The sequence below is a fragment of the Theropithecus gelada genome, chromosome X (assembly GCF_003255815.1).
Source record: "Theropithecus gelada isolate Dixy chromosome X, Tgel_1.0, whole genome shotgun sequence".
NCBI classification, from domain to species: domain Eukaryota; kingdom Metazoa; phylum Chordata; class Mammalia; order Primates; family Cercopithecidae; genus Theropithecus; species Theropithecus gelada.
The window spans coordinates 114,029,765-114,101,853 of NC_037689.1; the positions used below are offsets into that span (position 1 = coordinate 114,029,765).

General features: G+C 34.1%; 2 protein-coding genes across 2 annotated transcripts; one reads left to right on the forward strand and one right to left on the reverse strand.

Annotated features, from left to right (window-relative positions):
- Nucleotides 1-4,358: 4,358 nt before the first annotated feature.
- On the forward strand, nucleotides 4,359-29,112 carry SLC6A14 (solute carrier family 6 member 14). Its single transcript, XM_025372667.1, has 14 exons — nucleotides 4,359-4,541; nucleotides 5,574-5,739; nucleotides 8,741-8,872; nucleotides 10,462-10,623; nucleotides 11,420-11,567; nucleotides 12,696-12,828; nucleotides 14,520-14,660; nucleotides 19,070-19,298; nucleotides 20,684-20,809; nucleotides 21,998-22,116; nucleotides 22,654-22,753; nucleotides 23,030-23,139; nucleotides 25,285-25,452; nucleotides 26,476-29,112. Exons 1-14 carry the CDS (start codon nucleotides 4,494-4,496, stop codon nucleotides 26,620-26,622), a joined length of 1,929 nt encoding a protein of 642 aa, XP_025228452.1. The 5' UTR covers nucleotides 4,359-4,493; the 3' UTR covers nucleotides 26,623-29,112.
- Nucleotides 29,113-29,342: 230 nt separating this feature from the next.
- CT83 (cancer/testis antigen 83) lies at nucleotides 29,343-30,689 on the reverse strand. Its single transcript, XM_025373234.1, has 2 exons — nucleotides 30,438-30,689; nucleotides 29,343-29,665 (listed from the first exon to the last, which is right to left on the reverse strand). The coding sequence occupies exons 1-2, from the start codon at nucleotides 30,513-30,515 to the stop codon at nucleotides 29,399-29,401; spliced, it is 345 nt and encodes a 114-aa protein (XP_025229019.1). The 5' UTR covers nucleotides 30,516-30,689; the 3' UTR covers nucleotides 29,343-29,398.
- Between the last annotated feature and the right edge of the window lie 41,400 nt (nucleotides 30,690-72,089).

Genomic DNA, 72,089 nt, shown 5'->3' on the forward strand with positions numbered 1-72,089 from the left:
TCCCTATTTGGAAAGAACCAATATGAAATTACACATCAGGAGCTATTATTTTCTTTCAAGATTCTATGGCATGTTATCCTTTATATTCTGTAGAAAGCAAGATTCATGTTCTCTGTCAATTCACTAGTTGTTAATACTGCTAGAGAATCATTACTTCTTTGGCTGACAACAAAATTTTCTTTCTTAAATAAGTCTTGCTTCTTAGAATTATAGGAACCTTTTCTAGAAAAACTTACTAATGTTTTGACTATGGGTAGAGTCTGATTTTTAGTAAAGTGGTTAATGTCTGAAACCATAAACTTCAAATGCTTAATTCATGTATACACATTTACTAAAATAGGAATTGATATTATTTATTTTTACTGTAGACCAACTAGTCTTTCTTCTTCATTCTTTTTTTTTTTTTTTTTTTTGAGACGGAGTCTCGCTCTGTTGCCCGGGCTGGAGTGCAGTGGCCGGATCTCAGTTCACTGCAAGCTCCGCCTCCCGGGTTTACGCCATTCTCCTGCCTCAGCCTCCCAAGTAACTGGGACTACAGGCGCCCGCCACCTCGCCCGGCTAGTGTTTTGTATTCTTCATTCTTTCACACTTTCAGATGGTGAAGTTTAAAAGAGTTCTTTCGGGAGACGTCTAAAAAACAATGTGGTTGCTCAATAAGGCATTGGGTTTCATGAAAGTGTTCAAATGCCTTCTTTTTTATTTTTATTTTTTAAATTATATATTTGATGTATATATTTTGGAGGTACTTGTGATGGATAATTTGATATATTCATATAATCAAATCAGGGTAATTGGGATATCCGTCATCTTAAATAAGAGACTGAAGACAACTTCCATGGTTAATGACATAATCTTAGTGAGAAAGAAGAAGAATATGGGATGTAACTATTGGATCAATTTTTATTTTAACTTGTTTCCTGGACAAAATCACAATTATGAGCTGATTTTTAGTTGCTAGGGACTTATTACTAACTAAATAGTTCGGTGGCTGTATTAGTCTGTTTTCACACTGCTATAAAGATACTACCTGAGACTGGGTAATTCATAACTAAAAGATGTTTAATTGACTCACAGTTCCACATGGCTGGGGAGGTCGCAGGAAACTTATGGAGGTAGGCGAAGGATAAACAAGCACCTTCTTCACAAAGTGGCAAGAGAGAAAGAGTGCAGGGGAAACTGCCTCTTTTTTAAACCATCAGACCTCATGAGAACTCCCTATCACCAGAACAGCATTGGGGAAACTGCCTCCATGATCCAATCACCTCCCATCAGGTCCCTCCATTGACATGCAGGGATCACAATTAGAGATGAGATTTGGGTGGGAACACAGAGGAAAACCATCTCAATTGCTGACGGTGCTTTTTGTGTGTATGTGTGTGAAAAAAAAAATAGCAAATCAGATTCATGGCTATTGTGTATGTCCTAGTTGGGATGGCCCATGTTTAAAAATCCCCCACTGAACAACATAGTGCATGTGGGTCATTAATTATAATGTTGAGGTGTTTTTGCACAACTAAAACAGAGCTTGCCATGTGTCATGCCCAAGTTAACAATCACTTTACTACTGCCTTTCAGACTGTGGCTTAGGCCTAGATTGCAAGGCAGATGAGTGGTTACACTTTCTCTCTTTCTACTTATTTTTTATTACTCCAATAATGAAGTCTTCTCCTGTTTTCCCACACTATGCTCATTCATATCCCTGTGATTGAGTTTACGTAGTTCCCTCTTTCTTTCACACATTCAACTTCTATGCTTCTTTCAAATTCCAAATCAATAATTCATAAACATGATTTGCTCATTAGTTAATAAATCAGGACCCAAAGAAAAGAAAATATGCTCTTGGATCTCTTGAGTCTTTGAAAGTGAATTATAGACCAGGTGTCCTTTCCCTTTTTTGGCAACAAAGTCATTAAATTACTTGTCTGAGTCAATTTTTCTAACAAATATTTACTGAGTGACTACTCTGCATCAGGTTTTGTGCTAGATGTGTGGAATACAAGAAGAATTAACACAGTCTCCCTGCCTTCAAAGAACTGGTAGTCTAGTGGATGATAAACAAGTAATTTCACACAATATAAAAAGAATACAGGGTGCATAGGAACACAGAGGAGAGACATCTAAATTTAGTTCCCTGTAATAGAGGAGGAAATATTGTGAAAATACCTGAAGGAGGACACCTAAGCAGAGTTTTAAAGGATGAGTAGTAGCCAAATGAAGAGGAGGGTGGGAATTTCCAGAAGAAGCAATAGCATGAGCAAAGGCACTGAGGTGAGAAACATCATATTTGTGCATCTACAGAAAAGGACATACACACCAAGCATTTGAGAAAATAAATGGAAAGAGATGATACTAAAAAGGTAGGCAGGAGCCAGGTCATGAAAAGCAAAGCATGGTAATGGGAATAATCCTACCCCCTCCCCCCAACAAACAGAAGTATATTATCTAAAATCAATCTCACATGTTATGTGTTAAATGCTCCAACTCTCAAAGGTAATAGAAACCTTACTGTGTAACAGGCAGGGAGAGTTGGTCTCCCTGTATAACAGATACCCTTTCCTTGTGATATGGTTGGGCTTTGTGTCCCTACCCAAATTTTATCATAAAATGTAGTTCCCATGATCCCCATGCGTGGTGGAAGGGACCCGGTGGGATGTCATTGAAACATGAGGTGGTTACCCCCACGTTGTTCTCGTGATAGTGAGTAAATTCTCAGAAGATCTGATGGTTATATAAGGGACTTTTCTCCCTTTGCTTGGCACTTCTTTCTCCTGCTGCCATGTGAAGAAGGACGTGTTTGCTTTCCCTTCCACCATGATTGTAAGTTTCCCAAGGCCTCTCCAGCCACGTGGAACTGTGAATCAATTAAACCTCTTTCCTTTATAAATTACCTAGTCTCAAGTAGTTCTTCATAGCAGCATGAGAATGAACTAACACACCTTGTGAGTCCCATAATCTCTCTATCCTTAGGATTCTTGTTTTCTGTCTATTCCCTTGGTTACCAATTGTTTGAAGGGCCCCACGGTTGGCTCCTTTCATTTATATGGGACTTTGATAGTTTAGTAAATGCTATTGGATTTGCTTTTTAGCTCATCCTCTTATAAGGAGGTTTATAAGCCCTTCTTGCTCCTCTCCCTTCTATGTTTCATCTTAACCTTTAGGTCATCTTAACCTTTAGGTCATACCAGTAGTGTATAGTACTAATAGGCACACACTCATGCATTAGCACTCTCCCTCCCCTAATGTCCCATTGATACATGCACATGTGCACACACACACGCACACTAGCCTTTGTTACGTTCAAGACAAAGTTAAATAAAACTTATTGATACTTTCCTTACTACCACCCTACATCTTTCATGGACTTTTCTCTACCTTACCTGCCAAGATTCCCCAGGGCATATTTCTATTGCAAATGGAAAATTCTTTCAGTCAGTGGAGAACAAAGGAGCTGTACATAGGGTACAGAATTTGCCTATTTGTTCGTTCCTCTGTGTGCATGAATTTGTGCTTTGCTTCATAGAACCACCGTCACTATCTCTTACCTGGGCAGACTGAGTTTAAATCCTTTGAGTTTCCTGATGAAAAGGCATTCCACTGGTAAACAGCATTATAATAATTATTTCCTCCCTGGTCAAGCTGGGATGTTTCCTCATAGTTTACTTTCTAGGCCTTATCTTTCTTACAGAGAGTGCTCCTTTGTTAAGGTTAGAATTTCCCATAAACCAGCTCAATAATTTGTTTGTGTTTGGCTTCTTTGAAATACTATACAAAGCAATCCCTGTAAAAGGCAAAGCTGTCCTGAAGGCTGAGAAAGGAGCCTGAGACATAGGCTCCAGGTTGCTTTTTTCAGGCAGAGCCAGGTGGGTAATCTTATCTCAGATGGCTGCTTTTCAAGGTGCCCAATTCAGGGGCTTTTCCTCTGGGAGCAGCATTTGCCCCAGGGAATCAAGTGCTTTCTAGTCAGGGGCAAAAATTTGGGAAATCTGAGGACCCAGGGTGGTATGGTCTGTTAGGGAGAATTTTGGGGAACAGAATGGCCCCCTTCTCCCTCCAGCACGTGTGCAGATCAGCACTTGGCCCCAGAACAGAGACCAGATTGAGAGGCGAGGTTAGGAGGAAACAGGGGACCCAGGAAAGGAGGCTAGATTGCAAACGCACCTACACAGCTCTGAGTCAAAGGCTGTCAGTCATCTCGACTCAGACTGCTCTGCTCTCCAGCAGCCCAGCCCTTTCCCAGGGCTGGGGCAGGAGATTGCTACATGTAGGCTTATCTGGGGAAAAAACAGAGCCTCACTTTAGTCCCTTCCGGTAATTGACACTACTGGACACCCAGGAGGGGGAGGAGAGAGCTTCTCTTCATAAATGGTCCCACCCCTGGGCAAGGTGGCTCACTCACTCTGGCAGGTAGGAACAGGGGAGTGTGCACCTGCCACCAGTCAAGCTCAGCCAGACTGCAAGAGGAGGCGAGGCGGAGCCAGCCGAGGGAGTGAACCATGGACAAGTTGAAATGCTCGAGTTTCTTCAAGTGCAGGGGGAAGGAGGTAGGGGTCTGGGAGCTGCGGGAGGTGTGGAGGACCTGAGAGTGGAAAACTTAAGGGGGGTTGCTAGTCTGTTTTTGCTTTCTGTGGCTGTTCTTTGTGCTCCACATTTCTGTTCAACTATTAGGTGTGCCTGAGACATACCTATAGAGTAGAGAAGAAAGAAAAGCTCTTACTCTCATAGCTAGAAGACTTAGGGCCACCTCATCCTCTGCCTTGGGGGTACCCACAAAATCCTGTTCTCTGTCCGTCTCCTAACTGTGTCCATATGCTAGAGGAAAGTACAAAAGTACACACGGTTCTTAATTGACCCAAGGAACCCTCCATACCCCAGAGAAGTGAGCAGGTTGGGAGAGAACCCCTGTCCCTTCTCTCCCTCCCAAGTGGAGACAGAGCTACTTCCTCTGCTGAGACAGGACTATTTGTCTCTGCATATTATTCTGTGGCTTTTAGAAAGGCACTGATTTTAATCTGTAAGACAGAGAAAAGTTAAACTACCCTTAACTTGATACATCCAATACTATCAAACCATAAGAAAAGTTTATAGATTCTTGCTTTTTCTTCCAGAAGACACTACATTTGATCCTGCTCAAAGATCTGCTACAATATCAATAGTAATGACTTTATCTAATTCATCTTTAAGACTTTTGTATTTGAAACCTGATTTGTCAAGTTTCATTTTCCCCTCACACTGGTGTGACAAACACCTTTGTATTTCAAACCTGATTTGTCTGCTTTCATTTGTGTCTCACACTGGTGTCACATTTAACATTTTTACCAAAATTTGGATAATCTCAACTGATGGAGTATTAAACATATCTACTTACAGAACTTTGCTCATTTTAAGGGGTAAATGTTGTAAAGTAAAAGCAGCTATCAGCAGAAATCTTCCCAACTTTGTAAAGCATTCCCCTGAGCTATGGTTTTCAGGGTTTCTTCCCCCCATTTTCTGTTGCTCTATGGATTTGTGAAATTATGCTTCTGTGGAATTTGTAATGGTAGAAAGGTAAGCTGTTGCTATTTTTTCTTCCCCAGAAAGTGTCGGCTTCATCAGAGAATTTCCATGTTGGTGAAAATGATGAGAATCAGGACCGTGGTAACTGGTCCAAAAAATCGGATTATCTTCTATCTATGGTTGGATATGCAGTGGGATTAGGAAATGTGTGGAGATTTCCATATCTGACGTACAACAATGGTGGAGGTATTCTATTTCACCCCCACCCCCACCCCCGCTTTTCCCTTCAGTTTTAAGTGTGGTGCTGTATGGCCTCTGAGGATGTTTTATGAGTTGAAGGAAGGCATATGATAGTTGATGGTTTGGGTTAGTGGGAGAATGAGAAATAAGCATATTGAATTTATTATTAGTCTGAGCTACTAGCTCAAGTTAGAAAGCTAGTTTCACAAAATCCTCAGACATAAACTTGATAAAAGCTTTATTTTTAGCACTTCTAAGCTTCTGATTTGAGATCTCACGTAATCTTCAACTATGACATACTTTTCCAAATTTATGCATGTTTCTGTGATAATCTGTTCAAACTCAAGTTGTGCTTTGCTTAATTTATAGCTGAATCAGAAAGAAACAGAAAAATAAGTTCTATTAAGAAGCTCAAATAAATTATTTCCTTAACTAAATGCATTACATTTTGGTGATTTAAGTGTGGAAAAAGATGATTAAAAAGTAATTAAAGTTTTAGTATTTTAAGCTGCAATATTGAGTTACATGTATTCCAAATTGGACTGACTATGTAGAAGATCCTTCTAAAATGAAATAACTTAGTTCAAGAATTGATGTTTTATTCCTGCAAAAAAAACCCACTGTGTATACCTTGTAGATCATTAGAGTAGACTCAATTAGAAAAAGGAGAGAAAAATAACTTTGAGGTGACACACAAAGGGAAATAAAATGAATTGCACAATTCTCTAGTAATGTCCAAACAACTTTTCACTTACACCATATTTTATTTACTTGTAATTACAGGTTCTATTAGAAGTATAGAGGTGGCATGCCCTTATATTTCATAACTGGGTACCAGTGAGACTGTGCCACTATAATTATTTTTCTTAGTATAATAGGATTTTGTGTGGTGATATTTCAATCACATTTCTTGTTAACTGATTACATTAAAATATTCACAGTGGTCTTCAGAGACTTAAGAAAGGAACTCCGTTTATTAAACACTTTAAGTGTCAGTAGCATGAATTCCCCTATCTAGAAGCTGGGTCATTTAGTCGTCTTGGTATCGAATATTAGCTGGAAAATGCATCAGAAATCACAATTTTATTTCCGTCTGTGTCATAAGGTCCAGTGTGGTAAAGAGAAGCATTCTGGATCATTTTGAGCCTCTTGTAACTCATGTTTAGAATAAGAAATTCCCTGTGCCTTGACATCATACATAAGCCCAGTAATTGCCATGAATTTTTAGGAACTATATTAAACTAGTTTTAATAGAAACTTTGAAAATATAGTCAAAAAATAATATTAATTGTATGCTATTATATTTTTCACTATTTCCTCTGAAATTTAATATGCCATATTGGCTTTCAATTTTTTATAATAACATCATTTGGGTAATAGATGATCTAGACACTCTCAGTCCTTCTTCTTTTATCCAAGAGTGGAAGAGGAAAATGAAATTAAAATTTGTTAAATGCGAATTAGGTTTAAAAATATAGTCAGGTTTGAAAAGTTATTTCTAAAGTCTGGAAATATTTTTATCTGTATATTCTTTTTAACAGTTTATTAAAGAGAAATGTCATACCACTTTAAGGTCTAGGTCTGTAGTATTGACAATTTGTGGCCACTATATTAACAATTTGTCATCTATGGATAGTATTAATAATAAAATAATATAATAGGTGAAAAGTCAGGTATAACACTGAAGAAAATAATCTTTTTTAAAGAAAAATACCTGTTCACACTCAGCTGATAAAGCTTGTTTATTGTTGTAGTTAAATAGGGATATTCCGAATTTTTTTCTTCATATTTGTCATTCATAGGACTTAAACTTCTATTAGTCGTAGTAAAGATGGTATGTGTATTGCAACATTTATACAAACATATTTTTCCCTGTGGTCTAGTGACTTCCAGGGTTAGTGTTAAAGTAAACCACTTACCTATGAATAAATAACAAGTACTTTATAGACTCATTTTTAGTAGAATGCATTTTGAGAGTTGAAAAAATGTTATTCCTAGGTACGATGTTACAGTATCATAATATGAAAAATACTTGAGGCAAAACTGTAACATGAGTAAATAAAATGTATATAATCTGAAAACCCATTTTTATCCACTGATCCCCACATTCTTTATTAAACTTTGCCAATACTTCTGGAATGTTTTATTAGTAAGCTTAATATTCTGCCCTTGCTTCAACCTATAATTTGGCATGGTTTCTAATGAAAAATACCATGCCTCAAAAGTGGAAAGAAAGAAAAAGGAAATGATAAACGGTTAAAAGTATGGGCGAGGTGAATTGTCTAGTGTGGGAGAATTATTCCTTATGAAATTGAAAGTTAACTACAAGTATTTCTCAAAAGTTCAGAGTCTTCAAACAAAACCAATACATTTTGTACTAATACTGAGTGAAGAACCTTGTGACTGTTTGGAGAATAATAAACTTAATTGCAGTAACTTATACTCTGAGCCACATTAGCAGTTTTACCCCAAGTCTTAAAAATATACCGTTTATCTTTAAAGGAGAAAGGAGGAAAACCAATGTTGAACATGGGCCATGTGCCTGGCATTTTAGCAAGTGTTTTCACATAGACCCTGTATTTGAACCCTTACCACAAACTGAGTTGGCATTGTTCTCCCCTTTTATAAGGAATCGAAGGTTCAGACGTTAGACAAATTGCTGGAGGTCACATAACTGGTAAATGGTCTAGCCAGGATTTCAACCTAGGTCTATCTGGTTCCAATGCCTGGGATCGCTCAATTCCTCTGGCTTACTTTTTATACTCTACACTTTTTAGTAATCACAACAGCCTCATTTGGTAATACTAGCATCCCCATTTCGTAGACAAGAAATCCAAGGTTTAAAAAATCAACTACTTATTCATAGAAAGTAGTGAATTTTAGGCCCAAACCCAGCACTGTCTGATTCCACTGTATCAGGATGCTTTTAAAATGTTATGCTGGTTGTCAAAGTGCCATCAAGACTCTGAGCTATAATAGTGCTTTGATTCTTTCTCATCCTTTTTAGGCGCCTTCTTGATACCTTATGCAATTATGCTAGCATTGGCTGGTTTACCTTTGTTCTTTCTTGAGTGTTCACTGGGACAATTTGCTAGCTTAGGTCCAGTTTCAGTTTGGAGGATTCTTCCATTGTTTCAAGGTTGGTAATAAAGCATTTTCTTCACCATGGTTATTTGTATATTTGTGCATATAGCTACCTTCACTGTGAGGAACAAAAAATTGCTTAAAATTCTGACAATTTAAGGCAAAGAAAACATGCATTATTGTTGTTTCGCTGTACAGTATGCCACTGCAGAATTTAAAAAATCAAATGTTTTTATTTCTGTTTATCATGGGCTGCAGAAATGGGAAGGGTTAGAAAGCACACCAAGAATGGTTAGAAGGGTGTCATTATTTTCCCATTTTCACCTGATGAATTCTTTTACCACATAGTCTTGTGCTCTAGTTTAAAGGCTCTAACTTTTTTCTACTTCATATGTAGTCTGTGTCTTACTGCCTTTGCATATCTTTTACAATGCCTCATTCAGAAAAGTTGAAGGGTAGGTCACTATTTTTTCTTGGATGCTCTTAATAGAATAGGACGCTGGTAAAGCTTAAAAATGCCTTGTTATTAAACATCAAACTACCTCTTTTGACTGAAGATTAAATATCATTTTGGTATGTGCTAGCTGCTGAAAATTATTTGTTTTCAATGCAACATCAAAAATAAATTCATAGTGAGGTAAATAGAATATTGTTCTGGAAGAGTGGAGAAACTACCTTAAAAACTAGTTTTAAGCGTAGGCGTTATATTCAGCATGCTAAACTGCATTTTGAAACTACTTAGTTAAGGAAACTTTGGATATTTAAATTCAGATTGTTACTGAATTATTTAATTTTCTTTACACATGGTTTTAGATATATGTACACCATCCCTCCAGGTCATTATTTTAGAGGCTTCATTTTCTACTTTTCAAAATGTTGATGTCTAGATGAATATTGTATTGGTCAGTGAGTAAATAAGATATGAGCTTTGAATTTTTTTTTTTTTTTTTGTCTAAAGATGTCGACTTTGCATGATCTGACAAGAATTTGCAGGCTTAATAAGAAAATGTAATAGACATGGGTTTTTGTTTATGTGAATTTGATGTGCTTACAACAAGTCTTCTGGCCTTGGCCTTAATACGCTTTCTAATCAACTGAGAAACTGCATCAGAAAGCCAATCATAAAAATAAATTTAAATTTAGAAGAAAATTACTCAGATAACATTAGCCCCTACTCTCCCAGAAAGAAAACGGAAAAAAGTCATTTAAAACAGTCTTTATTTATTTATTTATCTATTTATTTATTTTTGAGACACAGTCTCACTCTGATGCCCAGGCAGGAGTGCAGTGGTGGATCTCGGCTCACAGCAACCTCCACCTCCCAAGGTCAAGCAATTCACCTGCCTCAGCCTCCCGAGTAGCTGGAACTACAGGCATGCACCACCACGCCTGGCTGATTTTTGTATTTTCAGTAGAGACAGGGTTTCACCATGTTAACCGTCTTGAACTCCTGACCTCAAGTGATCCGCCCTCCTCAGCCTTGAAAAGTATTAGGATTATAGGCATGAGTCACCGCACCCTGCCTGAAATAGTCTTTTTTATTTTAAAATAGATTTTGTGGTAATTGAGATCAGTTTTTTTATAAATTAGCAAAATAAATTTCACTTGAGTTTGGTTTTTATTTTAATTGTTCTTTCTTTCCAGGTGTGGGAATTACAATGGTCCTGATATCCATTTTTGTGACAATCTATTACAATGTCATAATTGCCTATAGTCTTTACTACATGTTTGCTTCTTTTCAAAGTGAACTACCATGGAAAAATTGTTCTTCGTGGTCAGATAAAAACTGTAGCAGATCACCAATAGGTAAAATTTGTCAACCACCAAATAGTTCTTTTATATATTTTTTATAAGCTTGAAGGGTCAAATCATTCTCTAAGCAACTTAGGTATGATTTTAAATGGTCCAAAGGTCACTGGTGAAAGCAGAAGATAGCATATATAATCGGAAAAATGATTAATACAATGTGTTAATCCCTGAGAGCAGCCAGGAAGGCCAAATCATGCCTAAGAGTACTTCTTTCAGGCCTATGTCCTGGGCAGGAGAGGAGAAACTGAGAAAATGATAAAGGGAGAAAAGTACTATCCAGGATGGTTGTGTGTGTCTCAGGAGACAGTAGGTGTTGTTCATGTCATATGTTGCTAATCTTTGGGATAATGTACCATCCATGTCGTAGGCTATTACCATTTTAATTACCTATGTACATCAGAGGATAAATTTATAAATATTTAATGCTACTGAGAAGTTTAAAGGCCTTAATTTGTGTATATGCATAGGTTGGATAGGTAAATCTACACACAAAAGTTTGTTAGCGCACTAAACCTCAACTGAAACAATTGTTACTCTATACCTGTTGTTACTGTAAATACAATCACAGCTTAAAAGGGTAGACAGTTTTGTAATCCCTCCTAGTTTAGTAGAAAAGATTTTAAGATGCTGAATGTACATAGCTTATTCCATCTGTAAGGTTTCTACTCCACTTTTTTCAAGTAACAATTTTGATGATAATTTAAATATTTTACCATTAAAACTTTTTTTTTGTAGGAAAGCAATCTTCTAAAACTAAGTACATGTCTATGTCTATATTTTTTATTATCTTTAGTAACTCACTGTAATGTGAGTACAGTGAATAAAGGAATAAAGGAGATCATCCAAATGAATAAAAGCTGGGTAGACATCAACAATTTTATCTGCATCAATGGCAGTGAAATTTATCAGCCAGGGCAGCTTCCCAGTGAACAATATTGGAAGTAAGTATACTAGATGATTTACTTTTAAGCATATGTTATCTTAAAATTTATATAAAACAACAAAATATTAATCAACCCCCCTTCCTTAACACATAAAAAGGAAAATCAGGACAAATTATATTTCATTTAACTTAAATGTCTACCTATCCCAGGTGACTAGTAGCTACCTGCAAAATTAGCTCATAGTCAGCAATGTGTCTTTTATAAATTAGTTATTAAATGGTCACAACACTGTAATGATTTATTAAGCACTTATTAGCTATGAGTTAGGAAATTGCTTTGAAGAAAACACATACAAAGTTTAGACTACAATGATCAAGTTGTAATGATAAATCGTTAGGTGATGAGTAATATTGCTTTTTAAAAAAGTGTAATTCTTCAGCAGTTTTGTTTACTGTTGTCATTATATGGTAAGAATAGATATGTAGTGTTATATTTACTTTCATTAATTTCAAATGATCTCTTTACTTACTCTATATCTATCCATTACCCTTACCTAATATTGTTGACTCTACTGCTAAATGACCTCTTCTTCATTCACTGTTAATGACCTTTGTAACTCTGTTAAACTTTGGATCTTCAAATGTTCTCAAACTTCAAGCTTAGAAATAAGATCCTAGATTCATGCATGTACCTAGTGAGAATCTTGGAATTTTACAGAAAGTCTGTGGAAAAAGTGTGAATAACAGGATCATTTGAGTTTGATGATATCTATAAGTATGGAATGAGGAAATATTTAATATAATTTTAAATGTTTTCCTCATTATTTTAACATGAGAAAATACTGTAATAGTAAAATAAAATAATCGGACATAAAGTCAATTTCTTTATATAAAAGATCTTGAAATAGAGGAAAGTAATAACTAAAAGAATCAGTAGATCTTTTATTCTATGGTTTGAAACTTTGGATTGGCTGTGGTTAACTGAATTCAGAGCTTGGCCATTTAATGAACTATCTGTGCCTCTTCATATTGATAGTATCTATCAATAAAGGCTCACCGAACTTCGACATATTAATAAGATACAATATTCATGAAACTTCCACCTGGATAAATGGTATTACAAAATTCAATGTATTTTCTTTAAGTCAAGTGATTCTGTGATCATAAAATGACTTATGTATTTCAGTAAAGTGGCGCTCCAACGGTCAAGTGGAATGAATGAGACTGGAGTAATTGTGTGGTATTTAGCACTTTGTCTTCTTCTGGCTTGGCTCATAGTTGGAGCAGCACTATTTAAAGGAATCAAGTCTTCTGGCAAGGTAACTTGAAAAACACATTAGATAGTGATATAGCAGCTTTCCAATTTCATTGTAGTTCAATATCAAACATTATCAAAAACATGTTTTTTTCCTTCTATAATGGGAGCATTCAAATGTGTGAAAAGCTTTCTAAATAGTTATTTTAAGCTCTAAGTAAACACATAGGGTCTCTGTTATTGCTAAATACAAAACAAACAAACAAAATAAAAACTAGTACTAGAGGTGCACATTTCCTAAAAACATGGACTCTTTTAGCTGATAGAGCATTCTGAGGTTTAAGAGTATATTATTAAATTTTCTATCCTACTATATAAAGAAACATCTTGAATGGAATCATATATTGCAATATATGGTTTGGAAAGTCTAGATTCTTGTTCTGTATAGAGTAATAGTATCAGGAATCCCCCAGTTGGAGAGAGAGAGAGAGAGAGAGAAATGTGTGTGTTTGTGTGCATGTGTGTGTGTGTCTGTGTGTGTGTATATATATATGTATATGTTTATATACACACACAAACTATGTATTCATTCTCTTAAAGATTGCCAAAATGGACACAGAACTTTTTCTCTCAGTGAAAGGGCCTCTTCTGAAAAACATTCTGTTATATTTTCTCACTTCATTGTTTACTTTTATAAACTTTCAGAGAGAATAATGGTAATTTAAGAGAACAACATGAAATTTTCTCTGTGAACAGTTACACAATACCCAGAAAAAAAATGTTTATGTGTTTTCAACTAGTCAATGGATATTTCCTCAAAGGTGGAGGACAGGAATCACTGGGGATCTTGTCTTTGTATTCTCAGTACAATATCTAGCACATTCAGTTAATGTTAAGTTGTGATGAGACATGCTGTTACATTACAAAAATACTGTGAATATCACAAATCAAGTGAAAACTTTCCAAAATGTTTTAGTTCCACATTTTTTAAACCCTTGGTTTCCTTTTCATGCTAATATTGAAAGAGTCCATTGAAGTCCATTTACCCAGGTAATTAATTTTTATTGGTCTCTGGATGACTTGTTTAAATCATCTCCTTGGATGTATTATAAAACACAGGACATCTACGGATCAAGGAAATTATCCACATTAAGGCAAAGCTGGTCTCAAAGGCAATCTGCTCATCTGGAACCATGTGTTATCTAGTACAGAAGCAGTGCACTTGTATGTGTGCTATCAAACTTTCTTAATGGGAGTTGTAAGGATAACAGTAACAGGTGTCCAGTATTCACTTCAATATGCTTTTCTGGGATTTGAACATCTGCTAGGAAATATTTTCCTTTTCTTTGAAGACTGAATATATATTAATCAATGCAGGGTTTAAATCATTTCTCTCCTCACCTCAATGCAGTAATTTACTGAGAGAAGACATTCAGTCTCCTCAGACATGTATAAGGATGTATTTATGAGAGCAGTCCATTTAGATCCCAAGTTATCACTGCTGATGTATTATTTATTTACAGCATAAACCTGGGAAATGTGGATTAATACATCAAAGTATTTTTGAAATGAATCACTTGAGAGTAGTGAGGACTAAAATAAGAAATTATACTAACTTTGGTATATCATCAGACCCTATGAAATCCCCTGTATTTTATTTAATTAATCTCACCTGGCTAATAATTTTACTTGTATAAAATTATACATCATGATTTAAAAAATAATTTACTAATTTTTGGTTACTTTTCTTGGTAGGTGGTATATTTTACAGCTCTTTTTCCCTATGTGGTCCTACTCATCCTGTTAGTACGAGGTGCAACTCTGGAGGGTGCTTCAAAAGGCATTTCATACTATATTGGAGCACAGTCAAATTTTACAAAACTTAGGGAAGCTGAGGTGAGTCTTAATTTGGATTTCAAATTATCTGAGGAGGTAAATCTTAAAAGCAAATGCCAAACATTTTTGGTTCCATATGAATATAGTAATGTAATAGCTTGCAAAAGAATATACAGTTAAATTTGTTAGTTTGTATCCACTAGGATGTCTGACTTAGCTAATATTTAACATGCCATTAATATTCTTTTATTGATAGTGAGATAATTTTTAGAAATAGGATTTTAAAAGTAATTTTTATTCATATAAACTGATTCTACTTGACCAATAAAATTCCAGACTTATTAATCTGAAAAACAATATTTCATGCATAAATACCTGCAAGTTGATGACTAGGGCTATGTGATTTATTGAATAAGCTCAGAGTAGCTTTAGAGATTACTGCTGAAAGTTTAATGGTCTAATATACATTTAAATTTTCTTCAAAATTTAATATTCCCAAAATATTATCAAATTTTGTCTAGTGAATTGTGAAGTTAAAACATAAATTTGACATGGAGTAAGCATTCCATAACCAAAATTGTTACTTATACGAAAAACTTAAACATATGCCATGAATAAGAATTGGGTAACCCTGTTTCAACTTTACCTTCAGATAATGGCTGAATGTATCACTGGCATATAACATCTTTTAAAATTTGACTGCTGAGAGTATTAACAGTAAGTGTACTACAGATAGTATGCTTCTATTAGTATGGCCTAGACTACTTTCCCTCTTTTCTTTTTTTTTTTTTTTTTAAAGACAGAGTCTTGCTCTGTTGCCCAGGCTGGAGTGCAATGGCATAATCTCTGCTCACTGCAACCTCTGCCTCCCAGGTTCAAGCAATTCTCCTGACTCAGCCGCCCAAGTAGCTGGGATTACAGGCGTGTGCCACCACGCCTGGCTAATTTTTTTGTATTTTTAGTAGAGATGGGGTTTCATCATGTTGGCCAGCCTGGTCTCAAACTCCTGACCTCAGGCGATCCACCCGCGTTGGCCTCCCAAAGTGCTGGGATTCGAGGTGTGAGCCACCGCACCCGGCCCTTTCACTTTTTTACTAGTCACATCACATTCTTAGCACACATTAAGCTTCTGTTCAACTAAAAACCTGTAATTTTATGTTGAAGTCAAGAGAGATTATGTTAATATTATCTGCCATGCTAGTAGTACTATTCAAAATGGATATTAGTTTTACTTTGCTATAGTATTCTTCATGGAACTCATGCTAATTTCCAACCATTGCCATCTTCTCTAAATGCTTACAAGAAGATGTGTAATTATTTCTTGTAAATTTGTTTTGTAAGCTGTGCCAAATGTATTAGCTTTTAGTCGTGGAAATCTGTCCTTAATTTACAATTACCGTTCTGAAAACTGAAATGCCAATCTTTGGTCTTTGGTTACTTTTTTTGGTGCTCAATAATTTCCACTCAATGATTAATCACATAGCTTTAACTTATTTTAGATCTATGGAATTTTATTATTGTTGTCTTGGAGATTAGTATACGTTGATGTGTCCACAGGACATCTAATTTGCTTCTTCATTTATCTTGGGCCTCACTCTTTTTATCCCTGTTGGTTAATCTCTTCCTAATTTGAAGACCATTTTGGATGGTGAATAAGAAACAAATAAAATGGAACTTAGCATTCATCACCTTCTCCACGCTAGGCTATTGAACAAGATAAATTATGTTAATGCACTTGGAAATAGTAAGCTTTTATATAAATATGAGCTAATGTACAATTGTTTCAATTATTTCTGTTATATTATACTATCTCGTTAGAGTTGCAGCATTTTCCCTAAGAATCAGATTCACCATTTTCTTTGAAACTCATGACTTTGAGCCTAGTTAAAAATCCCCTTTGATATTCTTTTAGTGGCTTTTGCAAGCCTAAGATATCTGGGTTTTGTAGTTTCTTGAAATCATTCTGAAAAATTTATATGACACTTTTATATTGGTCTGTGTTTCAGTGACTCTAACATCTTTAAAAAATCAGAGTGAAACCTAAAGCTCCTTGTGAGACAAACAATTTAATCTTCTCACCCCTCTACTCTCCAACACAACATGACCCAACTCCTTCTTTTTGGGGTTTGCTGGCAATGACAATTGTTTTTCTTAGATTTTTTAAAATTCCTCACAATATATATTCTAAACATGGAATCATAATCAGGTGTCTTTCCTTTCCTTTAAATATCTGAACTTCATTTAGATCTCCAGGAGAGTAGAGAACCACACAAATTTGTAGATAGAGGAGTCTTCAGCAATGCGAAGATTATTTTTCTAACTCCCTCATTTTACAGTGATGAAACTAAGACTTACATAGATTCAATTTTAGCCAATTGAACACAACCAATTCATAAAATTTGAATTACGATTTCCTAATCCCTAATGTAATAATCTTGTATATTGGTATGAGATTAATAGATACGGAGATTAAAACTATGTTTGGAATTTCTCTTCCCTTTTGTCTACAACCTAGGTACACATCATGGTATTCAGTAGCATTTTTACACAACACAAGACTGCCACACCCACTTCCAGCTCCCCCTGTCTATCCCAAAAGAGTTTTCTATGGAACTTGAAAACTGATCTAAATTTTATTTGAAAAAGAAAAAGGCCAAAACCCCAAGGTGTATCTGAAGTGAAGAGGACTTGTCCTATCAGATATGAAACAATATTTAAAATGCTACACTAATTAAAATAGTGAGGTGTTAGCATAGGTAAAAACACATAGACCAGTGGAACAGGATAATAGTCTCAGAAATAAATTCAAAAACAAATGGAACTTGGTATGTGGCAGAGGTGGCAATGCAGATCAATAAGTGATGATAATCCAATTGATAGAATTGATATCTAATTGATTTAATTGATAATATCAATTATCCTTGAAAAATTGATATCCCACTTAGGAAACAACATCAGTTGGAAATTTCACATATCATTCACATATCACACGTATTGATATGCACAATATCAATATTAGGTGAATTGAAAAGTTAACAATATAGGCAAAACTTGAATTCCTTTAGAAGAAAATGTAGAATAGTACCTTTATAACCTTGGGCTAAGCTGTTTTTTAAAAGTAATAGAGATCAAAGATAATACATATAGTCAAAGATGGATACCTCCAGCTACAGTAAACCAACAACAAAAACTTTGGTTCATCAAAGGACACAATGTTAAAAGGTAAACAAAATTAACTCACAAATTTGGGAGGAAAAATAATCAACATATATAATAGTCAAAAGATTAGAATCCAAATTACATCAAGAATTTTAGAAACGGAGTAAGACAGCCCAAACCAAAAACTGGCAAAACACATGACCAGGAATTTCACAGAAAAAAACAAATCATATGGAAAATGAAGTGTTTGCAAGTAGGTGGAGGAATGGGAACCCTCACAGCCAGCTGGTGGGAGTACAAAATGGTACGACCCTTTAAAGAACAATTTGGCAAGATTTAGTGGAAGGGAGGAATGCATATACTTTTCGGCATCACAGTTCCACACCTACGTATGGGGAATGTACAAGAATGTTTACAGCTCCATAATAGCAACATACTGAATGACCTAAATGTCCATCAACAGGAGAAAGGATAAATTGTGACATATGCAGTGTGGCAATAAAGATGTGGAAAAGGGCCAGGCGCGGTTGCTCACGCCTGTAATCCTAGCACTTTGGGAGGCCAAGGCGGTCAGATCACCTGAGGTCAGGAGTTCCAGACCAGTCTGGCCAACATGGTGAAACCCCATCTCTACTAAAAATACAAAAAAATTAGCCGGGTGTGGTGGTGCATGCTTGTAATCCCAGCTACTTGGGAGGCTGAGGCACAAGAATTGCTTGAACCTGTCTGGCGGAGATTACAGTGAGCCAAGATTTCACCACTTCACTACAGCCTGGATGACAAGGAGAGACTCTGTCTCGAAAACAAAAACAAACAAACAAAAACAAACAAAAAAGAAGTGGAAAAGAATGATTAAAACTACATATATTTAATTTAGCCAAATGAATTTGCTTATATTCTTTCACTTTTGAATTACAAAGTGGACATTTTATATAGTTCAACTTGATGATGGATAAATCTCACAATACCTAATAAAAAATGGCATGTTGTATATGTTTACATGCATTAAGATAACTTTTCTATAAATTCCAAAACAAAGCATTCAAACTTAAATGTAAAGAAGAACAAAGAAATTATGAACACAAAAGTCAGGATAGCAACTACCACTGGTGGGTAGAAGGGTGATAATGATGAGGAAGGGGTACAAAAAGGATTTAAAAGACTGTAACATTTTATTTCTTAAGCTGAGTAGTGGGCATTTGGGTGTTCATTTCATTGTTATTAATAATATATTCTTTGCTTATGTGAAGTATTTACACAAATAAAAATTGAGTATATGTTTTAAAATATTAAATTATTTTCTCTTATAGGTCTGGAAAGATGCTGCCACTCAGATATTTTACTCCCTTTCAGTGGCTTGGGGTGGCTTAGTTGCTCTATCATCTTACAATAAGTTCAAAAACAACTGCTTCTCTGATGCCATTGTAGTTTGTTTGACAAACTGTCTCACTAGTGTGTTTGCTGGATTTGCTATTTTTTCTATATTGGGACACATGGCCCATATATCTGGAAAGGAAGTTTCTCAAGTTGTAAAATCAGGTATATAATACTATATATTATCAAGTTTGATTAATTCAACGTATCTCACTTATGAAACTCCACTAGAATTTATAGAAATTTACTTAACACAGTTATGATTTAGAATATTGAATTTTCTTCCTCATTTCATCTTATATAATTTTGTTGCTGTAACAATATAACAATTCTTAGATTATCCATGTAAACAAGAGTATATTGGGGAAATATTGCTGAAGAAGATAGGATGTTTAATTTTGTTTAGTCCTTGCTAAGCACTTCCCATGCATTATAAAAGAAACAAAATGTATATACAAATTCCCTCTGTGCAATTATATTACTGGGTTTGAATTTTTAAAACACATGAACATCATATAGGTGAGAGAGTCAAGTGACTTTGAGTTTCCAGTTGTGTCTAGCTTTAAAGGAATCTTAGTGAACTCCCTAATTTTACAGATATTAGCTAGGGATGCTTAATTATCTGGCTACAGATTCCTGGGGAAAAAATACTAGGGTTGTTTTAAGTAGGGATGCTTCATTAAAATTTTGTTTATAGTTAGTATCATATGATGGAAAGACTGGTGATTCATAACGGAATGTCAGGGATCTTGTAGATTATCTAGTGTCTAGCTCCTCATTTACAGAGAAGAGGATTGATGCACAGAAATGTCATATATGTCTAGCAGAAGGTCAAATATTTAGGAAGTGATAGTGCCTAGACTAAAAGCTAATTTTCATGAATCCTAAGTTAGTCCTCTGGGAGGTCGAAGAAACTTAAAAATACTTAAAACTGAGAATCACATAATTAATATAACTGGCACAAAATTAAAAAGCATGTTAAAGGTAACATCAAATGGAAAACAAGATTTAATTTATAGTTTCATTACATACGATTTTGCATATATGCATATAGTGATTCTGGGTAAACATTTGGAGAGAAGGTTAAAAACAAAAGTTAGTCCCTGAATATATCTTTCTTTAATAGTGCAATTCTTTTAGAGTATCTAGGCTAAGAAAACGTGAACTAATTTATGTTTCTGGAATTTAAGACAGCTTTTATTCTTTGTCAATCTTAAAAAATAAGATAAGTTAAATAAAACTATTAAAACAAACTTTCTTATGTAAGGAATGTACCATTTACATTGCAGTCTATTTGCTAACTTAATTCATGTCACATGTTCACATTATATCACAAAACAACCAAATTAAATATTGTAAAAAGGGAATGTGAAATAGTTGGTAAAAAAAAATTATGTCATGGATTGTGTTGCCAAATAAGATGAGATTTTTCTAATATTTTATGTTTTAAATGTTTAAATATGTTTAAATGTTTAAATATTCACATATGTTTAAATATGTGAATATGTGAATATTCTTGAATAATTTAAAATATCATACATTTTTCGTAGGTTTTGATTTGGCATTCATTGCCTATCCAGAGGCTCTAGCCCAACTCCCAGGTGGTCCATTTTGGTCCATATTATTTTTTTTCATGCTTTTAACTTTGGGTCTCGATTCTCAGTTTGCTTCAATTGGTAAGTAATACTTCCAGAGGTAACATATTCCTCTTATATTTCTTTTGCATTTCCTCTATTTGAAAACGTGCTTTTATTACCCCTATTACCCCCTCTAGCTGTTAATCTCAGAATGATCTTTCTGAAAGTTGTTTCAAATGAAATTTAAATACAGAAAAATACTTGACACTCAAAAGGAATACACATTAATATTTTATCATACTTGTTTCAGATATTTTAAGAAAATAAACTGTTACAGGTGAATTTGAAGTCCTCTGTCTTTCTTTTCCTAATACAAGTCACATTTTTTTTCTAGAAGCAACTCTTACCATAGATTGTGTATGTTATTCTGTCCATGTTTATATACATTTTATACGTGTCTGTACATAGCATATACATTTTCAAATTTGCACATAAATGTGAAGTTTCATAGCATACATATGACTCTGAAAGTTGTTTTTGCATTGATTATGAATCCCATTGATACAAAGGCATATAGATCTAATTAAATCACAGTCTCTTTGTTGACATAATAACGGGCATATGAATGATATACAATTTTTTAAAAATTACACACACTGCTGCAATGATCATCCTTGCACATACTTCTATGAACACATAAGGATTTACCTAGGTTACAAGACTAGAGAAATTCTGAAACAATTTTCATCCTACCACTCTCTCACATACAATACTTTCAGTTTACTCTATTTATAGGATAAAATCCAGACTTTTCTGGTTGACTTTCAAAGTCCTTGAAAATTTCAAACATATTCTCTGATATTTTCATTCTCACATCCTTCTACTCTTAGCCAGTTCCCTATTTCATGAACACATTTATTTCTAAACCTAGAATCCTTTCTGTTTCCACACCACTTATTCAAATATTTACCTTATTTAAAAGTCCTACTAGAATTCATCCTTTTAGACTAATTCAGCTCACAGGGGACTGTTACCTTACACTTGCTATCAATGAAAAATCATATAAAGCAGATTAAAAACAACAAATAGAGCTGCATTTGATTTTCATCAGAACCAAGTGGTGACTGCCAAAAGAAATAACCGTGTGGGTTTTTAAAAGCAAGGAACAGGGCTCAGAGTCTATTTTCAACATATATTTGTAAATTTGATTAACATACATTGAATTCTGTGATTAACAGTATTGGCAAATAAGTTGACATATAACATGTCATTTCTCCCCCTCTGAAGAAACGATCACAACAACAATCCAAGATTTATTTCCCAAAGTGATGAAGAAAATGAGGGTTCCCATAACTTTGGGCTGCTGCTTGGTTTTGTTTCTCCTTGGTCTCGTCTGTGTGACTCAGGTATACTATAGCATTTTTTTTTTCATAGAAACATATTAGTTGTAACATACTTTATAACCTAACTAAAGAAACCAAAGCTTAAGATGATGCTTAGTGACAAGTCCAGGTCTGACTTGGGTCAAGGTTTTCTGGGTTTTAGCCCATTTTTCTCCATTCCTACTTTTATGGTAAGTCTATTTTGCAGATGAGGAGCCCGAATAATGGACAGTTACCTCAGTTACAATAAGATTATAGACTTTAAACACAAACTACATTTCTCACAGCCACTTCAGAACATACAGACATTGCATACCATTCTGATAATCAACAAATTTAAGTACTTATTTTCTTTCCAGTGACTCAGTATAGATTGAAAGATTTTTGAGATATTTAAAGTCACATTTGGGTTTACATTTGAAACATTGCTTTTCACATTTTAGCAGAAGGGAAATTGAAGGAGCATATGTCAAGATCAAATTAATAGATTCAATTTGAACATCCCATCAATCATAAAAACAATTAAAATATACTTAGAAGTAATTAATATTTTTTTGGTAGGCTGGAATTTACTGGGTTCATCTGATTGACCACTTCTGTGCTGGATGGGGCATTTTAATTGCAGCTATACTGGAGATAGTTGGAATCATCTGGATTTATGGTAAATAGTAACTATAAAATTATTTTCCAGTTTTATTAAAATAGTTTAGTTTGATTCATTTTCATTATGTTTACCTAATTATACTATTAATTTTTATACTATTATAACAGCAAAGTACAATATACTGGACAAAATTATGTTATGAAAAAATAATTACAGGCGTATGATTCATTGTTGTCGTACAGAAAAATGTTTAGACACAGAAAGATAATTGATGCCACAATGGTTACTGGAAGATAATAAGCAAGGACTCAATGTACTCTTTGTTTTCTTTAGGAGGGAACAGATTCATTGAGGATATAGAAATGATGATTGGCGCAAAGAGGTGGATATTCTGGCTATGGTGGAGAGCTTGCTGGTTTGTCATTACGCCTATCCTTTTGATTGTAAGTAATAATATACCATGAACTTGGTTTCAATAATACATACATTCCAAGATGAACTTAATAATTCACATTGAAGACAAAATGCAAATTAATTTTATAAATGAATGATTTTCAAGTTTTGCAGTATTTATGGCTGGTGCCTCCAAGTTGCCTAAATTAAAAATGCCTTTGCAGTATTATTCTGAGGCCATCAGTTTAAACATTTACCATTTGAGAACATAAACAGGTTCATATGGATGTAAAAGTTATCAATAATTTAAAATTTATCAATAGAAAAAATGAAAATAAAACATGTATTTGCTCATTCCCTAAAAATATATGTTGAGCCATCAATAATATTCCTAACCTCTCTGCCAGGCACAGAAAAAACAAAGATGCATAAGGCCCAGATCCTCCCTTAAAGAATTCAGTTTAAATATACTGACTGCTGAGAAACAACAGTCCTATTTTAATCCATATTTTATCTCTTAATGAGGGAGGTATTTGACAGATGAAAGCAGTAAAAGAAACTTACCTGTGTCAATAGGGGCAATGGTTTATGTTAATAAATTCAATAATTATTACTATTTAGGAGCTGAGGTAAAGCAAAAGTATGTCTTACTCGAGAGACATAACTTATCAACTTAAAATCTTCAAATAACATCTCAGGACAGTAAATGGCTGAGCACCAAAATAAACACTACACTGGATGGAGAATGATTATGGACTAGAAATAATGGTGGTGGGGTGAGGCAGTGTCAAAGCTTCATAGATTTATTTTGGTTCTCATTGCCTTCATGCTTTAAAGGTTTTCCTAGAAAAGGCCATTAAGTAATTATATCCAGGATTTCCTTCAAATCTAAAGCATCACATTTGTTTGTAGAGAGGATTACATTTTTTAACATTATGAGATCACTTTCAAAAGGTGAGCAGTTTGGAACGAGATAATGCTGAATTAAAATATTTGGATACTCCATATTTTTGCTAAAAGATTTTGAAAATGATGCTAAATATTTTTATTTCACAAGTCTCCATAATAAAATAAACCCCCTTGTAAACTTAGAAGGTTTAGCTGGATCTCTTAACAAGCTAATATTCAATGATTATGTAAGTTTGACACTTGAATTTAATTTAAAATGCAAAAGTATTACATATGAAATGATTTAAATTGCCATCTATATTCTATAAAGTCATGTGTATTGGACTCCCCTATCCCTCATCGATTCTTTTGTAGTTATGTACATTTATAGTTAACTGTGAAATATATTTAAATTACTGTAATTAAATTAATGGAGCTAAGCCATTTAATTTTAAAATTAAACTTATAGGTCTATTTATTGTTTTCTCACTGATTTTAGTAAAACAAAGACAGCTAAATTTAAGGAAACTCTTTGATAATTATTGGGTTTTGTTTTGTTTTGCTTTACCAATTTCTAATTAATTAGTTTTAATGCTTCAACATTTCGGATTTATTTTAACTTGGCCTTAAAATGTGTTCATCTTTAACATTCAGATTTGACTGTATTTCCTAAACATATATTGAGGATTTTTGTTTGTTTGTTTTTTGTTTTTCCCTCAGTAAGATGCTGAAAGTGAAATGTGCTTTGGTAAATGCTCATCAATAGTGTGTGTAAATGCATATGTGTTTTTGATGTGTCAAAAGGGGAGCTTTGTGCAATGGGAAAGAATAGAAGCAGTTCCTAAGCAAGGAGAAAAGCATGCCCACTAAAGTGTACTTCACATTCTCATTGTATTAATCTATATGCTGGCATGTAGATTTAATCTATGGCATAGAATAAAATCATGCTATTATAAATCAAAGTGAAAAGCTCAGTAACAGAAAATTTCAGTTATTATTTTACTTTCAATCTGATATATGGTCAAGTATTTTATTGAAATATATGTTGAACAAGTATTTGGATTTATAAATATATGATGGTGTTAATTTTGGAAAAATTTATTCGAAGTAAAAATAAAAGTTATTTATTTTGGTTCATTCCATATTGTTATCTTCTGGTTTGTTACCTGATTATTTCAATTATTTGAATATATTTTCATATTAATTATTTTTGATAAATCACATCTGAGGAACAGAATCAAATTGCTAATCATCAGTGCAATAACGTCTAATCTTTAGCTTTGTCTTTGCATATTTAACTTTGACAGGCGATATTTATTTGGTCACTGGTGCGATTCCATAGACCTAATTATGGCACAATTCCATACCCTGACTGGGGAGTTGCTCTAGGCTGGTGTATGATTATTTTCTGCATTATTTGGATTCCAATTATGGCTATCATAAAAATAATTCAGGCTAAAGGAAACATCTTTCAAGTGAGTGCATTAAAATTGTTTATACTTTATACAAAGTAGGTATGATCAAAATGGAGGTTAATTTACTCACATGGTGGTAATATGAAATTATATGAAATACAATTAATTACTCCTTCCTCTTGGCTACTTCTATACCTGACACAGTCATCCGTTACTAGTGCACAATATGGTATTATAGTATTTATATATTTGCTGTGCTTCTCTATGCTAGACTATAAGCTCATTGTGGGGAAAGTCTGGTAGTATTTGTTGCTGTATCCTCTGGCCTTGCTACAGTGCTTAGCATATGACAGCTATGATATCTATACCTATGTTGAGTTGTCCCTGAAGATGTCACAAAGCAAATGACCTGTTTGCTTTATATCCATAGTCACTACTTTTAAACCTCATCTGGCTATAATATACATCCTAATAGTGTTTTTATACTGGAATAAGCCTGGTAAATATCTTGAACCCAATCTAGAGCCTGAGTCATCCCTCTTCCATGGAGGTCTAGGGGTATGAAGTTCATCATGACATCTCAGTAGGACAATGACAAAGTAGGCTCAGGAGTCTTACATTTAAATAAATTTCTAAGTCCATACAACGATGGATCCAAATCAATGGTTTGATCCTGGAACTCCCATTTCCTTTGTTCTTGAAACACATCCCAGCTATACACTGGTTTAGATCCTCAGCTTGTCCTCATCCTAAGGCCAGGATAGAAATATCTGATTCAGTGAAGGTACAGAGTAGTCACTCTGTTACTCTAATGGGTTCACACACCTTGTTTTGAAATCATTTACATGCTCAGTTATTTTGGTTTAGTAGTGAATATACTTCTATTAACAACTAGCAACATTTGATTATACCTTTTTCTTGGTAAACTGTGCATTAAGAATTTAGATGATCACTTTTTAGTTTTCTATGATTCTTATTTTTAGTAAAGAAACAATTTAAATGAAAGTACAGTTCAATATTAGATTGTTTATAGATTGTAGCACTTAAATTCTAAGACAATGATTTTTTGTTTTTGCATTTCAGCGCCTTGTAAGTTGCTGCAGACCAGCTTCTAACTGGGGTCCATACCTGGAACAACATCGTGGGGAGAGATATAAAGGCATGGTAGATCCCAAAACAGAGGCTGACCATGAAATACCTACCGTTAGTGGCAGCAGAAAACCAGAATGAGATCTCATTGAAAAAAATATAGGATTGTATAATGTGATTTTTTTTAGAATGGGGGAAACTTATTTATTTGTATGTTAACTGAATAGGAAAATGTACTTACTATGTTCATGATGGTGTGATTTTTTTCACATTTAAGCAGGAATGCAATATAAAAATGTGAATCTCAATGCTCAGCCATGTGCTTATTATATTTCTTTTTAGATAATGTATCTGTATAACACACACACACATAGCTGTCTCTATTTCACAATTATATCTTTGTAAATAGTATATGCTTTTTTAATACATTGGAGGCTTTATTTTGAGCTAATTTCTTAGAGAATAGTTATATTTTCTATTACACAAGTTTAAAAATATTATTTACTTGTATTTTCTTAATATACAATCTTTCTTGTCCACAAATATGGGTGGGAAATAAATCAGTACATTTAAAAGAAACTGTTAAAACTGACGGCCTCACTTAATTAGAAACGTGACAAATATATGGACAAATGGACTATATATACTATAAGAGGACTGTAGTTTAATACTTTCTATCCAAATATGTTTAAAAACTTCGTGCATTTGTTATAGCTCATGTTTTCTATATGAACTTCGTCATTAATGTTCGTTATAAAAAGTGAAATAAGATGGAAAAATAAGGATCCTACAGCCCGTAAGTGATAAATCTAGAAAATTGAGTTTTGAGTACCTCTTTTCCCATACACAATCTTCCTTCCTTAGGTAATCTGGAAGAAAACTATGACCCATTTAATTTCTATTGTGTTTCACAAAATTAAGAGTTGTTCATTATACTCTCTGAAATATAGGTTTAATTTCAAATAGCATATGGACTTAAATGTTAATGAGAAAATGGCTTTAATCAATTCTAGCATTTTATGATTGTAATACACGGCTGATAGAGTGATTTTTGTCTTGCATGAATAAGTTACTACTTACAGGTGATAACTTACATACTATTGGAAGATAAACTTGTCAAACTTGCCAAGAATTAGCAAAGCCAAATTAGAAAATCCTGTGTCCTACTTTTCTTACCAAGGATAATTAAATATATCACTAAGAGCTTTATCTATTGAGTATATATTGTTGACAACTGGTTTAAGCATCATAGCCTATGATGATAAACACTGCCTACCTATGTAAAGAACTTTTCATCAATTCTTAAATTTCTTAACCTAGGCTTCAGGAAACATATGAAACCAAAATCATATGGAACATTTTCTGTGTGTACATATACATGCATTTTTCTAGGGAGAGAGTCCATAGGTTTATCAGAATATCAAGGAAACCTGTGACCCAAAGAAGTTTAAAAACCACATACACTGCTGCTAGCTTTTTGTGCTTGGCAAATGAGTGACGATAGAAGAAATAATTTTTCTTACACATTTTAAAACATTTTATCTTCCTTGTGATTGAAGATGAAAGGAGTAAGAAATTAAGGCCTTTGTTTAATTTATACTGGTAATTTATTTAGGGGGAGGGGACATGAAGGTAGGTAAACAGGTAGGCCTCTAATTGAACCACCTCTGTAAGTTATGTATGAATGTATAAGCTGAAATTGTGTTTCACATTCTGAGGGTTTTCTTTTTCTTTTTCCTTTATTTTTCGGTGGGAGACTGGGGGTCAGAGTCTCATTCTGTTGCCCAGGCTGTAGTGCAGTGGCATGATCTCAGCTCACTGCAACCTCTGCCTTCTGGATTCAAGTGATTCTCCTGTCTCAGCCTCCTGAGTAGCTGGGACTATAGGTGCCCGCCACCACACCAGCTAATTTTTGTATTTTTAGTAGAGACAGGGTTTCCCCATGTTGGCCAGGCTGGTCTCGAACTCCCAACCTCAAATGATCTGTCTACCTCGGCCACCCAAAGTGCTGAGATTATAGGTGTGAGCCACCGTGCCCAGCCCATTCTGAGGGTTTTCTTTGAAGACAGGTCAAATGCTATTAGTAAACTTCAAGAGATTGTTAATTCCTTAGTTATACCAGATTTTATAATATTTGAAAATAGATGGCTAACAAGAAGTTAGAAATACTTTTCCTTAATTTTAATCCACATTATGTTACATGCATTCTACCACTATGTTTTGGTGCCATTTAAGGTGTGCAATTTTCTATAGGTGACTTTTGAAATTCAGGGAAGATTTGGGCATTTTTAATGAAAGAATATCTAACTGGGGGAAGTGTGAAGGGAAAGAAATCCTTTTCAAAAGCTGACCACAAAGAGTAGTTAAAAGTTTTTGTCACTGTCTTCACAAGTGTGTAAAGCACAGATCTTAATAGAGTGCTTGGCATATTGTAGGATGCTCAGTGGTGGTTTTTATTATTATTACTCATATTCAACAGTGGCAAGAAATAACGTTCCACATAATGGAAAACATTTCCATCAAATCCCACTTACTTTAATGCAAACTTGGAGATAATTTATGGTATTGTATTGTGAACCATTAATGAAAACTTTTTCACAGTTGAGTGAAATTAAAATCACTATATCTCAACTATAGTTTGTTTACTGTCACTTTTTTATTGTTAAGAAACTTTTGAACTGTTTTTCTTTCACTATTGTGCTTCCATTCCTTCCCCAGTAAGTATATTTTAGCCATATGGAATCAATTACTTAAAGTATAAATAAGAAATTTGGGAAGTATCTGGATTTTTTTGTATCTGACTTGGCATCCACTCCCTCTTAAAAAAATAATTCATTTAGTATAAACACACAATCAAATGAATCTACTCAAAGTGTCTTTAATGGTTTCCACCACTGGCATTACATCCTGTACGCTTTTAGGTGGATTTCCGGTGAGCTGATGCACTTCTGAAACCCTTGCTGACTAGAATATGTTCCAGTTCAACCAGTTTGTTTTCCACCGTAGTGAGGTTTACCAATATGCGCTTCTGCATGGCTATTGAGTGTGGGAAATTATTTAAAATATCCCGAGAGAGGTCGTAGACTGAAAGATTGTTGTCTGTATTGCTGTTAATTAACCCAGTAGAAGAGGGTCTTACTAGTGCAAGAGCAGTTGAATTTGATGACATTTCACCAGTGTTTCTCTGTAAAGGAAGGGAATTATACATATGTGGTTTATCGAATTAAGCAATTTCCAAACTACCGAAAAACAACTTGTTTAATCTTGGTTACCAAAAATAAACTGATTTCCCCTAATATGTAGAGATTAAAAATGTATTGAATTGCTACATTAATTCAAAAATACATTCTTCCAAAAACAGAAAAAAAAAAACAAAAACCAAAAACAAAAGTAGTCGTTAGTGCCAAAGTTCCATATCCTTTCCTTACATTTCCTGAGCACCCTAGTAGGTAAACATATGAACCCTGTCTTTGGCTCTTATCTAAGAGCACCTCACTTGTGACTTTAACACCAGGAAATCCACATTGACACTCGAATTATTTGTGAATGCCCAGAAAGCGCCGTAAAATAAAGATGGTGAGATTAGCAAACAGACACGTAGGGGAGGAGAAGCAAAAGAAGAAAGAGAATCTTAAGATTCTTAAAGTGGGAGATGGTGGTGGGGAATGGGCACGGACAACTGCACTTTCCTCTCCAATGAGTGAAAAGCTGACCACATTACTTAGGGACTTGGGACTTTTTAGAAGAGACCACAACTGTCGAATCACTGGTCAGAATACAGGAATTGCGGGAGTGAGGGGGTAAAAGTCTGGGGTTCCTTTGAGCGAAAAAGAGAAATGAGGTGATCTCCCCTTACCTCTCATTTTACTATATTTTACTGTCTTACATATACACTCCCCAGTCCATATACTCATCTAGCTTCATCTAATTCAAATCTCCCTTACATTCGCCATTACCTGAAAGCGGCGATATTTCCAGAAGACAGTCATCAAGGCACACAGAATGCCGCTCGCTAGGAGTAAATAGACGTTCATGGTTCCTTTTCGGCCTCTTCTCCCTTCTCGGGACTGACCCACTCAGCTGGAAGTTGGAAAGAAGTGGGCCTCTAGCCACCCGGAGTTGGAAAACTTCGGGCCAGGATGCCTGGTGCAACTGGGATGCTCTGTGTTGTCCCGCTTTATGTACTGCTGAGGGCGCGAGACCTCACAGTAGGGCACACACGTGGCAGTGCTGCGCCACAATAAGATGATGTAAAAACCGGCCCTGCAGGAAACCATGCGGCTCACCTGGTTACTGTCAGGTCCTTAGAGAGGAGAGTGAAAGACAGTGAGGAAGTTTGGGATTTCTGGGAAGCTGAAACGTAGTACAAGGACAGGCTTTAAAGGGATTGGTTAAAGAGAATATTTAAAGTGCTCCTACCTTTTAAAAAATATGTCTTTGCTACAACCACTCCTTTATTCACTTTAAAAACAAGACAAAAAGGCACTGTAAAAAGCAGTTACCCACAAATTATCTTTGCCAGAAACTACCTCCTCCACACCCACCTTGCTATTTTAGCATTTACTGCAACCCTAGTCACATTGGAATAATTATGTACATGTGTATCATTTTACAGTTTAAGAAATAATTTGGGGGACATTTTCACTTATAAATCTCACAACAAATTTGTACTAAAATTATTTTTTTTAATTTCAAGTTTATACCATGACATTTATTTTTCTTTTATTTTTTATCAACTTTTAAGTTCCGGGATACATGTGCAGGATGTGCAGGTCTGTTACATATGTGAATGTGTGCCATGGTGGACTGCTGTATAGATCAATCTATCACCCAGGTATTAATTAAGCCCAGCACGTATTAGCCCAACACCCATTAGCTGTTCTTCCTGATGCTCTTCCTCCACACCGATCCTGCCCCACCTCACAGGCCACAGTGCGTTTTGTCACCCCTTACTATGTGTCATGTGTTCTAATCATTTACTTCTCATCAGCTCCCACTTATAAGTGAAAACATATGGTGTTTGGTTCTCCAGAGCCAAGGTATTTTTACTACTGTGTCTATTTTTGCAAATGTGGAAACAGATTCAGGTGTTAAATTCATTTGAAACTAATAGCAAAAGCAGGACTTGAATCCATGGAGTTTGAGCTCTAAGATAAACTCCCCCATTCTTGTCATTATCCACATGATCCCCACCTCCACTCTGACTTGTGAGCATCAAGTATTTTATATTCTCCTACCAAGGTACTGAACATTGTAGTTGGAGTTGTATTAATGGGAGGTAACACATACAGGAATGATTGCACTAGACAAGTTACAAATGTTCAGGAAATTCAGTTAAATGTAGACTATGACACTGACCTAAAGACCCGAAACTAAAAATAATACCCACAGTAATCTCAAGGTGAGTGTCCAACTGCAACCCAGTAACTCTGCTAGGTAAACAACCCTCATCTTCATATAGATGGGATGGGGAGAAATTACATTTTTAAGTTTTTTAATATCACACCATTTCCTGGTTATGAGTACAAAGCTTAAAGTTTTATTGATTCAATGAATATTTATTAAACCCTTATATACTAGACACTGTTCTGTATTTTAAGAATCTGATTATAAGCAAAAATAAAGTATTTCTTCACCTGGAATGTTCAGTCTAGTTTAAGAGACAGACATTCATCAAATACAGAAATGTATGTGAAAGTGCTGAGATAAATGGTACCAAAAAGTACCTGGTGGTGTGGGAGCTCATAATAGAATATAGGATCTAAAGAGGAGTGAAGTTCCTGGCTTTATGGCTTACTCAATTGGATGAATAGGAGATAAAAAAGTACAGAGTTGCTGGTCATGAATTTAGTCTTGGACAAATCCGGTTTCAGGTGGCTTTGAGACATGAAATAAATGCTCACAGGGAGATAAGTGAAGACATAAATTTGTGAGTCATCTACATATAAATCATAATTGACACTCTAGATGTAAAAGAAATTTCTTCATGTCAGTCTAGGGAGTACAAATGAAGAGAAATTTGAATAGAGCATTGAAAGATTTTAATATTTAATAACTGGGCAATAACACTTCTATTAGTATGTGATTGTGGGCTTCCTGACATCTAAATTTTCTGTTTCACTGAATAACATTGAGTGCGGCACATTAACCTTATCTCTAACAATAGGATTTTGAATTTTGATCCTACTGGTATTTAAGTGAAAACTTCAGAAATATTTGAAAATATTCTCATCAAACACATTAGAGTACTGTTGCTAACCACTGATCTTTTTATTTTTTATTGTAAAACATATATGACATAGAATTTAACATTTTAATTGTTTTTAATTGTATAGTTTTGTGGCAATAATTACAATCACATGGTTGTAAAACATTAGCCATCCATCACCAGAACTTTTTCATCTTCCCCAACTGAAACTCTATATTTATGAAACATTAACTTCCCATTTTCCCCTTTCCCTAGTCCTTGACAACCCCCCTTCTATTTTCTGTCTCTATTAACTTGACTACATTAGATACCTCATGTAAGTGGAATTACACAATATTTGTCCTGTCCTGAATGGCTTATTTCAATGAGCATAATATACTCAAGTTTCATCCATGTTGTAGCATGTGTCATAATTTCCTTTTTTTTCAGGAAGAGCAGGCTGAATAATATTCCACTGTATGTGTATACCATGTTTGGCTTTTCCATTGTTCTTTTGATAAACTCCTGTGCTGTTATCATGTTTTAGTATTGTGCATAATGCTGCTTTGAACATGGATGTACAAATATATCTTCAAGACCCTGCTTTTAATTCCTTTGGGTATATACCCAGAAGTGGAATTGCTGGATGATATAGTAATTATATTTTTAATTTTTCAGGAACTTCATGATGTTTTCCACAGCAGCTACACCATTTTATATTTCCATGAACAGTGCACAAGGTTTCCAATTGCTCCACATCCTCCTCAACACTTGTTATTTTCTGTTTTCTTGCTTTTGTTTATATAGTAGCCATCTTAAATGTTATGAAAGGTATTTCACTGTGACTTTCATTTGCATTTATGATTAGTGATATTGAATGTCTTATGTGCTTATATCTTCTTTGGAGAAACCTCTATTCAAGTCCTTTCCTGGTTTTTAATTTGTTTGTTTGTTTTCTGTTGTTATTGAGTTGTAAAAGTTCTTTATATACTCTGGATACCAATCTCTTATCAGATATTTGCACTGCAAATATTTTATTTCTTCCTGTGAGTTGCTTTTTCACTGTTTTAATAATGTCCTGCAAGGCACAAAGCTTTTAATTTTGATGAAGTCCACTTTACCTACTTTTTCTTTTGTTGCCTGTAATTTTGATGTCATATCTTGAAAATCACTGCCAAATCTAACATCATGAAGCATTTCTCAAATGTTCCTTCTAAGAGTGTTATTGTCATACCCCTTAAGTTTAGGTATTTGATCCCCTTGAGTTAATTTTTGCATATTGTCTAAAGGGTCCAACTTTATTCTTTAGCATATGGAGATCAGTTTTCCCAGCACCATTTATGGAAAAGACTACTTGTTCCTCATTGAATAGTCTGGGCATCCTTGTTGACAATCAATTGACCGTACATTCAAGGATTTATTTCTGTGCTCTCTGTTTTGTTCTGTTGGCTCATGTGTGTCTTTATGTTAGCAGCACATTTTTTTTTTTTATTACCATCGCTTTGTGGTGAGTTTTGAAATCAACAAATGTGTGTCCTCTAACTTTATTCTTATTTCTCAAGATAGTTTTGGCCATTTGCTGTCTCTTGTGTTTCCAAGTAAATTTTAGCATGGATTTTGATATTTCTGCAAAAATCATCTTTGGGATTTTCATAAGTCTTGCTTTGACTCTGTAGATCCCTTTGGGTAGTATTGACATTTTAAGATTATTAACACTTTCACTCCAATGTTACAGTATATATTTTCATCTATTTGTATCTTCTTTAAATTACTTCAGCCACGTTTTGTAGTTTCTAGTGTACAAGTAATTCGCCTCCTTTGTTAAGTGCATTTCTGTGTTTTACAGTTTTTGAAACTATTGAAAATGGACTTGTTTTCTGAATTCTTTTCAGATTTTATTGTTAGTGGACAAAAGTGCAAGTGATTTTTGAGTGTGGATTTTACATCTTGCAACTTTGCTGCATCCTTTTATTAGTTCTAATGTTGAGTGTGTGTGTCAAGGCATTTGTGTATGTACTGGTGTGTGTGTGTATGTGTGTTTGCAATATTTAGGGCTTACTAAATATCATGTTATTTGCAAACAGAGATCATTTTACTTCTTTCTGTTCTATTTGGAGATTTTTTGTTTCTTTTTTCTTTTTTAATTGCTCTGGCAAGGACTTTTAGTACCATGTTAAGCACAACTGGAAAAAGAGGGCATACTTGCCCTTTTCCATGTCCTGCAAGAAAAGCTTTTAGCCTTTTATCATTGAGAGGATGTTTGATTCCTAGTCTGTCGAGGGTTTTCATCTTGAAGGCCGTTAAATTTTGTCAAATATTTTTCCGCATCAATTCACATGATTGTGTGCTTATTTCCTTTTAATTTTGTTAATTTGATGCATTACGCTGACTGATTTTTATATATTGAACTATCTTTGCTTTCCAGGAATAAATTCTACTTGGTTATGGTGTATATTTTTTTATGTATTCTGTTGACTTCCGTTAGCTACCAGTTAAAAATATGCAATTTTAGAGAAACTTCAGATCCACAGAAAAATTGAGCAGGAAGTACAAATATTTACCATATGCCTCCAGCCCTCACACATGCATGGTCTCCCCGACTTTCAACATCCCATGATCAGAGTGGTAAATTTGTCACAACTGATGAATCTAAATTAACACCTGTTTATCATACAGAGTCCATAATTTATATTAGGATTCACTTGAGCGTTTTACATTCTATGGGTTTGGCAAATTTATAATGACATATATCCACCATTATTGTATTGTACAAAATAGTTTCACTGACCTAAAAATCCTATGTGCTCTACCTATTTACACCTCCCTCACCTCAACCCTTGTAAACCACTGATCATATTACTGTATCCATAGTTTTGCCTTTTCCCGAATATCATATAGTTGGAATCATACAATTTGTAGCCTTTACTGATTGGGTTATTTTTCTTATTAATATGCACTTATGTTTCCTCCATGTCTTTACATGGATTCATAGCTCATTTCTTTTTAGTCCTATCTGGATGTACAAGAGTTTATCTATTAACCTACTCAAAGACATCTTGATTGCTTCCAAGTATTTGCAACTATGAAAAGAGCTGCTATAACCATCCATGTGCAGCTTTGTGTGTGGACATAGTTTTTAACTTTTTTGAGTAAATATCAAGGAATATGACAGATGGATTATATGGTAAAGGTTTACTTCGCTTTGTAAAAAACAACCAACTGTCTTCCAAAGTGGTTATAACATTTTGCTTTCCACCAGCATTAAATGAGAGTTCCTGTTGCTCCACATTCTTGACAACATTTGGTGTCAGTGTTCTGGATTTTGGCAACCCTAATAGATGCATAGTAATATCTCATTCTTGTTTTAATTTGGATTGTTCAGATGATATCTGATGCTTGGCATGTTTTTTATGCTTATTTGCCAACTGTATATTTCTTTTATTTTTATTTTTTTATTTTTTTATTTTTATTATACTTTAAGTTCTAGGGTACATGTGCACAACGTGCAGGTTTGTTACATATGTATACACATGCCATGTTGGTGTGCTGCACCCATCAACTAGTCATTTACATTAGGTATATCTCCTAATGCTATCCCTCCCCCCTCGCCACTCCCCACAATAGGACCCAGTGTGTGATGTTCCCCTTCCTGTGTTCAAGTGATCTCATTGTTCAATTCCCACCTATGAGTGAGAACATGCAGTATTTGGTTTTCGGTTCTTGTGATAGTTTGCTGAGAATGATGGTTTCCAGCTGCATCCATGTCCCTACAAAGGACACGAACTCATCCTTTTTTATGGCTGCATAGTATTCCGTGGTGTGTATGTGACACATTTTCTTAATCCAGTCTGTCACTGATGGACATTTGGGTTGATTCCAAGTCTTTGCTATCATGAATAGTGCCGCAATAAACATATGTGTGCATGTGTCTTTATAGCAGCATGACTTATAATCCTTTGGGTATATCCCCAGTAATGGGATGGCTGGGTCAAATGATATTTCTAGTTCTAGATCCTTAAGGAATTGCCACACTGTTTTCCACAATGGTTGAACTACTTCACAGTCTCACCAACAGTGTAAAAGTGTTCCTATTTCTCCACATCCTCTCCAGCACCTGTTGTTTCCTGATTTTTTAATGATTGCCATTCTAATTGGTATGAGATGGTATCTCATTGTGGTTTTGATGTGCATTTCTCTGATGGCGAGTGATGATGAGCATTTTTTCATGTGTCTATTGGCTGTATGAATGTCTTCTTTTGAGAAGTGTCTGTTCATATCCTTTGCCCACTTTTTGATGGGGTTGTTTGTTTTTTTCTTGTAAATTTGATTGAGTTCTTTATAGGTTCTAGATATTAGCCCTTTGTCAGATGAGTAGATTGCAAAAATTTTCTCCCATTCTGTAGGTTGCCTGTTCACTCTCATGGTAGTTACTTTTCCTGTGCAGATGCTCTTTAGTTTAATTAGATCCCATTTGTCAATTTTGGCTATTGTTGCCATTGCTTTTGGTGTTTTAGACATGAAGTCCTTGCCCATGCCTATGTCCTGAATGGTATTACCTAGGTTTTCTTCTAGGGTTTTTATGGTATTAGGTCTAACATTTAAGTCTCTAATCCATCTTGAATTAATTTTCGTATAAGGAGTAAGGAAAGGATCCAGTTTCAGCTTTCTACTTATAGCTAGCCAATTTTCCCAGCACCATTTATTAAATAGGGAATCCTTCCCCCATTTCTTGTTTTTGTCAGGTTTGTCAAAGATCATATGGCTGTAGATGTTTGGTATTATATCTGAGGGCTCTGTTCTGTTCCATCGGTCTATATCTCTGTTTTGGTACCAGTACCATGCTGTTTTGGTTACTGTAGCCTTGTATATAGTTTGAAGTCAGGTAGCGTGATGCCTCCAGCTTTGTTCTTTTGACATAGGATTGTCTTGGCAATGCGGGCTCTTTTTTGGTTCCATATGAACTTTAAAGCAGTTTTTTCCAATTCTGTGAAGAAACTCATTGGTAGCTTAATAGGGATGGCATTGAATCTATAAATAACCTTGGGCAGTATGGCCATTTTCACAATATTGATTCTTCCTATCCATGATTATGGTATGTTCTTCCATTTGTTTGTGTCCTCTTTTATTTCACTGAGCAGTGGTTTGTAGTTCTTGAAGAGGTCCTTTACATCCTTTGTAAGTTGGATTTCTAGGTATTTTATTCTCTTTGAAGCAATTGTGAATGGGAGTTCATTCATGATTTGGCTCTCTGTTTGTCTGTCACTGATGTATAAGAATGCTTGTGATTTTTGCACATTGATTTTGTATTCTGAGACTTTGCTGAAGTTGCTTATCAGCTTAAGGAGATTTGGGGCTGAGACAATGGGGTTTTCTAAATATACAATCATGTCATCTGCAAAGAGGGACAATTTGACTTCTTCTTTTCCTAACTGAATACCCTTGATTTCTTTCTCTTGCCTGATTGCCCTAGCCAGAACTTCCAACACTATGTTGAATAAGAGTGGTGAGAGAGGGCATCCCTGTCTTGTGCCAGTTTTCAAAGGGAATGCTGCCAGTTTTTGCGCATTCAGTATGATATTGGCTGTGGGTTTGTCATAAATAGCTCTTATTATTTTGAAATACATTCCATCAATACTGAATTTATTGAGAGTTTCTAGCATGAAGGGCTGTTGAATTTTGTCAAAGGCCTTTTCTGCATCTATTGAGATAATCATGTGGTTTTTGTCTTTGGTTCTGTTTATATGCTGGATTACATTTATTGATTTGCGTATGTTGAACCAGCCTTTCATCCCAGGGATGAAGCCCACTTGATCATGGTGGATAAGCTTTTTGATGTGCTGCTGGATTCGGTTTGCCAGTATTTTATTGAGGATTTTTGCATCAATGTTCATCAGGGATATTGGTCTAAAATTCTCTTTTTTTGTTGTATCTCTGTCAGTCTTTGGTATCAGGATGATGTTGGTCTCGTAAAATGAGTTAGGGAGGATTCCCTCTTTTTCTATTGATTGGAATAGCTTCAGAAGGAATGGTACCAACTCCTCCTTGTACCTCTGGTAGAATTCAGCTGTGAATCCATCTGGTCTTGGACTTTCTTTGGTTGGTAGGCTCTTAATTATTGCCTCAATTTCAGAGCCTGCTATTGGTCTATTCAGGGATTCAACTTCTTCCTGGTTTAGTCTTGGGAGAGTGTAAGTGTCCAGGAAATTATCCATTTCTTCTAGGTTTTCTTGTTTATTTGCGTAGAGGTGTTTATAGTATTCTCTGATGGTAGTTTGTATTTCTCTGGGGTCGGTGGTGATATCCCCTTTATCATTTTTTATTGCATCTATTTGATTCTTCTCTCTTTTCTTCTTTGTTAGTCTTGCTAGCAGTCTATCAATTTTGTTGATCTTTTCAAAAAACCAACTCCTGGATTCATTGATTTTTTGGAGGGTTTTTTGTTTCTCTATCTCCTTCAGTTCTGCTCTGATCTTAGTTATTTCTTGCCTTCTGTTAGCTTTTGAATGTGTTTGCTCTTGCTTCTCTAGTTCTTTTAATTGTGATGTAAGGGTGTCAATTTTAGATCTTTCCAGCTTTCTCTTGTGGGCATTTAGTGGTATAAATTTCCCTCTACTCACTGCTTTAAATGTGTCCCAGAGAATCTGGTATGTTGTATCTTTGTTCTCATTGGTTTCAAACAACATCTTTATTTCTGCCTTCATTTCGTTATGTACCCAGTAGTCATTCAGGAGCAGGTTGTTCAGTTTCCGTGTAGTTGAGCGGTTTTGATTGAGTTTCATATTCACGGATTGGAAGAATTTATATTGTTAAAATGCCCATGCTTTCCAAAGTAATCTAGAGATTTAATGCAACCCCTATAAAAATACAGCTGACACTCTTCACAGAAATACAATAAATAATCCTAAAATTTGTATAGGACCACAAAAGACCCAGAACAGTCAAAACTATCCTTAGAAAACAGAACAAAAATGGAGGAATCACATTATGTGACCTTTAATTTTTCTACAAAGCTGTAGTAACCAAAACAGCATGGTACTGGAATAAAAAAAAACAGAATCATAGATCAAGGAAACAGAATAGAAAACCCAGAAACATATCCATTTACCTACACTAAAGTCATTTTTGACAAAGGTGCCAAAAACATACACTAAGGAAAATACAGTCTCTTCAATAAATGGTGCCAGTAAAACTGGATATCCATTTCCAGAAGAGTAAAACTAGAGCACTATCTCTTGCTATATACAAAAAATCAAATGAAAATGAATTTAAGACTTAGATCTAAGACCTCAAACTGTAAACCTACTGCAAGAAAACTTTGGGAAGAATCTCAAGTACATTGTTCTGTGCAAAAATATCTTGAGTAATGCCCCACAATCACAGGCAACCAAACCAAGAAGGGACATATGGAATCCAATCAACTTAGAAAGCTCCTGGACAGCAAAGGAAACAATCAAAGTAAAGAGACAACCCACAGAATGGGAAAAAATATTTGCAAACTACCCATCTCACCAGAATATATAAAATGCTCAAACAACTCTATAGGAAAAAAAATAATAATCCAATCAGAAAATGAACTCTATATTTGAATGAGTATTTCTCAAAAGAAGATATACAAATGGCAAACAGGTTTATGAAAAGATGTTCATCATTGATCATCAGATAAACACAAATCAAAACTACAATGAAATATCATCTCGCCCCAATGAAAATGGCTTACATTCAAAAGACAGGCAATAACAAATGCTGCTGGAGAAAACGGAAGCCGTGTACACTGCTGATGGGAATGTAAGTTACTACAACCACTATGGAGAACAGTTTGGAGAATCCAGTAATTCTACTTTTCATTATCTACCTAAATAAAGTAAATGAGTATATTGAAAAGGTATCTGCACTTACGTGTTTGTTCCAGCACTATTCCTAATGGTCGTAATTTAAAAGTAACCTATGTATCTATCAACAGATGAATGGATAAAGAAAATCTGATCCATATATACAATGAATTACTCTTGTAAAAATAATGAGATTCTGTTATTTGCAATAATATGGATCAAAATGGTAATCATTATGTTAAGTAAAATAAGTCAGGCACAGAAAAACAAATATCGTATGTTTCCACTTACTTGTAGTATCTAAAATTAAAAGCAATTGAGCTCATTGACATAGTGAGTAGATGAATTGTTACCAAAAGATGCAAAAGCTAATAGAGGAATTGGGGGGCGGGGGTTGGGGATGCTTAATGGGCACAAAAAATAAAAAGAATGAGTAAGACCTATGATTTCATAGCACAACAGCGTGATATCGCCAATAATAATTTAATTGTACATTTTAAAATAACTTAAAAAGTATAATTGAACTGTTTTTAACACAAAGAATGAATGCTTGAGGGGATGGAAACCCCATTCACCATAATGTGATTATTTCATATTTCATGCTTGTATCAAACTATCTCATGTACCTACATAAAACAAAGAATGAAAACATAGAACTGAAATCAGTTATTCTTTCACGTCAAGTTCAGATTCATTTCAATAAAATAAATATTAAAAAAATTAAAAGATATTTAGGAGCAAGTTTAACTAAGGGGATGAACGATCTATATGCTGAAAACTATAAGATATTGATAAAAAATTGAAATCAAATAAATATAAAGATATTCCATGTTTATGAATTGAAAGGCTTAATATTAATAAAATACCTACATTATGCAAAAGTATGTTCAGATTCAACACAATTCCTACAAAAGTCTCAAGGGTATTTTTCACAGACAAAGAGAAAACCATCCTCATGTTTGTATGGAACAACAAAAGACCCCAAATAACCAAAGAAGTCTTGAGAAAGGAAAACAAAGCTAGAAGCCTCACATTTCTTGATTTCAAACTTTATTACAATCCTATTGTAATAAAAGGAATATGATACTTTCAGTGAAAAAAAGACACAGAAACCAATGAAACAGAATTGATTGTCCAAAACTAAACCCATGTATATACGGTCAACTAATCTTCAAGGGTTTCAGGAACACACAGTAAGGAAGTGATAGTCTCTTCAAAAAATGGTGTTTCTAAAACTGGATATCTACATGCAAAAGCATAAACTGAACCGTTGTCTTATACCATATACAATAATTAACTCAAATATATCAAAGACCTAAATGTAAGATGTGAAGCAATAAAATTTGTAGGAGAAATCATAGAGGGAAAGCTCCTTAACAATGAGTTTGAAAATGTTTATTTGGATGTGACACAAAAAGCACAGGCTACAAGAGCCCCCCCCCCCCCCCCCCAAAAAAAAATTCCAAAACAAAAAACAAGTGAGATTACATCAAACTAAAAAATCTTCTGCACAGCAAAGGAAATAATCAACAGAATAAAGAGGCAACCTATGGAATGGGAGAAAATGTTTGCCAACCATAAACTATCTCCTATGAGGTTAATGTCCAAAATATTTAAGGAGCTCATGCAATTAAATAGGAAAAAAACCCAAAAATAACCTGATTAAAATATGGGTAAAGGACATGGATAAACATGTTTCCAAAGGAGACATACAAATGATTAACCAATATATGAAAAGGTGCTCAATGTCACTAATCATCAGAGAGATGAAAATCAAAACCAGAATGAAATATCACCTCATGCATGTTAGGATGGCTATTAACAAAAAGACCAGAGATAATAAGTGTTGGCAAGAGTATAAAAAAAGGGATCCTGTATACAGTTGGCAGCAATGGAAATTAGTACAGCCATTATGCCAAAAAATTAAAAATAGAACTATCTTATGATCCAGGATTCTAATTTCCAGGTACATATACAATTGATATCTCAAAGAGTTATCTGCACTTCTATGTTTATTGCAGCACTATTCACAATAGACAAGATATGAAAACAACCTAAGTGTCCATCAATGCATGATACTTAGGTTCAAGAAAATATGGTGTATGGTATATATATACACACGCATACACACACACATATATATACATATACACTATATACACAGGCACACACACACTGGAATATTATTCAGCCATAAAAAGAAGGAAATCTTACCATCAACAAGAACATGGAAATTTACTTATCTTATTTCTAAGATTTCATCTGAGACTATATAGATATTTACTTATTTCACTTAGCATAATAGACAATCTGGAGTGCCTTAAGAGGGTGGTTGCCAGGAATTGGGGATTAGGGAAAGTGGGTAGATGTTAGGAAACACATTTTCAGTTATGAGATGAATAATTTCTGGGGATGTAATGTAAAACATTGTTACTATAATTAATGATACTGTATTGTTTACTTGAAATTACTAGGACAGCAGAGCTTAACTGTCCTTACTGCACACATACATACACACTTGTGGAAGTAGTAACTGTGTGTGGTGAAGGATGTGTTAGTTAATTTGATTGTGGCAATTACTGCTCAATGCACATGTATATCATATCATGTTGTTATATATTTAATATATACAATTTTTTTGTCAGTCATACGTCAATAAACCTGGAAAAAACAACGTTAAATTTGAAAATACCTGATTCCTCAATCATTTGCATCTCACTGTTAAATATTGGTGGGCAACCTGATGAATATTTTCAAGCTAGTATTTGAATATATGTAATATTTATGTTACAGTTGAGCCCTTTACAGTGTTGTTTATGTTAACGAGAGTCAGATAAGTGTATTTGGTTACACGGACAATTTGTTTGTGAAAATTGTTTGCTGCCTCCAGTAATCTGGACAGTAAGTTCATGCCCTTACATTTGTTTATTATTTCTATGCTTTAAAAAGCATCTTCATTTACATTATTTCATTTAATTCTCCCAACAACCCTCTGCAGTAGGTAGGACAGGTGTAATTCCCATTTTGCAGTTGAGGAAGGTGATGTAGATTATTTAATTGCTTTGATTAAGGTCTCAGAATTAGTTAACTAGGAACCTGATCACCTGATTCCAGTTTCCCTCATTATACTGCCTCCATATATGTATATTCAAATAGCAGAGAATTGCTACTTATTAAATGGTTTTAGTTTTCTGTTTCTGTGAAGAGAAGGTGAATAAATGGAGACACCTTGGCAGCATTTTACAGACATCCTAAGTATGTTAATGTGTTCATAAGTAGTTGAAAAATGTAATTCTATAACTTCATAATGATTGATAGTGTCATTTTGTTCTTGTATACTTTTCAGTTTTTCAAGTACACGTAATAAGTAACAATCTTGGTTGGCTGTTTTATTGTGTACTCACATGCTGTTTGAGAGGACCCCACTCATAGTCTTTTTGAAAATTGTTACCCTAATAGTCCTTTTTTCATTTAGGTTTAAGTTTAGTTGTAGCAGAGATTGAAAATAGCAATAACTCAAAAAAAACAACATAGTTGATTATAAGACAGGCAGTCTGGCACATGGAGGAGAACTTCATAAATCTATTGGGGAATATAGATTTGTTATACACAGTTTCTTTGCCATCCTCAATGTGTATCTTCAACTTCATTGTCCAAAATGTTTGCCGAACAGCTCTCACCTACGACACTTATGTAAAAAGTAAAGAGGGACATGCCTCCTCCCTTTTAAGGATATTTCCCAAACATTTTGTATGATGCCACTTTCATTTTGCTGGTGAGAGTATAGTTACATGGCCAAAGCTCACTGCAAAGGAAGCTAAGAAATATTTTATTTATTCTAAGTGTCCAATATGCTCAATCAAAATTTATGGTATACTACTAAGGAGAAAAGGAATAAAAGTATTGTGGGGATATAGTTCAATCTTTGTGGATATCTATCAACCTTCTTTAGAAGGGGACTTAGAGTTAGTTTCAGGATAGCAACTCCTATTTTTGCCAATAAATTGCAATGAACTTGCTCAATTGTGAGAACTTCGGCTGATATTTGAAAATCAGAGAAAAAGAGAAGGAGAATAGCAATCTGCTTTTTTTCAGAATACCACCTGTTTTCCTCTTCAAACACCTTCATTGAAATTGTCTATAAATAGTCCTTCTCTCTCTATTGTTATTCTCCCATAACAAGGCCAGACTACATCGTGCCTACTCAAGGCCATGCGACAGGATGTGCTGCATTAACCGTTAACGTTTTGACATTTGCCCTATTAATTTACATAATTTTGAACTGACCGATATAAAAACAGAACATAATTAAATTCAGACACAAAACTAAATTAAACTGAATTAAAAATGAAGACACATAGTTGAAAATTTTCTTTCTGATCACATATTCTCTAGTTCACCAACAGAGAACATTGTAGGTTTATTTTATTTTTTGGTTGCTCTGTACTTTTCAATTACAGTTTCCCTACATTTGGAAGTACTGCATATTATCCAGGGTCAAATAAATAATTGGTCTATTGTATCTGCGAAATATACCATAGATCATTGATATCTAACACCAGAATCCTCAAGTCACTTGTGGATTAATATAATTAACATAGTATTTAATAGTTAATATAAATTAGCATAGTGTTTTGCTGAGGACATGCTGCTTAAAATTAATTATATGTAAAATTATATATAAAATTAATTACATATTTATATATATATATATTCTGGAAAATATTAAGAGACTCAGAAAAGAAATTGCTTTTAGCTTTTATCCTCAGAATGAACTACATGTTCAGTTTAAATTGAGACTTTAACAATTCATTATGTCTATCACTGAAACATTGAAATGCTAACTTGAAAATTTTCTTAAAATATAATTTTCAGCCTAGTCATAACTTTTAAGAATAGAAAACACAACATTTTAAAAATTGTTCTTAATATCAGTTGGAAATTTAAGTAAAATATATGGTTTTTCTAGTAGCATCTATACTTGATTTTTCTAAAAATAATTTTTTACATTCAACAAATTTATTTTTATGAATACATAGTAGTTTTATATGTGATATTTTGATACAAGCATACAATGTATAATGATCAAATCAAGGAAAGCAGAAAAGCTATCACCTCAAGCATTTATCACTTCTTTGTGTTAGGAACATCCTGATTTCACTCTCCTAGATATTTTGAAATATACAGAACGTTATTGTTATCTACACTCACCCTATTGTTCTACCACACACTGTATCTTACTTTTTCAATCTAACTGTACTTTTGTACTCATTAACCAGTCCCTCTTTATTCCCCCTTACCCACTACCCTTCCCAGCCTCTGGTAACCATCCTTCTACTTTCTATTGGACCAATACTTTTTTGACTTCCACACATGAGTGAGGACATGCAATATTTGTTTTTCTGTGCCTGGCTTATTTTAATTAACACAATTTCCTCTAGTTTCATCCATTCTACTGCAAATAATAGGCTTTAATTTCTTTTTAAGGCTGAATCCTATTGTGTATGTGTACCATATTTTTAAATCCATTCATCCATTGATGAGCACATAGGTTGATTCCATATCTTGGCTATTGTGAATAGACCTGCAGTAAACATGGGAGTGCAGATATCTATTTGACACACTAGTTTCCTTTATTTTGGATATATTATATCCAGCAGTGGGATTGCTGGATCATATGATAGTTCTATTTTTAGTTTTTTAAAGGAATATCTATACTGTTTTCTATAGTAGCTGAACTAATTAACATACCTACCAACAGCGTACAAAGGTTCCCCTTTCTCCACCTCCTCTCCAGTATTTATTACTGCCTGTCTTAAAAAAATTGCAGGTACATAATAGGGATATATATATATGTATATATACACACACATATATATGTATATATATGTATATACGATTTGTATATATACACATATATATACTCAAAGTATCTAATGTAACCAATATATACACACACATATATATATGGGTTACATTAGATACTTTGATAAAGACATGCAATGCATAATAATCACATCAGGGTAAATGGGGTATTCATCACCTTAAGCATTTATCCTTTGTATTACAAAAAATCCAATGTATTCCTTTAGTTATTACCTCTCTTTTTGATAAAAGCCACTCTAACTGGAATTAGATAATATTACATTTTGGTTTTAAATTGCATTTCCCCAATGATTGGTGATGTTGAACATTTTTCCATATACCTGTTGTCTAATTTTATGTCTTATTTTGAAAAATGTTTATTAAGATCTTTTGCCCATTTTTAATAGAATTATTTATTATTTTGCTATGGAGTTATAGCTCCTTATATATTACAGTTATTAATCCCTTGTGGGGATATTTTCTTCCTGTGGGTTGTCTCTTTACTTTGTTGATTGCTTCCATTACTGTGCAGAAGCTTTTTAGCTTGATGTAATCCCATTTGTAAAAAATAGGTTTTTTTGAGGTAAGTATGTGCGTGTCTGTGTATGTGTGTGTGTGTGTGAGAGAGAGAGAGAGCACGCATGTGTGTGTCTATGTGATGCCTTTGTAAAGCAAAGTATGAGATAAACTGGAACAAAAAGAAACTTTCCAAACAATTCCAAGAAATGTCTGGGGAGTCTGTTCATTACTTTACATCCATTCAATAAATATTTACTGGATATTTACCCTGCAGCAGATATCTAGTTTATCACTAGATAGTAGTGATAAACTAGTAAAGAAAACAGACAAAAATCCTTTTTGCAGTTTATATTCTATTGGGACACTATGTACAAATTCCCTGACATTATTTATGTTTTTTTAGATTTTCAAAGGGTACATAAATATCCAATTTAAAAAAATCATGGAATGCTTTCTTGAAGCTAATAGAACCCTGATATAAAATCTTGCCAAATATAGCACAGGTAATTTAAGGACTGATTCATTTAAAATAATAAAGTCCCAAATAAATTACTAGGCAAATAAAATATGGAAAAATAAAATGATGATAATATCACCAATATAACTGATTTCAATAATATCAAAATGACTGCATTAGAAAGTCTCTTATTATATCACATCCATAGGTCAAAAGAAAACTAAGTTATACGGTTATCCCAATAGATGTCCATACAGGCATTTTCTGAATTTCAGCACCCATTTCTGATGAAAAAGACAAAACATTGGTTTTTTAAAAGACTGGGCATGAAAGAATAGGTCCTTATTATTTTATTCAAATAAAAACAATAACCAATATCATCCATAACAGTGAAACACTAGAAACATTATAATAAAATCAGTAACAAGATAAGCATGCTACATCAGTATAATTGTTTAATACTGGTGTAGAAATCCAATACATGTAAAAAGAAATACCCACATAGATTTTAGAAAATCTAAAAAGTTCTACACAAAACATTAGAATTAATGAAAAAGTTCAGTAAAGTGCCTGTATGCAAAATATATGGACAGACTAAAGAGATTTCCTAAAAACTGATAGTAAGTAGGTAGAAAATAGTGTAGGCAAAGAAGATTAACTTACAAGGCAATATAATACACAAAATACTTGGAAACAATAAAAAAAGCTGAACAAAATTACAAAACTTTACTGGGAGAGGTACAAGATTTACGTAAATGTAGAAGAATAACATGTTCTGGAATAGGAAGACTAAATACTATGAACATGCCAAGATTTTCAAAACTCAGATGTAAGTTTACTGTAATTCAGATTGAAATCCCAACAGGATTTTTAAAGCTTGGGAAAATAATTTTAACATTCATCTGGAAGTTTTTAAACATGAGACAGCCAAGAAATTTTTGAATTAGAAAAACTAGAGGATGCTTGCTTATATAAAAATGTATCAAAGAAGCATTTTCTAAAGCAGTGTGGTGTTGGAACAGGAATATGTGGAAATAGATAAAGACTGAAAAACTCAGAAGAAAAATGAATATTCTAATAGAAAAGTGGTAATGACATGAAAAGAAAACAGTTTACAGAGACATTGTAATCATGTCAAACTTAATGAGTAATCAAAGTAATGAAAATTGAAGTGAGATATATAGATATATATCTATGTAGATATATATTTGACAGAGATTTTAAAAATAATAATCCTCAATGATGGTGAGTGTGGATACTCCTTCTGCTAATAGGAATGCCAACTGGCCTAAGTATTGTCAAAATCAATTTAGCAAAATATATACTAAAACCTTTAAAATATTTATATCTATCTTAGGAATTCCATACAAGGAATATATCCCAAGGAGCTATTCAGAGGTGGAGCTAAAGATGAACATCAGAAATGATCATTTTTTGTTTATTTAAGCTGTGAAACATTGGCAAGTATTAAAATGCCTATATATCAATGTTCAGGTAGTAGCATCTAACTAATAAATAACATATTTTAGAAATTATTCAACAATCTGATCAAATGCTTAAATGCTTACTATATGATGTTATGTGAAGACATTAATGTGCAAAACTGTAAGATGCAAATTAACTACAGGCACGCACACACACACACACACACACACACACTCCCAGAGGGTAAGAGTACAAGGAAAAAACACAGAGAAACTAGAAAAAATGCATTGTAAGGTTAACAATGGTAAAATCTGGATGATGATATTATGAGAGATTTTATGTTCTATCTAATAATCTGGAACCTAAAAATAAACCATCCACTTTAACAGTTGTTATTTTTTTTCCATATTTGTTGAGTCGTTTTGAAGGAATAAAACAGGGATACAGTTGAAGCCTACTTTTTACCCATATGTTATCCCAATATGCTCTTCCCTTTCAAAAAGTAACCGCTCTCCTAAATTTATTTTTTGTTTATGTCCTTATTTAATGTTCTTATTACATTTTTAATTTTTTAATTTTTAATTTTTGTGCTTACAGAGTAGATGTATGTATTTATAGGGTATATGAGATATTTTCATACAGTCATATAATGCATAATAGTCACATCAGGGTAAATCAAGTATATATCCCCTCAAGTATTTATACTTTGTTACAAAAAATTCAATTATACTCCTTTAGATATGTTTAAATGCACAATTAAATTATTGTTGATTATAGTTACTCTGTTGTACTACCAAATGCTAGGTGTTATTCATTTTTTTCTAACTTTTTTGTACCCATTAACCATCCCCACCTCCCCCCTACCACACCACTACCCTTGCCATCCTCTCGTCCCATCTTTCTACTCTCTATCTCCATGAGTTCAACTGTTTTGATGCTTAGATCCTACAAAAAAGTGAGCACATGCAATGTTTGTCTTTCTGTGACTGGCTTATTTTACTTGGCATAATGACCTCCAGTTTCATACATGGTGCAAATAACAGAATCTCATTCTTTTGTATAGTTGAATAGTCCTCCATTGTGTATAGGTACCACATTTTCATTATCTGTTCATCTGTTGAGGGACAAAGGTTGTTTCCAAATCTTGGCTATTGTGAAAAGTGCTACAACAAACAGAGGAGTGCAGATAGCTCTTTAATATACTGATTTCCTTTTTTTTTTAAGGTATAAACCCAGCAGTGGGATTCCTAGATCATATGATAGCTTTGTTTTGTTTTTTTTTTTTTTTTGAGACTGAGTCTCGCTCTGTCGCCCAGGCTGGAGTGCTGTGGCCGGATCTCAGCTCACTGCAAGCTCCGCCTCCCGGGTTCCCGCCATTCTCCTGCCTCAGCCTCCTGAGTAGCTGGGACTACAGGCGCCCGCCACCTCGCCCGGCTAGTTTTTTGTATTTTTTAGTAGAGACGGAGTTTCACCGTGTTAGCCAGGATGGTCTCGATCTCCTGACCTCGTGATCCGCCCGTCTCGGCCTCCCAAAGTGCTGGGATTACAGGCTTGAGCCACCGCGCCCGGCCTTATTTTTAGTTTTTTAAGGAACCTCCAAACTGTTCTCAATGGTGGATGTACTAATTTCCATCCCCACTAACAGCATAGATGGTTCTTTTTTCCACATCCTCATCCGCATTTGCCTTTCTCTTGGAAGAAGCCATTTTAACTGGGGTGAGATGATATCTCATTGTAGTTCTGATTTGCAGTTATCTGATGATCTATGATGTTCACGACCTTTTCATATGTCTGCTTGCCATTTTTATGTCTTCTTTTGAGAAATGTCTATTCAAATCTTGTTCCTTTTTAGGGGAGAGGAGGGACAGGGTATCACTCTCTCACCCAGGCTGGAGTGTAGTGGCAGGATCTTGGCTCAGTACAGCGTCAACCTCCTGGGCTCAAGTCATCGTCCCACCTCAGCCTGCCGAGTAGCTGGGACAAGAGGCATGGGCCACCACACCCGGCTAGTGTGTGTGTGTGTGTGTGTGTGTGTGTGTGTGTGTGTGTGTGTATTTGTAGAGACAGGGTTTTGTCATGTTGCCCGGGCTAATCTCTATCTCCTGGGCTCAAGTTATTTCCCCACCTAAGCCTTCCAAAGTGCTGGGATTGCAGGCATGAGTGACTGCACCTGGCCTTGTCTCATTTTTTTTTTTTTTTTTTGCTCAGATTATTAGATTTTTTCCTATAGAATTGTTAGAGCTTTTCATGTATTGTGGTCATTAACTCCTTGTCAAATGGGTAGTTTGGAAATAATTTTTTCCATTTTGTTGTCTCTTCATTGTGCTGATTGTTTCCTTTGCTGTGCAGAAGTTTTTGAACTTCATGTGATACTATCTGTCCATTTTTGCTTGGCTGCCTGTGCTTGTGGGGTGTTATTCCAGAAAGTTTTGCCCAGTACAATATCCTGAAGAGTTTCCCCAGCGTTTGCTTGTAGTAGTTTCATGGTCTGAGATCTTAGATTTAAGTCTTTAATCTGTTTTGATTTGATTTTTATATATGGCAAGAGACAGTGGTTGAGTTTGATTCTTCTGTGTATAGATATCTTGTTTCCCCAGCCCCATTTACTGAAGACACTGTCTTTTCCTTAGGATATGTTTTTGGCACCTTTGTTGAAAATGATTTCACTGTAGGTGTGTGAATTTCTTTCTGGGTTCTCTATTCTGTTCCATTGGTCTATGTGTCTGTTTTTATGCCACTGCCATACTGTTTTGGTTACAATTTTTTTTTTTTTCATGTACTTTGAAGTCAGATAATGTGATTCCTCCATTGTTCTTTTTTGCTTAGGATAGCATTGGATAGCTGGGTCTTTCGTGGTTCCGTGGTTCAATTTTGGTATGCTATATGTGTCTAAGAATGTATCCATGTTCTCTAGATTTTCCAATTTATTGGCATATAGCAACTCATATTATCCACTAATCGTCCATTAAATTGCAGCTGTATCATTTGTAGTGTCTCCTTTTTCATCTCTGATTTTATTAATTGGCATCTTCTCTCTGTGTTTCCTTAATCTGGCTAAAGTTTTGTCAATTTTTTAAAATTTTTTAAAAAACAACTTTTTGGGTTTTTTTGATCTTTTGTATTTTTTATTAGAATTGTATTTTTCTCTGTTCTGCTCTTGACTTTCTTTAACTGATTTTTGGTTTTGTTTGCTCTTGCTTTTTCTATTCCTTTAAGATGTGATGGTAACTTATTTATTTGGCATTTTTCTTCTTTATGATGTAGACACGTATAACAGCAAAATTCCCTCTTAGTACTGCTTTTACGGCATCCCATAGGTTTTGGCATGTTGTGTTTCTATTATCATTTGGTTCAATAATTTTTTTCAATTTCCCTTTTAATTTCTTCATTGACCCACTGATCATTCAGGAGCATGTTGTTTAATTTCCATGTGTTTGTATAGTTTTCAAACTTCCTGTTGTTATTGATTTGTAGTTTTCTTTTATTGTGGTCAGAGAAGACACTTGTTATTATTTAAATTTTTTTGAATGTTTGAAGACTTGTTTTGTGATCTAATGTATCTTTGAGAATGATCTATCTCCCAAGGGAAAGAATGTGTATTCTGCAACCATTGTATGAAATTTTCTGTAAATATCTGTTGGGTCCATTTGTTCTGTAGTGGAGATTAAGTGCAATGTTTCTTTGTTGACTTTCTGTCTGGGAGATCTGTCCAATGCTGAAAGTGGAGTTTCGAAGTTTTCACCTATTGTTGTATTGAGGTCTATGTCTCTTTTTAGCTCTAATAATATTTGCTTTGTATATATGAGTGCTCCTGCTTTGGGTGCATATATATTTAAAATTTCTATGTCCTCTTGCTGAATTGACCCGTTTATCATTATATAGTGACCGTCTTTGTCTCTTACAGTTTTTGTTTTGAAATCTATTTTGTCTGATATGAGTATAGCTACTCCTGCTTTTTTGGTTTCTATTATCATGTAATATCTTTTTTCATCCCTTCACTTTCAGTCTATCTGTAGCTTTACAAGTGTGTTTCTTATAGATAACAGATCACCGGGTCTTAGTTTTTCATCTAATCAGCCACCCAATGTCTTTTGATTACAGAGTTTAGTCTGTTTACATTCCATGTTATCATTGGTAAGTAGACTTACTACCTGCCATTTTGTTATTTGTTTCCTGATTGTTCTGTTTTTCTTATCTTCCTTTTTTTCTTCCTTCTTGTCTTTCTTTTAGTGAAGGTGGTTTTCTCTGGTGGTTTTTTTTTTTTAATTGCTTTTGATTGTTGTGTATACATTGTATCTTTTTAATTTGAGGTTACCATGAGGCTTGCAAATACTATCTTATAACCCATTGTTTTAAACTCATGACAACATAACATAGATTGCATAAACAAACAAGAATTACACAAAAAGAAAACTAGTAAAAACTGTATACTTTATCTTATTCCCCCTGCTTTTTAACATTTTGTTATTTATCATAAAGATCTTATTGTACTACTTAGGTCTTCAAAAGTTGTTGTAGCTATTATTTATTATTGGTTCAACATTGACTCTTTCTGCTTAGAATAAGAGTAGTTTACACACCACAGTTACAGTGTTATAATATTCTGTGTTTTTCTGTGGGTTTACTATTACCAGTGAGTGGTGTACCTTCAGATTTCTTCCTGCTCATTAATGTTCTTTTGTTCCAGATTGAAGAACTCCCTTTAGCATTTCTTGCAGGACATTTCTGGTGTTGATGAAATTTGTCAGCTTTTGTTTGTCTGGAAAAGTCCTTATTTTTCCTTTATGTTTGAAGGATATGTTCCCAGCTTGGGGGAGTTCTTTACAGCAGCATGAAAGCAGGCTAATACAACAGTCTAGGCTTGTTTTTACCTGTCATTCTTGAGAAGGCTTTTCAGATATTTGAAGAAACAGGTTCTCAAAACCCAATAATCCTGTTGGTTTTTGCAGTCTCATAGACGTTGCTTTTTGGTAGTCTTTGATAAGATCTGGAAGAATTCCCTGGATTACCAGGCACTGAATCTTGTTATTTTTCCTTACTTTTCCCCCAACAAAATGAGGTCTCTCTCTCTCTCTCTTTTTGGTGGTCTGCCTGAAACTTGGGGTGTGGTGATGTAAGCCCCCCTATGGCCACCACTATTGGGACTGTACTGTGTCACACCTGAAGCCAGCACAGCACTAGGTCTCACCCAAATCCCACTGTAACCATTACCTGGCTACCACCTATGTTCACTCATGGCCCAAGGGCTCTACTATCAGTAGGTGCTGAAGCCTGCCACGTATGTGTCCTTCCCTACAGGATGGCACATTACCCTAGGCTTTGAGCAGGTGCAGAGATGCTGTCTGGGAGCCAGGAATTGAATAAAAATCCTTAGAGTTTTACCTGATGTTCCATTCTAGTGCAGCTAAGATGGCACTTAAACCACAATACAATGACTTTCTTGCTCTTGCTCTTCCCTCTACTTTCTCCCTGTGGCTACCTACACCACTGGCCCATGAAAGTTTCTGCCAGGCTACTGCAGATGTTCACTTAAAGCCCATGGGTTCTTCAGTTAGCTCGTGGTGAATTCTGCCAAGCCTGGGACTCATCTTTTAGGGCAGTGAGTTCCCCTCTGACTTAGGGGAAGTTCCAGAAGTGCTATCTGAGAGCCTAGGCATGGACTTGGAGACCCGAAGAGACTGCTTGTTGTTCTACCTCACTGTGTCTGAGTTGGCACCTAAAGTGCAAGGAAAAGTCCCCTTTACTTTTTCCTGTCTTTTCTCAAACAGAAGGAAACTTTCTCCATAGCCAACATAGCTTGCAAAGTTCTGGGTCACACCTGAAGTAGCACATTTTGAGCCCAAGGTCCATGGTATACTACCTGGGTATTGCTGGTTATTCAGGGCCCAAAGGCTCTTTAGTCAGCAGGTGATGAATCTTGCCATATCTGGGTCTTTCCCTTCAAGGCAACAGGTTCCTTTTTGGACTGGTATGTGTCTAGATATGTTGTATATGTGGTAGAGTCTAGAATGGGGACCTTGCAACTCTGTTTTGTGCCCTATTCTATTGTGGATTTGCTGGCATCCAAGATGCAAGAAAAAGTACTCTTTACTCTTCACTCTTCTCTACTTATTCAGAAGGAAGGAATCTCTTGTTGCTGGGAGGTGCACTGCCTAGTGTTGGGGAAGGAGTGGTGCAAGTACTTTCTTAGCTGCCTCAGCTGGTTTCTTCCTAGATAATGAGTCACCGTAATCCTATGGCTCTGAGCCCAGATCAGCACTAGCAGTTGCCTTATAACCTCAGTCCTTACACCTTAGACTGCCTTTCTGAGGTCTGCCTAGAACCCCAGAGCACTTTAGCCTGTAGTGGTGAGGCATGCCAAGAAAGTCAAGTTCAGAGTTGGGATAAGCGATTTCCCTCTTTCTAGGTCTAGTTCAAATACTTCTTCCATGCAGGGACGCTGGCTCAGTCCAGTAAGGCTTTACTCTCCTCTTCACTGTGACAGGGCAGCTGTGAGCTCAATGTACAGTCTCCCAGTTGCAGTGCTCTCCCTTCCTCATGTGCACAGACTCTCTGTGCTGCATGGCTGGGGGGTGGAGGAGGAGTGATGTTGGTGATTAAAACTGTCTTTCTGATCCTTTCGAATGCCTCTTTCAGTGATATGAAGTTAAAAACAGGTACTTTTATTGCTCACCTGACTTTTGTTTCTGTGACTGTGCTTTTCTGTGTGCATATAGTTGTTAAAATTTGGTGTTTCTGTGGGGGGCAAGGATGAACAGTGTAGGCTTCTATTTTGTCACCTTGCTTCACCCTCCAACATGTTTTTATAAACCATTTGCAGTATATTACAGTGTTGTGTGATGTTAAATATTTACTTACTTTCGGTCATTATATATATTATTTTGTAATTTGCTTTTATCATTCATAATGTTTTGATATGTACCCATACTAACCCTACTCATTTATTTTACTGTTGAATAGAACATAATTCCATGATGTGATTAAACTACAATGTATTATTACCTATATTATGAACCCTTAAGGTGTTTCCAAGTTTATATTAAAGTTCCGCAACAAATATGCACACACATACCTCCTTGGGGCACATATAAATTTTTTTATAGATCATAGGCTGAGAATTGGAATTGTTGGGTTGTTGGATGGGCAAATTTTCCGCTCTAAAAGAAATTTGCTAAATTACTTTCCAAATTGTATTACCAACTACACGCCAAGGCCAAATATTTGAGAGAAACTGTTTCTCCATATCTTTATCTTTATCTTTATTAACTCCTGATTACTTACGTGGATATAAAATCCTAAGTGAGCAGTTATTTCTTCTTTAGTTATTTGATAACAGATGACTAGTGCATTCTATTTTATATCATTAATATAAAATCTCAGTATGATTGTCATTTTGGGAGCTAACATATCTTTTCTCAGATTATTTTAATATTTTTCTTTTATTTGGTATTTCAGTTTTTTCTTTTATTTCCATGTATTCCATAAATGTCACATTTATGTCACCAGATGTAAATTATGGACAATCTGTTGAGTGTGAAATGCATTGTATCTAAATTTGTATTATTTTGACTAAGTTTGATCATCTTTTCATATGTTTATCGACCATTCATATTCCTTCTCTGTGAATTGCTTGTCCACATCCCTTCCCTGTTTTTGAGTTGGTTTTTAAAAAATGAATATGTCAGTTATTTATGTTTTCTTGATCAAAAATTTGTTTTTTGTTCATAGGTATTGCAAATATCTTCTCCCAGTTGTATCTTCTAATTAAATTTTTTTATCATGCCAATACTTTAAATTATTACATACTCAAATTTTGAACTTTTTCTTTATTACTTTATCTTTAGGTTCTTGTCTTAGAAAGCTATTGATATGCTCAAGTCATAAAGATATTCTCCTATGTTTTTGTCTAAAAGTTTTATTTTTTGTTCACATTTAGGTATTTAAATACATTTGCAATTGATTTTTGTCACTGCATGAGTTTGTTATTGTAGGGATCAACTTTATTTTTCTTCATATATACACTCAATTGATCCAGCTCTATTTAATGGAAAACTTGTACTCTCTTCAATATTTTAATGTCATTTTTGCTATATGCTAAATTTTAAAACATGCATACTGTATTTCTAGGCTGCATTGTTTCATTAGTCTAATTGCTCAATTTTGCCAGTATCACACTGTTTTAATTATTATAGCTTGTAATTAGTTTTCATATGTAGTATTTTTGTAGTTATTTGATTACAAGCATATGGCCATTTCATTTATGATTTCTTCTTTGAGTCATGAATTTAAAAAATTAAGTTATAGTTGCTCTTATATTTAAAAAAGTTGGTTTGCAATAGTATACTATGCTTTTATTATGGTTTTCATTTATTTTTATAATTTCTATAATCATTTTTGACACTTATGGTTATCTTTCATATTGTTTTATTACTGTATTTTAATCAGAGATATGATCTAAATGAAATCAGTCTTTTAGCTTATGAAATTTTCCTTATGGCCTAGGAATTTTTTAATAAACTTTAAATTTTAGAATAGATATACATTAACAGAAAAATTGCAAAGATAGTACAGAGTTCTCTATATCTCACACCCACTTTCTCCTATTATTAATATCTTACTTTAACATGATAAGTCTGTCCCAATTAGTATATTCACAGGAGGAAATTTTAGCACAGTACTCACAAGTAAATTTAAAAAAATGCATTTAACTACATGATGTGGTTTATCTATCAGTTTTAATGTTTTCAATTTAAAATATTTTATGAGCATTTGAAGAGAATTTAAATACTACAGGTACTGAGTTCAGTGTTCATGTTTTTCCATTATATCAGGATGGTGAATTATGTTATATTCTGTATCTTTATATTTTTAAAGCTTACATGAAAGTAGTGTGCCAACCCTTCCTGTGGCTATGGATTTATTGCTTTTTCTTCTGATTCTACAAATTTGTATTCATGTATTCTGATACTATGTTGTTAGGTACATAGTAACATAATATTATTATATATTTTTGGTTAATTGAAAATTTAAAATATATTTTATATCTCTTTCTTAAGTTTGGTTTCATAGAAGCAGAGCCTTATTTGAAGATTTTTGTTAAATAAATTTTTGACAGTGAGAGCTATCAGAATAATGTGAATGAGAGAAAAAGGATAGGGCAGAAGGAAACAGATAAGGGAGGGTATAATTTCAGACAGTCTGGTTTCAGCTTTATAGCACAGTGAGGCTCTGGAACATGATTAAAACCCACAGAGTTTGTTCTACCTTAAAGTAAGGGCTTTAGATTTTGTGCCTGTGCCAGTCATTGGATGTGATGTGCCATTAAGGGGAATTGATGTATATTCTTCTGATTGCAAGGTTCAGACGAAGGCAATTCTTTGAGTAGGGAGCCGCCATGAACTGTTAGTAGACAATACTTACAGCAGCTAAAGAATGGCTACACAGGCCCAGTAAAGGAGATCTTATCTTTGTATTCTTAGCATCCATAACAATCCCAATAATGCCCATTACATTAAGGTCTATTTTTTGTATAATACTGCTTCATCAGCTTTATATTAGTATTTCCCCGAAATATCTTTGAGTCATTTGCTTTTAACCTTCCTGCATTCATTTGTTAAAGTGGCATAGAGTTCCATTTTGGTTTTTTACTAATCTGAAATCTGTCCTAACAGGCAAATTAATCTGTTTACATTCATTATGAGTAGCAACATACTTTGACTTATTTCCACAGTACTTTGAGTTTACTGTGCTGTTCAAACTTTTTATTCATTTAGTGCTTACTATTAAAACATGAAAACCTGACATAAAATCTAAAATTAATACCTCTATCCTCCTAAAGAAGGATCATGGAGTCTCATCTTCTGGCCTTGTATTTTAGTTCCAGTATTGCTTGCTTTTGTTAAAATTTTAATTGAAATTATATTGATAATATTGTATATTTACATGCAGTTCTAAAGAATAATAAAAAGGTTAAGTTTACTTTCTACTCAGTTTCCCTCATGGTAATATCCTGGAAAACTATTGTACAGTATCACAACTGTACTATATATCCTGTGTCAATATCACAAGAATATTGACACTGGTACAGTCAAGATACAAAACATTTCAATCATCACAGGATCTCTCTGTTTTTCCCTTTATAAGCCACCCTAAACTCTTCACCTCATATCTAACCCTTGACAACCTCTAACCTGTTCTGTATTTGTATAGTTTTGTTATTCCAAGAATGTGACATGAGGGAACCTTTTAGCATTATATGATATCCTCTGTCCTTCTTAACTTTCTTTACTCTGAAGTTTACTTTATTTGATATTAATGTAGTTACCCCTTTCCTTTGATAAATGCTTGTATAATATGATTTTTCCATCCTTTTAATTTCAAGTTGTTAATATTGATATAGTTGAAGTAAATGTCTTAAAGAGAGCATATTATTGGGTCATTTAAAAAATACTCTTTGCTAATTTGTCTATCATTTGTTGTATTTAGAGCATTTATATTTAATGTAATTGTTGATATGTTAGAACTTGCCTTTCATAATTTTTGTTGCGTTTTCTGTTTGTTCTATATTTTTAAAATTTATCTGTGTTTATTCTTCCTGGGGATTATTTGAACACGTTTTTGCGATTTTATTTTTATTTATCTTCAGTGTTTTTGAGTGCATCTCTTTGTATAGTTTTTTAGTGTTTGCTAATATGCATATATCTTATTGTAGTATTATAGTCAATTGGTGTCCTTATTTCACCGTTCTGAGGAAAGTGTAGAAACCTTACCTCCCTTTAAACCCTTTTACCCTTCCCCTTTTATAAGTGTTACCTTAAATATTTCTTCTACCTACATTTAGAACCATATCAGATAGTGTTGTAACTCTTGATTCAACTATAAAACATAATTAGAAAACTCAGAAGAAGAAAAGCCTATTGTATTCACCCATATTCTAGTTTCCTGAGTTTTTTCTTTTTCCTTGATGTTCCAAGGTTGTTTCATCATTTAGTTATTGTTTACAGAATTTCCTTTAGCCATTCTTTTAAATTATGCTTGCTGGTAACAAATTCTGTAAATTTGATTTTATCTGAGAGTGTCTTGATTTTCTTTTTTTTCTGAAAGAATTTTTTTTTTTTTTTTTTTTTTTTTTTTGCTGGGTATACATTTATGGGGTTGGTGATTATTTCAACACTTGAAAAATATTTTGGCACTTCTTTCTCTTCTCCATGGTTTCTGGTGAGAAGACTTCTGTCATTCTAAGTTTGTCCTTCCTGTAGGTAAGTGTTGTTTCACTCTTGCTGCCTTCAATATACTTTTCGTCTTCAGTTTTCAAAATTTTAATTATGATGTATCTTGGTGTGTATTTTTTTGAATTTATCATATTTTTGGTTCACTCAGTTTCTTGACTGAGTAAACTTATTTTATTTGGGAAGTTTTGAAAAGTTTTCAACCATTATCTCTTTGAGTAGTCTTCTAGTCCCAACTTTATTCTCTTTTCCTACTTGGAGTCCAGTGACACAAAGTTTAAATCTGTTTTTTTTTTTAATTTTTTTCAGTCTAGTTTCTCTGTTATTCAGATTGTGTCATTTCTATTGTTCTGTCTTTTAGTTTACCGATTCTTTTATCTGTCATCTTCATTCTACTGTTGAGGCCATCCACTGAGCTTTTTATTTTAATTACTATGTTTTTGAATTCTACAATTTCCATTTGGTTCTTCTATATATGCTCTATTTGTTTGCTAAGACATTCTACTTCTTTGATGAGGCTTTCTAGTTTTCATTTGTGTTAAATGTACTTGTAATTGCTCAGTTTTAGTATAATGCTTTAAAATATTTCTCAGATAATTCTAACCTCTCTGTCATCTTGGCATTGACATCTACTGTCTTTTTTCATTCAGTTTGAGATCTTGCTGGTTCTTAGTATAGTAATTTTTTTTCTAATGAATTCTGGACATTTTTATTATTATGTTATGAGACTCTGGATATTATTTACACCTTCAATTTTTGGCTGACTTTTTATTTCCTCTGACATTACTGTGGTAGAAGAAGAGAGAATGCTGTCTCATTACTGCCAGATGGAGTAGAAGTCAGGGTTCTGCACTTGACTTCCATTGACACCTGAGTATTGGGGGAGTTTCAGTCATTCCTGCTGGGTAAGAGTGAACTTTCAGCTCCCCATGTGGTCTTTATTGACCATGATGGGTGTTACCTCATTACCTCTAGGTGATAGTAAACTCCTGACTCTCCACTAGGCCTTCTCTGACAAAACCCCAGTAGAGAGGGGATGCAGCACCTAATTAATGGTGGGTGGGGAGTAAGCGCAGACTCCTCTTGTAATATCCACTGACATTATGGAGGTGGAGTTTGTTACCAGGGACTTTCGTCCCTCCTCTCTACTTAGTTTTCTCTGAAATTATCCAACTGGGAGTATTCTAGAGCCTTGTTATACCTTTGTGAAGGGGTAGATGGGTAGGCTCCTCACTTGAGCTTTGATGTTATGGGTTGAGGTAAGGCTACAATTTCTTTTTGTGATGTATGAGTGCAGTAGAGTGGTTATTGTCTAAAAGTTTTCTGTCTTATTAAATGCCCCTTTTCTGGTCCTTTGGGTTGAGAGAGCAAACTTTTGTTGAAGTTTTTTATTTGTTTTATTTCTATGCACCAGTTGCTACCTCCTGTAGCTCCAAGTCTGAGATGGGTATATATATCAGCAGGGAACTGACTAATATATAATTTCTTGGTTCCTCTGATCTGTAGTTGGTCTGATTTCTTCTCCACATTCTAGAGCTTTTTTAATGTTTGTCATATATAATATCCAGTATTTTCAGTTGTGTTTAGCAGGAGTGATAGAGAAAATACATCTACTTTATCTCCCTGGAAGTGGAAGTCCCATTTGTTTATAAACTCCCTCAAAGTATTTTACAAGCAATGCCAAATAAGCTTTCCTCACATACTTACTTCTTTCTCACCATTGGCTTTTATATTCCTACTACTTTCAAGTTTCAGCCTATTTCTCACTGTAGTTTCATCTGTAGTCACGCTTTCAGTGAACATTTGCAAGTGGTAAACTCCCTCAGTGTTATTCTGAAATGTCTTGTCACATTCACTGTTGAATACTTATCTGGATATAAAATCCTAAGTGAGTAGTTATTTCTTCTTCAGTTATTTGATAATAGATGGCCAGTGTATTCTGTTTTGTATTGTTGTTAATATAAAATCTCAGTATGATTGTCATTTTTGGAGGTAACATATCTTTACTCGGATTATTTTTAATATTTTTCTTTTATATGATATTTCATATTTTTTTAACTTTATTTCCATGTATCAATTGAATCTGATTTACCTTAATTGAATCTTTACTTTTTCAATTTGAGTACTCTTGTCTTCTACAAGTTCTGGAAAATCATCCCTGATTTTTACCATTGCTTCTCTGTATTTTCTAGATTTTTCTTTTGGAATGCCTGTTAGATATGTGTTACACCTTCTCATTCACATTTTATGTATTTTAATCTCTGCTTATAATTTCCATCTCAATTCTGCATCAACTCAGTTTTTAAAATCAGTGACATTATTTTTGTCTCTAGATGTTCTATTTGATCCTCACAATTATTATTATTTTATTTTTTCCCTATATTCCACTTCTTTGAATGTCTTCAATCAGTTTAGTATATTTATTTTTAGTTTTGTAAGTATTGTTCTTCTATCTCATGATCACTGTTCATTGCATTTGCAGAACTAAGTGTAAATTATATATGTGTGATTTATATTGTGTGTTTATTGTATGAGTGTGTGTATACACTCATTCATGTTCATTATTGAGGCAGTTTTTTCTTTTATTTTTCCTGTGGAAGTCACTGGAACCCTGGTTTGTGAAGATTTCCCTCGAAAGTATTTTTTTTATATTTGTATATACTTGAGGCACCAACAGTTTCACTAACATGAACCAGTTTTCAACGTTAACTTTACCTCACATTGCTGTATCACATGTGTAGAGGGGCAAATTATCATAAACTTAAGGTTTTCATTTCTAATAATATACCTTTTTGTTCATTTTTCACCTGGAAAACAGGGCAGAGACATGCTTCCTGAAAGCTTCCTCGAACTATCAAGCAAAGGTGTTCTTTTCCTAGTTTTCTATTTCCAGAGTGCAACTTATAGTTCTGGCTCTATGCAGGGCTGTCAGTTCCTATCTACCTTACACGAGTACAAGGTCATGATTCCTTTCCCTTGATAACTGTGGGTTAGGATGTAATTATTGTCATTATTATTATCATCATTATTAAAATAGTTACATTGTATTCAGCATTTCTATATCCTTAGAGTCGAGTCTGGTGTTAGGTCACTTTGCCATGATGATGGAATGACCATATAAATTTCTGAACTGTTCAAAAGGCCTTTGTTCTCATTTATTTCAGGTAACATCAATTCCATGCAGCAGTCTGAAAGTGTGTTTTAAAGACTTTTCTACTTGTTTTTAGGGGTCATTATATGTGAAGACATATTACTTTCACCATTTTCAAAGGAAAATAGAGCTCTTTATGAATGAGTCTCAAGCATATAGGCATACAGGCATATGATCAACTACAAAATGTATAAACTGTCTGGCTTTCAGGAAATAAATATTGCTAGTACAGGACATGTTTGACTATGGTGTTTATATTTTTCTGCAATGAAAAGATGTCACACAGCGTGTGTATTTTTGTTTGCTGAAATAACTTATGATTTGCTTTTAATTCTTTCCTAAATATTTATAATGTATTTTCTCTCTGTAGACTTAATTCGGTTAAAATTATACCTGTTAATTTCTACATTTGTTTGCTTCCACTTAGTGGCCCTGGAGATCTAAAATTATAGGAGTGACATGCCAAGCAAACGGAAAAGTTAGGGAAATCCAAGAAGTGAGCAAATAACAATGAGAAACCAGGTAGAATGACCAGGATAGGTCACAAGCAGAGGAGAAAAGAGACCCATTATGAATAATTAGCTCATCAAAAGATTAGAAATTCCGGCTGAGATAGAGCAGAAGCTGCCCCACTAATTTTTAAATTATTTTTATGCTTTAATTTTTGTGTGTACAAAGTAATTGAATATATTTATGGGGAATATGGGATATTTCGATACAAGCATACAATGTATACATGCAGTGTATAATTACATCAGATAAATAAGATATCCATAACCTCAAGCACTTATCCTTTGTGTTACAAACCATCCAAATATACTTTTTCAGTTGTTTTACAATACTCAAATAAGTTAGTATTGAATGTAGTCACCCTATTCTATCAAAACTAGATTGTATTTATTTTTTCTATTTTTTGTACCCATTAACCATCCCCCTCTATCCACTCCACACCCAATCTCACTACCCTTGCAAGCCTCTGGCAACAATCATTCTACACTCTCTCCATTAGTTTAACTGCTTTAATTTTTGGTTCCCACAAATAAGTGAGAACATGTGAAGCTTGTCTTTCCGTACCTGCCTTATTTCACTTAACATAATGACCTCCAGTTCCATCCATGCTGTTGCAAATGACAGTATCTCATTTTCTTTTATAGATGAATAGTATTCCATTGGGTATATGTACTGCATTTTCTCTGTTTTGGAATTTTTGTCAAATTTATTTATTTATTTATATAAAAAACTTTTATTTTGGGTTCAAGGGTACATGTGCACATTAAATAGGTAAATTGCATGTCATGGGGCTTTTGTATACAGTTTATTTCACCACCCAAGTATTGAAAATAATAACCAATAGGTAGTTTTTGTTTTATCTTCACCTTCTTCCCACCCACACCCTCCCATAGGTCCTTGTGTCTTTTGTTTCCTTCTTTGTGTCCATGTGCACTCAAAGTTTACCTCCCACTTCTAACTGAGAACACGTTACATTTGGTTTTCTGTTCTTGTGTTAGCTTGCTTAAATAATGACCTCTATCTCTATCCATGTTGCTTAAAAGGACGTGATCTTGTTCATCTTTATGTCTGTGTAGTATTCTATGATGTATACGTATCACATTTTCTTTATCCAGTCCACCATTGATGGGCATCCACGTTGATTACCTGTCTTTGCTATTGTAAATACTGCTACTATGAACATACACGAACATGTGTCTTTTTGGTAGAAAGATCTATATTCCTTTGGGTATGTAACAAATAATAGGATTGCTGGCTTGAATGGTAGTTCTGCTTTAAGTTCTTCGAGAAATCGCTAAACTAGTTTCTACAATGGGTGAACTAATTTATATTCCCATTAGATATGTATAAGCGTTCCCTTTTCACTAACATATTTATAAAAATAATTAAAAATCAATTTCACATAAAACAGAAATTTATAGTCTTAAATGTAGAATTTTAAAAAGAAATGCTACAAACCAAGAAGTTATGCATGCATTTTATAAAAATTAAAAATAAAACTACAAGTTAAACCCAAAATATAAAGAAAATAATATTAGGAGTTGTAATTAATGACATAGAAAACAAACATAAAATAGTGGATCAATAATCTAAAAGTTTTTTTTTTCTTTTTGAGGATTAATACAATTATTGAATGTTGATTATATGTATAGAGGAGAAATGAAGGCCTACATAAGAAAGATGAATTTTACAGATTTCAAATACTAATATATCAAAAAGATTCTAACTGGTTACTAAGAACATCTTTATTCAAATAAACTTGAGAATTTTAGATGAAATAACCAAGATTTTTGAAAAATACTGCCAAAAAACAGCACACTCTTGAAGAAGGTAAAGATGGGTTAACTTTTTGTACTAGATATTTACAGCTATAACATTTAAGGTATGTTTACTTAAAAGTCAGAATCAAGGTTACTTTTTGGGAAAAAGGAGGAAATGGTGATTGGAAAGAGGTTTGAAGGAGTTTTCTGGAATGCTGATAATTTTCAATTTTTTTACTTAATTAGTGGTTACAAAGTGTTTATTTGTGACAATTTATTTTGTTCATTTACATTTTGGCCATGTGTACTATAGTTTCATTAAAATAATTTTTAAACAATACTATTACAACACGGTTACTATAGTTAATGTATTTTGTGTGCTTGAAATTTGCTAAAATAGTATATCTCAAGTATTCTAACTATTAAATAAAAAGAATATGTGAGGTTAAAAATATGTTAATTAGTTTGATTGTGGTAATCATTTCACAATGTATATGTATATCAAATCATCACATTGTACACCTTAAATATGTACAATTTTTATTTGTCATTCTTATCCCAATAAATGTAAAAGAAATCTACAGAGAACTTTAGAAAATACCAAAATCACTCTGCTCTAAAGTCATTTGAAATTATTCTTGTATAAGAGTGATCTAGTCAATAAATTATTACAGAATCAGATTCATGTATTTCAGTATATTTTTCAGTTTTAGTTATTTTTTACCTTTCTTTTCACTAAATTGTATTTCAAATATATAAAGCATTTGCATCTTTCCAAATTGAAATCACACATTAATTTACATATTCCAAAATTAAAATTATATATGAAGAAATATTTCCTCACTCATTTCTTATGCAAATTTTAGCAAACTATGTATATTGATTTACACATTTATTTTCTGTTTTCCATTTTATTATGTGGATCATTTAAAATTAGTTAACAGAGATTTTACTCTTCAGTTTACACAGGTGCATAGTACTCCATTGTGTTCTGTTACATATAATGCTTTTTGTTTTTTTTTTGTTTTTTTTTTTTGAGACGGAGTCTCACTCTATCACCTAGGCTGGAGTGCAGTGGCCGGATCTCAGCTCACTGCAAATTCCGCCTCCCAGGTTCATGCCATTCTCCTGCCTCAGCCTCCCAAGTAGCTGGGACTACAGGCGCCCGCCACCACGCCCGGCTAATTTTTTTTCTATTTTTTAGTAGAGACGGGGTTTCACCGTGTTAGCCAGGATGGTCTCGATCTCCTGACCTCGTGATCCACCCGTCTCGGCCTCCCAAAATGCTGGGATTACAGGCTTGAGCCACCGTGCCCGGCCACATGTAATGTTTTATAGCAAATTAACCAGGCTTCTATTGAAGGATATTTGTTTTTTCCAATATTTTGCCATTATAAATTATTTCACTTTGAGGGTTCTTGTGAATAAGTGATTGTGAATATTTGTCAGTGTATCTTCAGGATAAATTCTTAGAATTGGGACTGGTGTGTCATTTATAATTCTTTCTAAATACTGCTAAATCATTCTTTAGATGCAATTGAATAATTATGTTTTTCCATCAACTATACATGTGTGTGCCTATTTTCCTACATTCCTACCAATCTTTCTAAATATGCTGCCAAATACTAGGCTTTTGCTAATATGATATGTGAGAAATAGTATTTCAATATAGTTATAATTTGCATTTATCCTACTATGTATAAAATTGAGCATGATTTTATATGTTTAAGGGCAATTTTTTTCTCCTTATAGGAACTGCCTGTTCATAGTTTTTACTTATTTTTCTATTATGTTGTTGGTCTGTCCTTCTTAATTATTAGGATTTATTTATTAGGGATATATTACACACTTTGTGATATAATGTGAATTTTTATTTCTTTTATTTGTATGGTTGTTTTGTTTATGGCACTTTTCATTGCTGATAATAAGCTTTTTCTTATTCCCAGGTTACACTGGAATACATCTATATTTACTTTTGTACTTGTATGGTTACACTATTTTCACATTTAAATTTCTGACCAGTTTGGAATTTATCCTACTGGATTAAGTAATACATTGATCCAACTGTTTTTGACAAAGTAATTATACAGTCATCCAAATATTTACTTTTAAAGTCCATCTTTCTCCCATTGACTTGATATGCCCCATTCTAAGTCTTCCTCTCAGTATCTCTCTCTCTCTTTCTATCAATATATCCATATATATCATATATACATGAACACACACTGCTAGTCTGCTTTTGGACTCCATATGCTCCATTTTCCGTCTATTAATACCAATATACTATACTGCCTTAATTATAGAGTATTCATATGTTTTATTACCTGGTAGGGTTAACAAACCTCCAGCACTCCTTTCCCTCTGCACCGACATTATACTTCTGTATTTTTTAATATCCTTGCTTATTTATTCTCATATGTATTTTATAATGAACATTTCTAGCTCTTTAATATTTTAGTGTTTTTATTAGGCTCTCATTACATTTATAAATTAAATTGAAAACTTTTATTAAAGTAAAGAACACATAATGTAAAACTTACCATCTTAATCAGATTTAGGTGTACAGTATTGTAATGTTAACTATATGCAGACTGATGTGTTACAGATCTCTAGAACTTTTTCATTTTGCAAAACTGAATGCCTATATCCATTGAGCAACAACTCCCCTTTCTCTGTTCTCCAAGTCCCTGGCAACCACTGTTTTACTTTCTGTTTCTAAGGATTTGACTACTTTAGATACCTCATATAAGTGAAATAATGCAATATTTGTCTGAATTTAAAATGTTATGATGTTAAGACTACCTGACCAACCATATGGTAAGTTTTTTCATTTGTTCATGCCCTCCTTTTCCATCTTTCATGTGTGTTTTATGGTTCCCTCATGAAAGTTTTGAACATAACTCTCAGTTTTTCATAAGATATTTCATTTTGTTGCTAGTATAAAGAAGTTACCTTCTATTACTAGTATTCTGAGTGTTTTATCATAAAATAATGCTGCCTTTTGTCAAATGCATTTTTATGCATCAACTGAGGTTATTATTTTTCCTTTATTCTATAAGTGCAGTGTAATACACTGATTATCATATGTTGAATTACCCTTGCATTCCTGGGTAAATTTCATTTGTTCATGATGAATACTCATCTTAATATACTATTGAATTGCATTTGCTGGCATTTTGTTGACTTGCATCTGCATTAACTGGAGATAATTGGGCCATAGTTTTCATGAAGAATCTTTGTCTGGCTTTGTTATAAAGGTAATGCTATCCTTACATAATAAGTTAGGATGTGTTCTTTACTCATACTTTTTGTGAGAGTTTGAGATGACTTGGTCCTGGGCTTTCCTTTGTTGGAAAATTTTTGATTATTAAACTATTTGTGGTACTTGGTACAGATTTCTTCAGATTATTCTAGGATGCATTCATTGATACAAGGAGTTTACAATACCATTGCTTGGTTTTGTAAGGTTTGTTGAAGATCAGATGGTTATAGGTGTGTGGTCTTATTTCTGATATCTCTGTTCTGTTTCATCGTTCTATATGTCTGTTCTTGTACCAGTACTATGCTGCTTTGGTTACTGTAGCCTTGCAGTATAGTTTGAAGTTGTATAGCATGATGCCTCCAGCTTTGTTCTTTTTGCTTAGGATTGTCTTGGCTATTTGGGCTCTTTTTTGGTTCCATATTAAATTTAAAATAATTTTTTTTCCTAATTCACTTAAGAATGTCAATGGTAGTTTAATAGGAATATCATTGAATCTGTAAATTACTCTAAGCAGTATGGCCATTTTGAAGACATTGATTTTTCCTATCCATGAGTATGGAATGTTTTTTCCATTTTTTTGTGTCCTCTCTGGTTTCTTTGAGTAGTGGCTTGTAGTTCTCCTTAAAGAGGTCCTTCACTTTCCTTGTTAGCTGTATTCCTAGGTATTTTATTCTTTTTGCAACAATTTGGAATGGGACTTAATTCATGGTTTGGCTCTCTGCTTGTTCTTGGTGTATAAGAATGCTAGCAATTTTTGCACATTTATTTTGTATCCTGAAACTTTGATGAAGTTTCGTAGTATCAGCTTAAGAAACTTTTGGGCTGAGACAATGGGGTTTTCTAGATATAGGATCATGTCATCCACAAACAAAGATAATTTGACGTATTCTCTTCCTATTTTAATATGTTTATTTCTTCCTCTTGCCTGATTGCCCTGGCCAGCACTTCCAATAGTATATTGAACAGGAGTGGTGAAAGAGGACATCCTTGTCTTGTGCCCGTTCTCAAGGGGAATGCTTGAATTTTGCCTATTCAGTATGTTATTGGCCATGGATTTGTCATATATAGCTCTTATTATTTTGAAGTATATTCCTTTAATACCTAGTTTATTGAGCAATTTCAACATGAAGGGATGTTGAATTTTATTGAAGGCCTTTTCTGTGTTTATTGAGATAATCACATGATTTTTATCTTTAGTTCTATTTATGTGATGAATCACATTTATAAATTTGTGCAGGTTGAACCAATCTTGCCTCCTGGGAATAAAGCCAACTTGTTCATAGTGGATAAGCTTTTTGATGTGCTGCTGGATTCAGGTCGCCAATATTTTCTTGAGGATTTTTGCATTGATGTTCAAGGATACTGGCGTGAAGTTTTTGTTGTTGTTGTTGTATCTCTGCCAAGTTTTGGTTATCAGGTTGATGCTGGCCTCATAAAATGAATTATGGAAGAGTCCCTCCTTTTCACGTTTTTGGAATAGTTTTAGTAGAAATGGTACCAGCTTTTTTTGTACCTATGTTAGAATTCAACTGTGAATATGTCTGGTCCTCAGCATTTTTTGGTCCTAGGATATTTTCTGGTCCTAGAATATTTGTTACTGCCTCAATTTTAGAACTCGTTATTGGTCTATTCAGGGATTCAATTTTGTCTTGATTCAGTCTTGGGAGAGTGTATGTGTTCAGGAACTTACATATTTCTTCCAGATTTTCTAGTTTATGTGCAGAGAGTTGTTTATAGCATACTCTGATTTGTATTTCTGTAGGGTCAGTGGTAATATCTCCCTTATCATTTCTCATTGTGTTTATTTGATTCTTCTCTTTTTTCTTCTTTATTAGTCTAGCTAATAGTCAATCTATTTTATTAATTTCTTTCAAAATACATCTCCTGGATTTGTTGATTTTTTTGAAGGACTTTTTATGTCTTGGTTCCCTTCAGTTCTGCTCTGATACTGGTTATTTCTTATCTTTTGCTAGCTTTGAGGTTTGTTCACTCTTGCTTCTCTAGTTCTTTCAGTTGGGATGTTAGGGTGCTAACTTGAGATCTTTCTAGCTTTTTCTTGTGGGTATTTAGTGCCACATATTTCTATCTCAATATCATTTTAGCTGTCCCCAAAAAATTCTGATACATTATCTTTTGGTTTTCATTAGTTTCAAAAAAACTTATTCATTTCTGCCTTAATGTCATTATTTACATAGAAGTCATTCAGGAGTAGGTTGTTCAATTTCCATGTAGTTGTGTGGCATTGAGTGAATTTCTTAATCTTGAGTTCTAATTTGATTGCATTGTGGTCTGAGAGACTGTTATGATTTCAGTTCTTTTGCATTTGCTGAGGAGTGTTTTGCTTCTAACTATGTGATCAATTTTAGAGTAAGTGCCATGTGGCACTGAGATGAATGTATATGCTCTTTTTGGGGGTAGAAAGTACTCTAGGTATCTATCAGGTTCACTTGATCCAGAGCTGAGTTCAGTTCCTAAATGTCTTTGTTAATTTTCTGTCTCGATGACCTAATACTGTCTGTGGGCTGTAAAAGTCTCCCACTATTATTATGTGTGAGTCTAAGTCTCTTTGTAGTTCTCTAAAAACTTCCTTTATGAATCCAGGTTCTCCTGCATTGGGTGCATATGTATTTAAGAGAGTTAGCACTTCTTGTTGAATTGAACCCTTCTTTGTCTTTTTTGATATTTTTCAGTTTAAATCTGTTTTGTCAGAAACTAGAATTGCAACCCCTGTTTTTTTTTTTTTCTATTTTTCATTTCCTCTGTAAATTTTCCTCCATTCCTTTATTTTGAGCCTATGTGTGCCTTTGCATATGAGATGGGTCTCTCGAAGACAGCATACAGATTAAGTCTTGGCCCTTTATCTAGCTTGCCATTCTGTGTCTTATATATTAGGGTATTTTAACTTTACATTTAAAGTTAGTACTGTTATATGTGAATTTGATCCAGTCATCATGATGCTAGCTGGTTGTTTTGCAGATTGTTTTAATGTGGCTGCTTCACAAGGTCACTGATCTGTATACTTCAGTGTTTTTTGTAGTTGCTGGTAATGGGTTTTCCTTTCCATATTTAGTGCATCCTTCAGGAGCTCTTGCAAGGCAGGCCTGGTGGTGACTAATTCCCTCAGCATTTGCTTGTCTGAAAATGACATTATTTCCCCTTTCCTTTTCAAGTTTAGTTGGGCCAGATATGATATCCCTGGTTAGGAATACTTATCTTTAACAATATTGAATATTGGCCCCCAATTTCTTCTGGCTTGTAGAGTTTCTGCTGAGAGGTCTGCTGTTTGTCTGATGGGATTCCCTTTTTAGGTGACCTAGCATTTTTCTCTGGCTTCCCTTAACTATTTTTCTTTCATTTTGACCTTGTAGAACCTGATGATTCTATGTCTCCGAGATGGTCTTCTCAATCTTACTGG

Excerpts from the sequence above, each read along its gene's own strand:
- SLC6A14 (XM_025372667.1), top strand. The coding sequence starts at position 4,494 with ATGGACAAGTTGAAATGCTCGAGTTTCTTCAAGTGCAGGGGGAAGGAG. Across the intron at positions 4,542-5,573 it reads TCAAGTGCAGGGGGAAGGAG|AAAGTGTCGGCTTCATCAGA; the intron begins GTAGGGGTCTGG and ends TTTCTTCCCCAG. Across the intron at positions 12,829-14,519 it reads GAATCAAGTCTTCTGGCAAG|GTGGTATATTTTACAGCTCT; the intron begins GTAACTTGAAAA and ends TTTTCTTGGTAG.
- CT83 (XM_025373234.1), bottom strand. The coding sequence starts at position 30,515 with ATGAACGTCTATTTACTCCTAGCGAGCGGCATTCTGTGTGCCTTGATG. Across the intron at positions 29,666-30,437 it reads GGAAATATCGCCGCTTTCAG|AGAAACACTGGTGAAATGTC; the intron begins GTAATGGCGAAT and ends CTTCCTTTACAG.